Here is a 61,444-nt window from a genome sequence, read left to right as displayed (position 1 = left end):
GTATCAACAGAAACAAGAGTAATGTATCAACGGAAACAACAGTAATGTATAAACGGAAACAGTAATGTATCAAAGGAAAGCATTAATGTATCAACAGAAACAACAGAAGTGTATTAACGGGGGAGTAACAGAAATTTATCGCCGGCGGACAACAAAAATTTATCGCCGGCGGACAACAGAAATTTATCACCGAAGGACAACAGAACCCTCCTGTTAGCCTATCAGTAAGTAGGTACCTGTTAGTCTTCTAGCACTTGTTGGCCCTGTTGTCTAACAGCTGTCGCTACGTCTAACAAGAATTACTTTTGTGGTTCACCTGCTGCTCGCCTGTGGTTCGCCCGGGGTTCACCCGGGTGGAAATTATACAATCCGGTGGTAAGAAGGCCGACAGTCTTCATTGATAGCCTGGCTTGACTGGGTTGCCCTGGGTTACTAATTCCTCTGCGGTAATAAGCCCCCCAACCAAATCTTCTTCATCAAGTCAGTGGCTTGATAAAGCTCTACACTGGGCGAAACATGACTTGATAAAGCTCTACACTGGGCGAAACGTCACTCGATGAAGGCTTGTTCTGAACCTGTGTCTTTTGTTCATCAGTTCAGAGTCTGAAGTTAATATTACGGTGATGTGATTTCCTGGTGCTTTGATCTGTGTCTTCTCACAGCAACTGAAAGGTTCTACCCAAGAAGGGTTGAGGTCTGTGAGAGAACACTGAAGAAGGGAAGTTAGGGAACCCAAGAAGAGTGGATACTGAAGACAGTAAGTTAGGGCACAGAAGAAGAGTTGAGATCTGTTAAATTATACCGAAGACAGCAAGCTAGGGTACCCAAACAGAGTTGAGTTCTGTGAGAGAACACTGAAGACAGTGAGTCATGATAGTTTTCAATATCGGTCTGGGAGAGTGTAAATATATCCTGTACTTTAGCCAAGTTACTTAAAGATACAGCCTCGGTACAGTGAATTATGTATCAGCGTAATTAGAGAAGATACAAAGGTGTTTGCTGTAATCTCATGCTGGTATAGCCCTAAGAGTAGCCTCGGTGAGCCACCCTGGGGTGTGAGAGCTCTGCTTCCAGAACGCCTCCACCGCTGTATATATATGTGGAAGCCCTCTGTGTGGTGGAAGTGTGGTTGCTAAGTGAGGGTAATGATGGTTAATGGAAGGAGGGAGGTTACCTGGAGCTCACACTCTCACTTACCTGTGTGCTGTTGATGTTTGTCCCTCACACACACGCCCTCCGCGGATCCTCCAGACAAATGGCCGTCCTGCTGTGTTGGCAGGATCCTTGTTGTTGCGGCCACGCTGCACACTCTACACCCTCCTCTGTGATATATATTATAACGTCACGGTATGGAAATGCCACGTTCAGGCTCTCCGCTGTTGCCTTCCGCTGGATAAGGGATAAATTAAGCTATAATTTTTCTGCACAGATTAGTAGGAGACGAGTCCCTCCCAAGCCAGGAGCCCGCCAAGCCGCCAGCCAATCAACATGGAGCTCAAGAAGGGTTGACCAATAAGAGACAAGCGCGCGGGAGGCGCCAGCCAATGAAAGCCAAGGATCGGGGGAGGCTCCGCCCAATCAGAGCGTTCTTTGATTTTCTTGGGGCTTCCATATTAGAGGTTCAGTCAAGAGGAAAGATGTGCCGAGGCCAGAAGTTGTTGTTCACCGGCGGCATCTTGGCTGCCATTATTGTACTTGTTTCTTCTTGACCGCAAGGCTGCTTGTTCCTGTAGTCCATGAAGGATTCTCGACCTTGTTCCCAGCTTCTTCATCTCACACTCTTCCACCTGACGCTCTACCAACAAAAATCTTAAAACTATTTTCTGGCTATCCATCATACAGACGTGTGTGTATGTGTGTTGACACAGACGTGTGTGTATGTGTGTTGACACAGACGTGTGTGTATGTGTGTTGACACAGACGTGTGTGTGTGTGTGTGTGTGTGTGTGTGTGTGTGTGTGTGTGTGTGTGTGCTATGTTGACACAGACGTGTGTGTGTGTGCTGTGTTGACACAGACGTGTGTGCGTGTGTATGTGTGCTGTGTTGACACAGACCTGGGTGTGTGTGTGTGTGTGTGTGTGTGCTGTGTTGACACAGACCTGGGTGTGTGTGTGTGTGTGTGTGTGTGTGTGTGTGTGTGTGTGTGTGTGTGTGTGTGCTGTGTTGACACAGACCTGGGTGTGTGTGTGTGTGTGTGTGTGTGTGTGTGTGCTGTGTTGACACAGACGTGTGTGCGTGTGTATGTGTGCTGTGTTGACACAGACCTGGGTGTGTGTGTGTGTGTGTGTGTGTGCTGTGTTGACACAGACCTGGGTGTGTGTGTGTGTGTGTGTGTGTGCTGTGTTGACACAGACGTGTGTGTATATGTGTGCTGTGTTGTGCTATGTTGATACAGACTTGTGTGTGTGTGTGTGTGTGTGTGTGTGTGTGTGTGTGTGTGTGTGTGTGTGTACTCACCTAGTTGAGGTTGCGGGGGTCGAGTCCGAGCTCCTGGCCCCGCCTCTTCACTGATCGCTACTAGGTCACTCTCCCTGAACCGTGAGCTTTATCATACCTCTGCTTAAAGCTATGTATGGATCCTGCCTCCACTACATCGCTTCCCAAACTATTCCACTTACTGACTACTCTGTGGCTGAAGAAATGCTTCCTAACATCCCTGTGATTCATCTGTGTCTTCAACTTCCAACTGTGTCCCCTTGTTACTGTGTCCAATCTCTGGAACATCCTGTCTTTGTCCACCTTGTCAATTCCTCTCAGTATTTTGTATGTCGTTATCATGTCCCCCCTATCTCTCCTGTCCTCCAGTGTCGTCAGGTTGATTTCCCTTAACCTCTCCTCGTAGGACATACCTCTTAGCTCTGGGACTAGTCTTGTTGCAAACCTTTGCACTTTCTCTAGTTTCTTTACGTGCTTGGCTAGGTGTGGGTTCCAAACTGGTGCCGCATACTCCAATATGGGCCTAACGTACACGGTGTACAGGGTCCTGAACGATTCCTTATTAAGATGTCGGAATGGTGTTCTGAGGTTTGCTAGGCGCCCATATGCTGCAGCAGTTATTTGGTTGATGTGCGCTTCAGGAGATGTGCCTGGTGTTACACTCACCCCAAGATTTTTTTCCATGAGTGAGGTTTGTAGTCTCTGGCCCCCTAGACTGTACTCCGTCTGCGGTCTTCTTTGCCCTTCCCCAATCTTCATGACTTTGCACTTGGTGGGATTGAACTCCAGGAGCCAATTGCTGGACCAGGTCTGCAGCCTATCCAGATCCCTTTGTAGTTCTGCCTGGTCTTCGATCGAGTGAATTCTTCTCATCAACTTCACGTCATCTGCAAACAGGGACACCTCAGAGTCTATTCCTTCCGTCATGTCGTTCACAAATGCCAGAAACAGCACTGGTCCTAGGACTGACCCCTGTGGGACCCCGCTGGTCACAGGTGCCCACTCTGACACCTCGCCACGTACCATGACTCGCTGCTGTCTTCCTGACAAGTATTCCCTGATCCATTGTAGTGCCTTCCCTGTTATCCCTGCTTGGTCCTCCAGTTTTTGCACCAATCTCTTGTGTGGAACTGTGTCATACGCCTTCTTGCAGTCCAAGAATATGCAATCCACCCACCCCTCTCTCTCTTGTCTTACTGCTCTCACCATGTCATAGAACTCCAGTAGGTTTGTGACACAGGATTTCCCGTCCCTGAAACCATGTTGGCTGCTGTTGATGAGATCATTCCTTTCTAGGTGTTCCACCACTCTTCTCCTGATAATCTCCATGATTTTGCATACTATACATGTCAGTGACACTGGTCTGTAGTTTAATGCTTCATGTCTGTCTCCTTTTTTAAAGATTGGGACTACATTTGCTGTCTTCCATGCCTCAGGCAATCTCCCTGTTTCGATAGATGTATTGAATATCGTTGTTAGGGGTACACATAGCGCCTCTGCTCCCTCTCTCAATACCCATGGGGAGATGTTATCTGGCCCCATTGCCTTTGAGGTATCTAGCTCACTCAGAAGCCTCTTCACTTCTTCCTCGGTTGTGTGCACTGTGTCCAGCACTTGGTGGTGTGCCCCACCTCTCCGTCTTTCTGTGTGTGTGTGTGTGTGTGTGTGTGTGTGTGTGTGTGTGTGTGTGTGTGTGTGTGTGTGTGTGTGTGTGTGTGTGTGTGTACTCACCTATTTGTACTCACCTATTTGTGGTTGCAGGGGTCGATTCACAGCTCCTGGCCCCACCTCTTCGCTGATTGCTGCTAGGTCCTCTCTCTCCCTGCCCCATGAGCTCTATCATACCTCGCCTTAAAACTATGTATGGTTCCTGCCTCCACTACATCCCTTTCTAGGCTATTCCATGGCCTGACTACTCTATGACTGAAGAAATACTTCCTAACATCCCTTTGATTCATCTGAGTCTTCAACTTCCAATTGTGACCTCTTGTGTCTGTGTCCCATCTCTGGAACATCCCGTCTTTGTCCACCTTGTCTATTCCGCGCAGTGTGTGTGTGTGTGTGTGTGTGTGTGTGTGTGTGTGTGTGTGTGTGTGTGTGTGTGTGTGTGTGTGTGTGTGTGTGTGTGTGTGTGTGTGTGTGTGTGTGTGAGTCCTACATGGGTAATGTACGGGAGAAGTGAGTGATGTACAACTGTGGAAGAAAGGACTATCAGAAGAGACATGATCATAACATGAAAAATACTCAGAAGACAAAAGAGAGAGTGGACAGGGGTTGTCAGTATGAGGTGCGAGGAGAGGCACAAGATCATCATAGGCGTTAAGTCACGGGAGCATTGTTATACACATCTCTGTCTCAGGGTAGTGAGACCGTGGAATGTTATAGACGAGGAGGTGAAGGCAGATGCCATACACAGGTTCAGTTGTAGGTATGATCGGCACTGAAGACCAGGGATCAGTAAGTCCCCCAGTTGTAGTCATGAGACAGCACCAGGGTGGAGATAAACGGCCAAATACACACAATAAGTCTCTACGTCACTATACTCACGTACTCTCTGCCTAGGTAGATCTGTTTGTGACCTCATAAAAACCACTGTGTGGGCGAAACGTTTTCAATAAAGGATCGCATTATACTGCATTTGTGTCTATTTTTCCAGGGTCAGGAGCTGTGACCCGACACCCCCTTCCTACCAGTCTAATGACACTCCCTTCCCCGGCTCTCTTGTGTCAAGTCTTCCATTCTCAGTTGACTCAACGCTGTCCACCTAGGTCTTGTCTCCACCACTACAAGATCAGTGTAGAGTGGCTCTGTAGTGGAGAACAAGATCAGTGTAGAGTGGCTCTGTAGTGGAGAACAAGACCAGTGTAGAGTGGCTCTGTAGTGGAGAACAAGATCAGTGTAGAGTGACTCTGTAGTGGAGAACAAGATCAGTGTAGAGTGGCTCTGTAGTGGAGAACAAGACCAGTGTAGAGTGACTCTGTAGTGAAGAACAAGATCAGTGTAGAGTGACTCTGTAGTGGAGAACAAGACCAGTGTAGAGTGGCTCTGTAGTGGAGAACAAGATCAGTGTAGAGTGGCTCTGTAGTGGAGAACAAGATCAGTGTAGAGTGGCTCTGTAGTGGAGAACAAGACCAGTGTAGAGTGACTCTGTAGTGGAGAACAAGATCAGTGTAGAGTGGCTCTGTAGTGGAGAACAAGACCAGTGTAGAGTGACTCTGTAGTGGAGAACAAGATCAGTGTAGAGTGGCTCTGTAGTGGAGAACAAGACCAGTGTAGAGTGGCTCTGTAGTGGAGAACAAGATCAGTGTAGAGTGGCTCTGTAGTGGAGAACAAGATCAGTGTAGAGTGGCTCTGTAGTGGAGAACAAGACCAGTGTAGAGTGGCTCTGTAGTGGAGAACAAGACCAGTGTAGAGTGGCTCTGTAGTGAAGAACAAGACCAGTGTAGAGTGGCTCTGTAGTGGAGAACAAGATCAGTGTAGAGTGGCTCTGTAGTGGAGAACAAGATCAGTGTAGAGTGGCTCTGTAGTGGAGAACAAGACCAGTGTAGAGTGGCTCTGTAGTGGAGAACAAGATCAGTGTAGAGTGGCTCTGTAGTGGAGAACAAGACGAGTGTAGAGTGGCTCTGTAGTGGAGAACAAGACCAGTGTAGAGTGACTCTGTAGTGGAGAACAAGATCAGTGTAGAGTGGCTCTGTAGTGGAGAACAAGATCAGTGTAGAGTGGCTCTGTAGTGGAGAACAAGATCAGTGTAGAGTGGCTCTGTAGTGGAGAACAAGACCAGTGTAGAGTGACTCTGTAGTGGAGAACAAGATCAGTGTAGAGTGGCTCTGTAGTGGAGAACAAGATCAGTGTAGAGTGGCTCTGTAGTGGAGTACACGACCAGTGTAGAGTGGCTCTGTAGTGGAGAACAAGACCAGTGTAGAGTGGCTCTGTAGTGGAGAACAAGATCAGTGTAGAGTGGCTCTGTAGTGGAGAACAAGATCAGTGTAGAGTGACTCTGTAGTGGAGAACAAGACCAGTGTAGAGTGGCTCTGTAGTGGAGAACAAGATCAGTGTAGAGTGACTCTGTAGTGGAGAACAAGATCAGTGTAGAGTGGCTCTGTAGTGGAGAACAAGATCAGTGTAGAGTGGCTCTGTAGTGGAGAACAAGATCAGTGTAGAGTGGCTCTGTAGTGGAGAACAAGATCAGTGTAGAGTGGCTCTGTAGTGGAGAACAAGACCAGTGTAGAGTGACTCTGTAGTGGAGAACAAGATCAGTGTAAAGTGACTCTGTAGTGGAGAACAAGATCAGTGTAGAGTGGCTCTGTAGTGGAGAACAAGACCAGTGTAGAGTGGCTCTGTAGTGGAGAACAAGATCAGTGTAGAGTGACTCTGTAGTGGAGAACAAGATCAGTGTAGAGTGGCTCTGTAGTGGAGAACAAGACCAGTGTAGAGTGGCTCTGTAGTGGAGAACAAGATCAGTGTAGAGTGACTCTGTAGTGGAGAACAAGACCAGTGTAGAGTGGCTCTGTAGTGGAGAACAAGATCAGTGTAGAGTGGCTCTGTAGTGGAGAACTCAGTGTAGAGTGACTCTGTAGTGGAGAACAAGATCAGTGTAGAGTGACTCTGTAGTGGAGAACAAGACCAGTGTAGAGTGGCTCTGTAGTGGAGAACAAGATCAGTGTAGAGTGGCTCTGTAGTGGAGAACAAGATCAGTGTAGAGTGGCTCTGTAGTGGAGAACAAGACCAGTGTAGAGTGGCTCTGTAGTGGAGAACAAGATCAGTGTAGAGTGACTCTGTAGTGGAGAACAAGATCAGTGTAGAGTGGCTCTGTAGTGGAGAACAAGACCAGTGTAGAGTGGCTCTGTAGTGGAGAACAAGTGTGGAGGGACTGACTACCTCAAATGTAACTCTCCAGGCTGAGGGACTGACTACCTTAAATGTAACTCTCCAGGCTGAGGGACTGACTACCTCACATGTAACTCTCCAGGCTGAGGGACTGACTACCTCAAATGTAACTCTCCAGGCTGAGGGACTGACTACCTAACATGTAACTCTCCAGGCTGAGGGACTGACTACCTCACATATAACTCTCCAGGCTGAGGGACTGACTACCTAACATGTAACTCTCCAGGCTGAGGGACTGACTACCTCACATATAACTCTCCAGGCTGAGGGACTGACTACCTCACATGTAACTCTCCAGGCTGAGGGACTGACTACCTAACATGCAACTCTCCAGGCTGAGGGACTGACTACCTAACATGTAACTCTCCAGGCTGAGGGACTGACTACCTCAAATGTAACTCTCCAGGCTGAGGGACTGACTACCTAACATGTAACTCTCCAGGCTGAGGGACTGACTACCTAACATGTAACTCTCCAGGCTGAGGGACTGACTACCTCACATATAACTCTCCAGGCTGAGGGACTGACTACCTCACATATAACTCTCCAGGCTGAGGGACTGACTACCTCACACATAATTCTCCAGGCTGAGGGACTGACTACCTAACATGTAACTCTCCAGGCTGAGGGACTGACTACCTAACATGTAACTCTCCAGGCTGAGGGACTGACTACCTAACATGTAACTCTCCAGGCTGAGGGACTGACTACCTAACATGTAACTCTACAGGCTGAGGGACTGACTACCTAACATGTAACTCTCCAGGCTGAGGGACTGACTACCTAACATGTAACTCTCCAGGCTGAGGGACTGACTACCTAACATGTAACTCTCCAGGCTGAGGGACTGACTACCTAACATGTAACTCTCCAGGCTGAGGGACTGACTACCTAACTTGTAACTCTCCAGGCTGGGGGACTGACTACCTAACATGTAACTCTCCAGGCTGAGGGACTGACTACCTCACATATAACTCTCCAGGCTGAGGGACTGACTACCTAACATGTAACTCTCCAGGCTGAGGGATTGACTACCTAACTTGTAACTCTCCAGGCTGAGGGACTGACTACCTAACATGTAACTCTCCAGGCTGAGGGACTGACTACCTAACATGTAACTCTCCAGGCTGAGGGACTGACTACCTCACACATAATTCTCCAGGCTGAGGGACTGACTACCTAACATGTAACTCTCCAGGCTGAGGGACTGACTACCTCACATATGACTCTCCAGGCTGAGGGACTGACTACCTCACATATAACTCTCCAGGCTGAGGGACTGACTACCTCACACATAATTCTCCAGGCTGAGGGACTGAGTACCTAACATGTAACTCTCCAGGCTGAGGGACTGACTACCTCAAATGTAACTCTCCAGGCTGAGGGACTGACTACCTCAAATGTAATTCTCCAGGCTGAGGGACTGACTACCTAACATGTAACTCTCCAGGCTGAGGGACTGACTACCTCACACATAATTCTCCAGGCTGAGGGACTGACTACCTAACATGTAACTCTCCAGGCTGAGGGACTGACTACCTAACATGTAACTCTCCAGGCTGAGGGACTGACTACCTCACACATAATTCTCCAGGCTGAGGGACTGAGTACCTAACATGTAACTCTCCAGGCTGAGGGACTGACTACCTCAAATGTAACTCTCCAGGCTGAGGGACTGACTACCTCACACATAATTCTCCAGGCTGAGGGACTGACTACCTAACATGTAACTCTCCAGGCTGAGGGACTGACTACCTAACATGTAACTCTCCAGGCTGAGGGACTGACTACCTAACATGTAACTCTCCAGGCTGAGGGACTGACTACCTAACATGTAACTCTCCAGGCTGAGGGACTGACTACCTAACATGTAACTCTCCAGGCTGAGGGACTGACTACCTAACATGTAACTCTCCAGGCTGAGGGACTGACTACCTCACACATAATTCTCCAGGCTGAGGGACTGACTACCTAACATGTAACTCTCCAGGCTGAGGGACTGAGTACCTAACATGTAACTCTCCAGGCTGAGGGACTGACTACCTAACATGTAACCCTCCAGGCTGAGGGACTGACTACCTCACATATAACTCTCCAGGCTGAGGGGCTGACTACCTAACATGTAACTCTCCAGGCTGAGGGACTGACTACCTCACATATAACTCTCCAGGCTGAGGGACTGACTACCTAACATGTAACTCTCCAGGCTGAGGGACTGACTACCTAACATTTAACTCTCCAGGCTGCGGGACTGACTACCTCACATATAACTCTCCAGGCTGAGGGACTGACTACCTTACATGTAACTCTCCAGGCTGAGGGACTGACTACCTAACATGTAACTCTCCTGGCTGAGGGACTGACTACCTAACATGTAACTCTCCAGACTGAGGGACTGACTACCTTACATGTAACTCTCCAGGCTGAGGGACTGACTACCTAACATGTAACTCTCCTGGCTGAGGGACTGACTACCTAACATGTAACTCTCCAGGCTGAGGGACTGACTACCTTACATGTAACTCTCCAGGCTGAGGGACTGACTACCTAACATGTAACTCTCCTGGCTGAGGGACTGACTACCTAACATGTAACTCTCCAGACTGAGGGACTGACTACCTAACATGTAACTCTCCAGGCTGAGGGACTGACTACCTAACATGTAACTCTCCAGGCTGAGGGACTGACTACCTAACATGTAACTCTCCAGACTGAGGGACTGACTACCTAACATGTAACTCTCCAGGCTGAGGGACTGACTACCTAACATGTAACTCTCCAGACTGAGGGACTGACTACCTAACATGTAACTCTCCAGGCTGAGGGACTGACTACCTAACATGTAACTCTCCAGACTGAGGGACTGACTACCTAACATGTAACTCTCCAGGCTGAGGGACTGACTACCTAACATGTAACTCTCCAGACTGAGGGACTGACTACCTAACATGTAACTCTCCAGGCTGAGGGACTGACTACCTAACATGTAACTCTCCAGACTGAGGGACTGACTACCTAACATGTAACTCTCCAGGCTGAGGGACTGACTACCTAACATGTAACTCTCCAGGCTGAGGGACTGACTACCTAACATGTAACTCTCCAGGCTGAGGGACTGACTACCTAACATGTAACTCTCCAGGCTGAGGGACTGACTACCTAACATGTAACTCTCCAGGCTGAGGGACTGACTACCTCACATATAACTCTCCAGGCTGAGGGACTGACCACATCCTCACCTCTCCATTCTTTACAACATCTGTCACCTCTACATTGGACTGAAGAAACCTGCAAAGCAGGCGAAGAGTTTTAACAACAAACGTACCCAAGTGCTACACCAGTATCTTAATAATCTACTCGTGGATAAGCTTGAAATTTAAATATAACTACTGACCAGTAGGCCAGAGCAACACTGTTAATTTAAGACCACTGACAATTTAGAAGAGATTAAGGAAATCTGACTCCATTATAAGACGGAAGCCCTAGAAGAGATATGATCATGACGTGAAAAATATTCAGAGGAAGGAACTGGGTAGATGTAAAGTACACTTTTTGAATATGCAGGAAGGAGTCTACCTCTCTACCTGGAGGTTGTTCCGGGGGTCAACGCCCCCGTGGCCCGGTCCCCAACCAGCCCTCTTGGTAGCTCAGAACCTGACAAACCAGGCTGTTACTGCTGGCTACACACAGTCCTCTCATGTATAGCCATTACAGTCTCACGGTTCAGATATGTTAGGGTCACCGACGGTGACCAGTTCACAAGCCCCTGGCTTGTCCATAGCGTCAGGTAAGTTGTAAGCGTCTGACTGAACACTTACACGTAAGATAGGGTGGCAGACGGCAGACTGTATCCTCTGTAACTCCAGACTGTGACCCAACAATTAATATTTGCACCGATAACTCATTACAGTTGTGACCGGGTGTGGCCGTGTGAATTGTTCATTACTTTATAATTTGTTCATGATTGTAGTCATGTATAAAGTAAGTAAGTAAATTTACTTACTTACATGATTCATTACCTTTGTACCTTGTTTAGCTATCAAAACTTTGGGGCCCAGTTCCTGGACCCATTATGTACCTCTGTAATCTGTAAATACATTTGTAACTTGTCATGATTGTGACCAGATCTACCTGGAGTTCATTACCTTTGTAACTTGCTCAGCTATCAAAACTTTGGGGCCCAGTTCCTGGACCCATTATGTACCTCTGTAATCTTTTGACTACCGCCCACAGGATGGGTATGGGGTGCATAATAAACATACTAAACTAACACTCCACCGCACCACTCCATCCCAACCCCAACCCTCACAACACTCAACATACGGGCACATTAATGGAAGCTGAACCAGAGAATATCACAGAAATACTCGTACCTTCAAGGTAGCTCGATCGCTAGCGCACTCAACTCACACACTGAGGTCCAGAGTTCGAATCTCCTTCGGTACGGCTGGAAAACATTAGGGACGTGTTTCCAGAAGACACCTTCTGTCCCTGTCCCTGTTCACCCATCAGTATAAAATGATACTTGGGTGTTAGTCGACTGGTGTGGGTCGCATCCTGGGACAAAAGTGACCTAATTTGCCCGAAATCCTCAGCATAACAAGGGGCTTTCTGTATAGTAGTACGTCATTGATGTCAGCTAGGCCTGTATCCTTGTAGAAATAGATATTATTATTATTTATTATTTAATAAAAAAGGCACAATACCGTGACTGGAACACTACACAAATAACCCACATAGTGGAGAAAGGAACTTACATCGACCACCACCACCACTACTACTACTACTACCAATACCAGCATTACCTCTCCCTCTACTTCCTTCTTCCTCTCCTTGTCCCGTCCCTGTCCCTCTCTCCTATATATACTGGGCTCCCTCATCTTGGTGTGTTAGTGTGACTTGTTAATGGTCTGAGGCGGACCTAAACGTCGTCATAAGCTTCGTCTGTGTGCGAGTTATTTGTATATACATCAGCACCTTATTCTCTGTACTTCAAGATGGTCTCAAGGTGCAGTTGTACCGACCAGGCAGTAGTGGAAGTGGAACCAGTGAACAGCTTCAGATGCAGGTACCAAATAAAGGGATTGGATTCTGTACAACCTGATCGATAGTGACACAGAGGCGGAGTCAGGAGCCAGGACTCGACCCCCCTTCCCCCACTCCCCTCGCCCTCCCTTCCCAGCAATCACAAAATGGTTGATAAAACACACATACGAAGTGTATGTGGTCCAAGCAGCGACCAGTGAGGAGGCGGGGGCCAGGAGCTATGACTCGACCCTTGCAACCACAATTAGATGAGTACACACACACACACCTCAGGTTAGCCAGACAACGCTGACAAACTAACAAACACAACAAATACATACTCAAAACTTCTAGACAACTTCAGTAACAAGGAAAACAAGAAAATATATCTTTATCTGTCGCAGTTGTGAGGAGGACGATCAAGGGAAGGAGCAGGAGGAAGGGAGGGAGGAGGTGAAGGAAGAGGAGGAAGGAAAAGAGAATTTGGAGGAGAATGAGGAGTACGTGGGAGAGGCAAACAGTACAGGAGCTTGTATCACAAACACAGGTGTAGTCTTGTGGCCTGCACACCTGGTTGTAGCACCATAACCAAGGTTGAAAAACAGGTGTAGTCTTGTGGCCTGCACACCTGGTTGTAGCACCATAACCAAGGTTGAAACACAGGTGTAGTCTTGTGGCCTGCACACCTGGTTGTAGCACCATAACCAAGGTTGAAACACAGGTGTAGTCTTGTGGCCTGCACACCTGGTTGTAGCACCATAACCAAGGTTGAAACACAGGTGTAGTCTTGTGGCCTGCACACCTGGTTGTAGCACCATAACCAAGGTTGAAACACAGGTGTAGTCTTGTGGCCTGCACACCTGGTTGTAGCACCATAACCAAGGTTGAAACACAGGTGTAGTCTTGTGGCCTGCACACCTGGTTGTAGCACCATAACCAAGGTTGAAACACAGGTGTAGTCTTGTGGCCTGCACACCTGGTTGTAGCACCATAACAAAGGTTAAAACAGGTGTAGTCTTCTGGCCTGCACACCTGGTTATAGCACCATAACAAAGGTTAAAACAGGTGTAGTCTTGTGGCTTGCACACCTGGTTGTAGCACCATAACCAAGGTTGAAACACAGGTGTAGTCTTGTGGCCTGCACATCTGGTTGTAGCACCATAACAAAGGTTAAAACAGGTGTAGTCTTGTGGCCTGCACACCTGGTTGTAGCACCATAACCAAGGTTGAAACACAGGTGTAGTCTTGTGGGGTGCACACCTGGTTGTAACACCATAACCAAGGTTGAAACACAGGTGTAGTCTTGTGGCCTGCACACCTGGTTGTAACACCATAACCAAGGTTGAAACACAGGTGTAGTCTTGTGGCCTGCACACCTGGTTGTAACACCATAACCAAGGTTGAAACACAGGTGTAGTCTTGTGGCCTGCACACATGGTTGTAGCACCATAACCAAGGTTGAAACACAGGTGTAGTCTTGTGGCCTGCACACCTGGTTGTAACACCATAACCAAGGTTGAAACACAGGTGTAGTCTTGTGGCCTGCACACCTGGTTGTAACACCATAACCAAGGTTGAAACACAGGTGTAGTCTTGTGGCCTGCACACCTGGTTGTAACACCATAACCAAAATTTAAACCAGCAACCAGCTAAAGGCAGCAGTGAGTAAATACTTTATATACATATATATATATATATATATATATATATATATATATATATATATATATATATATATATATATATATATATATATATTTATATATATATATATATATATATATATATATATATATATATATATATATATATATATATATATATATATATATATATATATATATATATATATATATATATATATTATATACTATAAGTACAAAGCAAGTTTTGCAAGCAAGAAATACAGTGAGGACTGTGGGCGACCAGACTTGAGGCAAGTCTGCCATTGTTGGATCAAGAGGTGAACAATATCACTGTTACTGAAGAGTGAATGTCACTATCATCGAAGAGTGAATGTCACTATCACCGAAGAGTAAATGTCACTATCACCGAAGAGTGAATGTCACTATCACCGACGAGTGAATGTCACTATCACCGACGAGTGAATGTCACTATCACCGAAGAGTGAATGTCACTATCACCGACGAGTGAATGTCACTATCACCGAAGAGTGAATGTCACTATCACCGACGAGTGAATGTCACTATCACCGACGAGTGAATGTCACTATCACCGAAGAGTAAATGTCACTATCACCGAAGAGTGAATGTCACTATCACCGACGAGTGAATGTCACTATCACCGAAGAGTGAATGTCACTATCACCGAAGAGTGAATGTCACTATCACCGACGAGTGAATGTCACTATCACCGAAGAGTGAATGTCACTATCACCGACGAGTGAATGTCACTATCACCGACGAGTGAATGTCACTATCACCGAAGAGTAAATGTCACTATCACCGACGAGTGAATGTCACTATCACCGACGAGTGAATGTCACTATCACCGAAGAGTAAATGTCACTATCACCGACGAGTGAATGTCACTATCACCGAAGAGTGAATGTCACTATCACCGACGAGTGAATGTCACTATCACCGACGAGTGAATGTCACTATCACCGAAGAGTGAATGTCACTATCACCGACGAGTGAATGTCACTATCACCGACGAGTGAATGTCACTATCACCGACGAGTGAATGTCACTATCACCGAAGAGTGAATATCACTATCACCGACGAGTGAATGTCACTATCACCGAAGAGTGAATGTCACTATCACCGAAGAGTGAATGTCACTATCACCGAAGAGTGAATATCACTATCACCGACGAGTGAATGTCACTATCACCGAAGAGTGAATGTCACTATCACCGAAGAGTGAATGTCACTATCACCGAAGAGTGAATGTCACTATCACCGACGAGTGAATGTCACTATCACCGACGAGTGAATGTCACTATCACCGACGAGTGAATGTCACTATCACCGACGAGTGAATGTCACTATCACCGACGAGTGAATGTCACTATCACCGACGAGTGAATGTCACTATCACCGACGAGTGAATGTCACTATCACCGACGAGTGAATGTCACTATCACCGAAGAGTGAATGTCACTATCACCGACGAGTGAATGTCACTATCACCGAAGAGTGAATGTCACTATCACCGACGAGTGAATGTCACTATCACCGAAGAGTGAATATCACTATCACCGACGAGTGAATGTCACTATCACCGAAGAGTGAATGTCACTATCACCGAAGAGTGAATGTCACTATCACCGAAGAGTGAATGTCACTATCACCGACGAGTGAATGTCACTATCACCGACGAGTGAATGTCACTATCACCGACGAGTGAATGTCACTATCACCGACGAGTGAATGTCACTATCACCGACGAGTGAATGTCACTATCACTGAAGAGTGAATATCACTATCACTGAAGAGTGAATATCACTATCACTGAAGAGTGAATATCACTATCACTGAAGAGTGAATATCACTATCACTAAAGAGTGAATATCACTATCACTAAAGAGTGAATATCACTATCACTGAAGAGTGAATATCACTATCACTAAAGAGTAGACAACTATCACTATCACTGAGAAGTGAACAACCGTCACTATACCAGGTAGACTGTTTTTGAAGGAAATGCAATATATCATCAGGGGAGAGTGTAACGTAATGCTCCACAACCTGTAACAATAACATTCCCCAACATTTGTCTTAAACTGCTTGCCACTGAGTTTCATACCATGGAGAGAGAGAGAGAGAGAGAGAGAGAGAGAGAGAGAGAGAGAGAGAGAGAGAGAGAGAGAGAGAGAGAGAGAGAGAGAGAGAGAGAGAGAGAGAGAGAGAGAGAGACAGAGAGAGAGAGAGAGAGAGAGAGAGAGAGAGAGAGAGAGAGAGAGAGACAGACAGACAGACAGACAGACAGAAACAGACTGACATTAATTGAATTGTTTGTGATCCAAAGTCTTAGCTGAAAGGGTAACCTACTTGCTGGTGCCATAAGTGTAGCTGGGGTTATCCACTCCTGTCAAATTACGCACAAGTTCTGGTAGAATGTCCTTCACCCTATTGGTTGAGTACGACTCCCTTCCGAAGATAATGTTTTATCTGTGAGTGTGCATCACTCCGGTAACTTTCTCCTAACAGCTCCCATATCTGTGGCTGGTGAATGCACCCTGACTTCATTCACTGTATATAACACATTACCACTTTTGTGTTTACCTGGAGTTTACCTGGAGAGAGTTCCGGGGGTCAACGCCCCCGCGGCCCGGTCTGTGACCAGGCCTCCTGGTGGATCAGAGCCTGATCAACCAGGCTGTTACTGTTGGCTGCACGCAAACCAACGTACGAGCCACAGCCCGGCTGGTCAGGAACCGACTTTAGGTGCTTTTCCAGTGCCAGCTTGAAGACTGCCAGGGGTCTGTTGGTAATCCCCCTTATGTATGCTGGGAGGCAGTTGAACAGTCTCGGGCCCCTGACACTTATTGTATGGTCTCTTAACGTGCTAGTGACACCCTTGCTTTTCATTGGGGGGATGTTGCATCGTCTGCCAAGTCTTATGCTTTTGTAGTGAGTGATTTTCGTGTGCAAGTTCGGTACTAATCCCTCTAGGATTTTCCAGGTGTATATAATCATGTATCTCTCCCGCCTGCATTCCAGGGAATACAGGTTCAGGAACCTCAAGCGCTCCCAGTAATTGAGGTGTTTTATCTCCGTTATGCGTGCCGTGAAGGTTCTCTGTACATTTTCTAGGTCAGCAATTTCACCTGCCTTGAAAGGTGCTGTTAGTGTGCAGCAATATTCCAGCCTAGATAGAACAAGTGACCTGAAGAGTGTCATCATGGGCTTGGCCTCCCTAGTTTTGAAGGTTCTCATTATCTATCCTGTCATTTTTCTAGCAGGTGCGATTGATACAATGTTATGGTCCTTGAAGGTGAGATCCTCCGACATGATCACTCCCAGGTCTTTGACGTTGGTGTTTCGCTCTATTTTGTGGCCAGAATTTGTTTTGTACTCTGATGAAGATTTAAAATCCTCGTGTTTGCCATATCTGAGTAATTGAAATTTCTCATCGTTAAACTTCATATTGTTTTCTGCAGCCCACTGAAAGATTTGGTTGATGTCCGCCTGGAGCCTTGCAGTGTCTGCAATGGAAGACAGTGTCATGCAGATTCGGGTGTCATCTGCAAAGGAAAACACGGTGCTGTGGCTGACATCCTTGTCTATGTCATATATGAGGATGAGGAACAAGATGGGAGAAAGTACTGTGCCTTGTGGAACAGAGCTTTTCACCGTAGCTGCCTCGGACTTTACTCTGTTGACGACTACTCTCTGTGTTCTGTTAGTGAGGAAATTATAGATCCATCGACCGACTTTTCCCGTTATTCCTTTAGCACGCATTTTGTGCGCTATTACGCCATGGTCACACTTATCGAAGGCTTTTGCAAAGTCTGTATATATTACATCTGCATTCTTTTTGTCTTCTAGTGCATCTAGGACCTTGTCGTAGTGATCCAATAGTTGAGACAGACAGGAGCGACCTGTTCTAAACCCATGTTGCCCTGGGTTGTGTAACTGATGGATTTCTAGATGGGTGGTGATCTTGCTTCTTAGAACCCTTTCAAAGATTTTTATGATATGGGATGTTAGTGCTATCGGTCTGTAGTTCTTTGCTGTTGCTTTACTGCCCCCTTTGTGGAGTGGGGCTATGTCTGTTGTTTTTAGTAACTGTGGGACGACCCCCGTGTCCATGCTCCCTCTCCATAGGATGGTAATAGCTCGTGATAGGGGCTTCTTGCAGTTCTTGATGAACACGGAGTTCCATGAGTCTGGCCCTGGGGCAGAGTGCATGGGCATGTCATTTATCGCCTGTTCGAAGTCATTTGGCGTCAGGATAACATCAGATAGGCTTGTGTTAACCAAATTCTGTGGCTCTCTCATAAAAAATTCATTTTGATCTTCGACTCTCAGTCTGGTTAGCGGCTTGCTAAAAACTGTGTGTGCGTTTGTGACCTAATTCATGTCTGTATAAATACCTCATTATGATTATGGCCAGATATAAACATGTAAATAGTTTATCACCAATGTAACTTGTTATCTAACAAAACTTTGGAGCCAAGTCCCTGGACCCATTATGTACCACTGTAATCTTTTGACTACCGCCCACAGGATGGGTGTGAGGTGCATAATAAGGATATTAGACTAATTGCATGCCTTGATCCACAGCCCCTGCATATTGCAGTGACTTTCTGCCTTGCTGCCCCATTCACAGTGGGTACCAACGTATTTGTTACAAAGTGGTAGTTGACCATAGTAGTTGGTCTGTGTTCATCTTCCAAAGTTTGGCATGTTACATACGGTGAGGTCAGATAAAATAAGAGCTAAGATTTGTTGGGATTTTTCACCACGGAGGGTTATCCACTAAGGATAACCCAAGAAAAGTGGACCGTGGCCTGGTGGCTAAAGCTGTTGCTTCACACGGTGAGGGTCTGCGTTCGATTCTAAGCGAGGGTAGAAACATTGGGCGTTTCATTACACTGGTTGTCTATGTTCACCCATTAGTAAAATGGGTACCTGGGAGTTAGTGGACTGGTGTGGGTCGCATCCTGGGACAAAACTGACCTAATTTGCCCAAAATGCTCTGCATAACAAGTGGCTTTCTATATAGTAGTATGTCATTGATGTCAGCTATGGTCTGTATACCTTGTACATGTACTTGTAGTAAATTAAGATATTATTATTATTATTATTATTATTATTATTATTATTATTATTATTATTATTATTATTATTATTATTATTATTATTATTATTATTATAGGCATTGCATCATCAGGAGACTGTCTCTCTTATTTCTATTGTGGTCCTCAATCTTGTCTCCCAGGATGCCACCCATATCAGTCAACTAACCCAAGTACCTATTTACTTGCTAGGTGAATGAGGCAACAGGTGTAAGGAAACACGCCCAATGTTTCCACCCACTCCGGAGATCGAACCATGGACACTCAGCGTATGAAGCGAGAGCGTTGCCTATCAAGCCACGGGCCACCGTGAGGAACCGTCATCATCAAGAAACACATTGCTATAGTCCTGTGCCTGGCTAAGAAATAGCCTTAATATTTACCACCCAGCACCCGGGATATGTCAACCACCACTCTGATGGGATCACATTATATCCGTGGAAGAACAGTAGACTGTTATTGCAGGACTATGTTTATCAGCATCTGACCAGGCAGACATCTACAACCCACTGAATGTAGGTCAGCAGAGTGGTACTGCTGATCATTGGGAACATTACAAGATTAACAGGTACATGGACTTGCTTAGAGGAACTGTTTTGTGCATATAGGATCAGAAACCCTTGGGTCATGGGTAAGCATGTCATGAGTTTCTTCAAGGAGCAGGGTTTCTATGCTTATCGAAACACCAGATACCCGAGGGTTCCAAACTTTCTCCTCCAGTGCCTCACGGTGGCGATCCAGAGAGGGAACGCCTACCGCATTTTGTGAGTTCCTAACCGGCGTCTGAGCTAAAGATCCTCCACAACTTATTAAATAACTTTATTAATGTACAAGTACACATAAATAGTACTAATTACCTAGTATAACCCAATAATAAATAAATATATAATAATAATAAAAGAATAAAAAGTGAGGTTCGGGTTGCGCAGTGCGAGGTAAACAGACAGACGACGCAACAATGGTGGCTGTCACTGCCAAACCTATATTATTCCTCGAGGAAAACCAGTGTATGGCTCTAGTATTACCATGTATTCTCTGTAATACCTCAGGAAGGTGTAATACTCCATGTGTCTGTGTATTTCAGTGTATGAGTGTATTACTTGTGGTGTATTTTGTGTTCTTGTGTGTCGGATTTTTCATTTTTTTCGTAACATTTTTTTTTAGTTGTATTTTATAGTAAAATGTTTCAGTTTATCTGTTATATGTTCAAAATAATATCTTCGTATATGGTTAATTTATTCATATGTTCATGATAATAGTTCTTATATGATAAATACGGTATTGATTAAGGTAGGAATTGACAACAGTAACTCTTACAGATTAATATAATTTTTTTATGGTTTAATAGGTGTAAAAAATGTAATATCCTTATTAGGTTAGACAGGTAAATGTTAAACATTTTTTTTGTTCGTGGGTCTTTAACAGTGTAAATTGTCTCACAAATTTCTCTCTTACTTTTGTAAATAGTCGTGTTAGTTCCTCCTACATAACTCATTAACTCCTGTGTCTTTCGCGCTGTATAGCCCTTGTGGTTTAGTGCTTCTTTTTGATTATAATAATAATAATAATAATAATCCTGTGTCTTTCAGATTCCAACTTTGAGTGGATCGGCGAGTGTGAAGATGGATCGTTGGTTTGTCGGTGGGAGGAGGAGGTGCTGGTGCAGGGCTCCACGGATGGCTCCGGCGGTGATGCAGGAGTCGAGGGTGCTACCAGCTCCCTTGCATTTGCTACGCAGGTTGCAGTTGCTACCCCAGACCTGCACTCTGCTCAGGTTAGCTCAAACAACTTGTGGTAATATAGTTTCTCTTGATGTTGCTTGCAGTCTTTGATGTCTCATTAATAATAGACTAATTGTCGATTGTATTTAATTAATATTTTAGTTAATTTGATCAAATAATTTAACATATACTATCAATATGTATGCAATTAATATTGTGGTTAAGACAGTATATATTGAGGTGTATGAAAAGGGGCCCATTAACTCGCTCATTTTATTCTTAGTTAACTTTTAAAATAATGTGGTATGATCTATATGTTTGAAACTATAGGGAAAATTATTATATCATTAAGGCTATGGTACTGATATAATTTAGAAATTCAGTATACATAATGTGACAGTGATCATGTGATCTAAAACGTTGCTGACGCTAGTAGGAAAGGCAGCATCAAAAAATTAATGCATTATTATGTCATTTGTGTAATAATCCAGATTTTCAGAGTACCAAGACTCCATAGAACCAAGCAAATATTAGTTGTTCCTTCTTTATGAGAAGCCATGAGTAAGAGCTAGACAAGCTACATCTACTGTGTATTCATGACTCACAAAATCATAATGACACAATTGTAAACAAACCATACCACAGGCAGGGATAGAACCCACGTCAGTCTGGAGTTTTATGACACTTGGACCGCAGGTTCTATCTCTGCCAGTGGTATGTTTTTTTTTCTACTGTGTATTATTAGTAGTATGATTATTAATATCAAGGGAAAGTGCTGAACACACATGATCACACAGCAGCTGACAGCAGAGGGGTGGCTGATGAAATGGCATGTGGAGAGGGAGACATGTGCAAGAAGGAAAGTCATAGTTGGTGTACCAACAACCATGAACAAAGAATACAAATTTACACTTTTGTTTTACCTAGGCAATAAGATTTTTTTATTTCTTTGAGAAAATCTGCTTATGCTGTAGCTATATGTATATATAGTATGTATATTCCTTAGCAAAAAAGGAGGCTTGAACTTATAAGCCATAATACTCAGCTGTTTCTTGTAACAAGAGGAGGGCAGGATGAAGATCATGTAGGCAAGATCTGTACAAGTATTAATACATGAGAAACATGAGATGGGAAAATAAGAATTCAAGTCAATTTTTACTACTGAGAGATCTTCAATTCAGATGAGTTGCAGCATGCTGAGCTTTATTTTGGAGGAGGAGGAAACTGATGGTGATTGCTAAGAAAAGCTGTTTTGGTGCCCCATACAAAAAAGTTACAATGTGTATTTGAAAGAAGAATTTCTTAGTGAGGATGAAAGGATGTCCTGAAGTTAAGGAGGGAAGTATACAGGTGATCAAGTTGCTCAAGTCTTAAAACTATATTTGCCACAAATAAATATTGCAAGACAGCTATTGAATGAACAGTGATAAATGTTACCTTGTCTGAGGTCACACTACCTTAGTTGAAGATGGCTGATATGGTAAAAAGAAACTATTGCATGAGTATATTTATCCAGGGTTGAAATTGCATTCTTCAGAAATTTAGTCAATACTTAATGAAGTACTTAGTACAAGATTACAATAACAAAATTGCATGGTCACAATTATTTTATTTTAAACATTAGAATACAAGTAGCTGGCAAGTGCTTTAACACTAACATATGCAAACATGCTCATCAAATTTTTTAATGTAACTTGTGAGTTTTCCCTTACACTACCACAGAACTGGGAGACAGTAAGTTACCCTCGCATAAACCATTCTACATTAAAAGTGCTGCTGTCTGTAGAATATATATATATATGCTGAATGATAATTTAGCCACTTCAGCAGCAAGATCTAAAACCTGACAGAGAGACAGTTTAATATAATAATACAAATAGATAAAAATCTTATTAACAATGTACAGGAGTTTTAGTACGTCAGTGGGATTCAGGTTAATTCAGAAGACTAACAAGGGCCTCAGTAACCTCTTTGGTACTCTGGTAACACAGCATGCAACTCTTCTCTCCATCACAGGTCTTATATACATTTGATAAGGTTGTGCCTGTGGTCCAAGCCTCTGTCAATGCTTCCAGGACTTTGCTAGGTAAATCTTACTGTTTTGCAGCCAAATAGCAGATGTATGTTTGTGGCTCTGTTTCGTTTTTCCTAGTGCTCTGCTTTTTTATGTAATTTATATATTAAAATCTCACCATTTTGCATCCAAGAAGGATATTTATGTTTGTAACTATCTGTTTTGTTTTTATTTTTATTCTAGTGCTCTGCTTTTAGCATTTGTATATTTGTTAATAATGTTGACAACTCCAGTAATGTTTTACCTGAATGCATCATCATTATCATTATCATATAATGTATACAGTCAGAATTGTCTGTATGTGCCTTAAAAGTTTGAATTACTTTATTTATTCTGCCTAGTTGTAGTGTGGCAGCCACACCATTGTTGCTGCAGCTCTGTGTTCTGTTGATAGGTTCATTTTGCATTGTATATTCTTGCACAAATGATGCACCTGAATGTTTTATTCTATCTTTGATGTAGCATGTAGATTTTTTTTCTTATTATTGTTCGTTTTGTATGTAACATAGTCTGTCATACAGACCTGAAGATGTTTTACAGGATGGTATCTAAGCCTACAGAAGACGGTGTCTTATACGTCAGTAGTGAGGAAGAGAGCAACAGCAATAACAAAATTCTCCTCTCCATTCTCCTTGATTTTGTTTAAACACCTTAAATAGGCTATTCTGATTATGTTGCAGTACTTACTAAACTGGGCTAGATACTGCCTCTAATCGTGTAATTTTGCTATTTCTTTTTGTTTGCCTCGGAGGTTGCAAGGATAAAACATGTAAGTCATTGGTGGCATAACAAGAAATTGCAAAGATCGTGTCTTCCGTTTGCAGTAAATTTGTCATTTGCCTTCACAAATGTACTGTATATCTGGTTCCTTGTCTTTGATCAAATTCCTCTTAATTATGATTTAATTTTACATAATTTCTCATGTACTGAAAACAAGAGCTGTGATGTTGATTTCTCAGCTGGCTGTGAGAATCAAGGCTAGGACCATTGGAGCCTGTGAAAAATGCATCTTCCAGCGCTGCCCACATATAAAATGGGGCATTACTATATATTCAATACATGCTTTCCTCTTATTAAATGTTGTGTTGTACTTTTATACATTTATTCATGTTTTAATCAAGTTCTGTAAGTAGTATTGTTTCATTCTTGATACTGTCTACCATCACAGGTAATCTATATTTATTAACATGCTGTCTTCTGTAATACAGTATATACATAAAATATTGTTAATGTGAGCTGATAAATGTGTATATTGTAATGCAACAAACTTCAATAAATTTTATTTTAAAATCCTGTTTATCACTTCATACTTGACTGTCAGGATAGTGAAATTCTAATCACTAAACTAAAGGGACTTTATTTTTGTAAAGAGATGGCAGAGTACATAACTCAGATATCTATGTGTGTTTTTTCCTATAAATGTACAGGCAATATTATGAAGCTAATATTTAACCTTTGTTGTGTGATTGGCTGTACATAAGCAGATACATATATGCACACATAAAATATGTATTAAAAATTTATATTGCCTTCATAATATTGCTGTGCTTATTGCAGACATTAATATTTTCATTTCTCTCATGGAAGAGTATGATTCAAACCCATGGCAAGCCAGTTCTTCAACCAGTATGCCGGTTTAGGACTGGCTTGTAATGGGTTTAAATCTCACCTGTTATGTGAGCAACTTACATTCATATTGTTCATTTTAATGAGTCAGTACAGTACAGAATTTCCTTTTGTTTTTAAACTAAATTTGTACATATATTAATTTTAAGTGTTTTGTAGTTTTAATTAGAAAATGAGAAATTAATATTGAAATACAGTATTGCTCAACTGTTTAAGTGTAATTATGACACAGTGTAACACATTACAGGTTTTGTGACCCGTCGCAACGCTGGGGAAGGAAACAAATACTCTGCCTATGTGGCAGAAATTTTACCTCAAGGGGGCGTATTTTCCCTCAACATTGACTGCTCTCGACAGATTCTTGTAAGTGAATAAGATGTGGTAGCTGAAATTTTAAATGTTACCTATCTTTCTTAAATTTTTCGTTGACCTTTTTTCCTTAGTCTCTCTCTACTTCCCACATTCTGTCCTGTTGGGTGTTAGATACTCTTGTTATTATTTTAATCGAATTAGTAATTTGTGTTGTACTTTGATTCCAGTCTTATTAAAGGAAGTAATTTATGGACCATTTTCTTTTAAAATGGATAATAACAGCAAAAATAAAAAATTGCATATACAGTGGTATTGGATCTTGAGTGAAAATTAACATTCTTCATGTCATCAAGATAAAAAAAAAGTAATCTCTTGCGCTGAGGTGTTAATTTGAAACTTCACTTGAAAGGTTAGGAACTAAGCTCAGTGTAAGGGATAGCGAAAGCTTTGTATGGCAAATGTTAGGTGAAATATTTCTCATTTCTTATTTTATTCTAAGAGGCTAACAACACTGAAAGCCATTACTCCATATTGGAAACAGTTGGAAGGTATCCTCGTTATTATTTAAGAATTTTAGCTTCAAGTATTTATTAAAGAATAAAAGTCAAAATATTATGGCTAGAACAATTCACAACTAACACACACACTCTAGAGAGGAAACTTTGACCATTATCAGGTAACAAATGTTTTAACTTGATAATGGGTCATGAACAGAAATATCATCTGAAGTTTTCTCTCTAAAGTGCAGATTAATTTTGAAGCATATACAGAGGGTGAATTTTGTTAATTACATGTTTATGGAATATGCTTGTTCTTCAAACTGGTAATAAGAAAAAAACCAAACCATACCATGGACGCAGGTTCTATCTCCGTCCATGGTATGGTTTGTTTGCAGTTGTATCATTACGATTTCGTGAGTCTTGGTAATAAGATAAGTTTTTGTTCAGGTTCAATACACAAGTGTAAATTTTTACAGTTGTCTCACTGTATATATAATATAGTAACTTGCATAGAAACTAGCCTAGCTAGTATACTCCAATACTGTATACAGTATTTTTGCAAATTTACATAAATGCTTCTACTTAAGACACTGCTCTCATTCAGTTGTTACCCCATTCTACTCTAGCATCTTTACCATCTCTTATTTGTGCATTTAGCAAATATATTTTTGCAAATTAATAGTTCCTGAAACGTTTTTTGAAGTATATAATGTACATTTAAACTGTGCCTCTATATAAGTCACCTTTGTTTTCTCTTTTTTGGTGTTGTAGTCGAGTGCAGATTAGTAGTGTCTGTCTCTTGATTACTGGGTGGAGGATCAAGCCTCAACCATTTTGTGCTGAATGAACCTCGTGGGTGTAGCGCTTCACATAATTTTTTTTTATTATTAACACATCGGCTGTTTCCCACCGAGGCAGGGGGGCCTGAAAAAGAAGAAACACTTTCATCATCACTCACTCCATCATTGTCTTGTTAGAGGCATGCCAACACTATGTTTCAAAAACTGCCCCTCCTTCATAGTGTTGGCACTGTACTTCCCACCTCCAGGACTCAAGTCTGGCTAACCAGTTTCCCTGAATCCCTTCATAAATGTTACTTTGCTTACACTCCAACAGCATGCTAAGTCATAAAAATCCTTTGCTTCTACTAGCTCTTTTTTTTTTTTTTTTTTTTTTTTTTCAACAAGTCGGTCGTCTCCCACCGAGGCAGGGTGACCCAAAAAAAGAAAGAAAATCCCCAAAAAGAAAATACTTTCATCATCATTCAACACTTTCACCACACTCACACATCATCACTGCTTTTGCAGAGGTGCTCAGAATATAACAGTTCAGAAGCATATACGTATAGAGATACACAACACATCCCTCCAAACTGCCAATATCCCAAACCCCTCCTTTAAAGTGCAGGCATTGTACTTCCCATTTCCAGGACTCAAGTCCGACTATATGAAAATAACCCTGAATCCCTTCACTAAATATTACCCTGCTCACACTCCAACAGATTGTCAGGTCCCAAGTACCATTCGTCTCCATTCACTCCTATCTAACACGCTCACGCACGCTTGCTGGAAGTCCAAGCCCCTTGCCCACAAAACCTCCTTTACCCCCTCTCTCCAACCCTTTCGAGGACGACCCCTACCCCGCCTTCCTTCCCCTATAGATTTATATGCTTTCCATATAAAATATGCTTAAATGTATATATCAACTCATGCTAAGGTAAAGGATAAGGTAACTAATTTTTTCTGTATTATTTCAGCTTGAATTTCTTCATACAGAAGAAGGTGGGAAGCCCTTAGAGGACAGCTGGATTGCTAAGCTTCTTGTATTTGTTCACAGGGAGTGTAAGTAGCACTGAAAGACACACAGATGATAAATTAGACAGAAATTTCATGCTTAGGACAGGAGAAATGAGATTTATTAAGGGTTGGTTCAATATCCAGAGTCAATATAAATGACTAAGCGAGATAGTAAGTATTGGATTAGTTGCACTTAAGATTGAAATGCTTAAAGCAGCTTAGAATAGCATCAGAATAGTCAGTGAATTTGTTCAGTAGTAGTGTGTGTGTTATTTTAGAGCTTTAATTGGATATCCTGTAAGACTTGTTTGAAAACTGTAGGCATGTACATATGCAGTATATGATTGATAGGAAAGTGAATTTCTTAGCATCTCTAGGGTTTACTCATTGATATTTCAAATCTTTCTGTTTTAGCCATTGCCATCTACTCCTTTCCTCTGAGTCTGAAGGATGGAACGTCGTGGATTGTTGACGACCAGCCACTCACAGAGTCAGTGGTTCGATCATTTGTGTGGGCTCAGTGGGAACCTCATCACAACCATTTATATTACCTACATTACCGTCCTCCCCCTGAAGCTGGCTTAACTCTAGGCTCAGGTGAATATAGCATGTCCTTTTACAAGTGAAATTTTAAACATTTACTATTTATACAGAAAATATCTTCCTGTCACTTCTCAGGTAATCAGAGGTCTGTCTTTTTTCAGGACCGTAATTGCATTAAATGTAAAGATTTTCAGTGTAAGATAAACTCTGCAGCTAGAGTAATAATTTTAAATTTAGCATAATTTTTGGAAATCTATATTTCAGTTGGTAAAAATTCCATATCTTTTCAATGGACTGATAGGATTCGAATCCTCGATTTGGCTGCCCTAGAACTATCAACCTGTCACACTTACCACTATACGATACAATACAATGCAATACAATACAATTTTTATTTCTTTGCAAGTTTGCATTGAGATTCTATAGTTACAATAATGAGTTACAATGCAAAGAGAGCCACTATCATGCCATGGCATTATGGGTCTAGTGTGACAGATTTGCAATCCTAGGTTGCTTGGACCATGAGATTGAATCTTGAGCACTCCATTGGTTGGTTTTCATTTACTCATTGCAATATTCTCATCACATTTTGATTTTTCTGTGATCTGCTTAGTGTTCATATGACTGAACACCATTACTTATGAACCAGGTGAAGCAGAGGACGATGCCCTCCGGCCACGACCTATGCTCACAGCCCTGCAGTTCCATCCTCACAAACCTCATGAAACAGTGGTAGGTAGTTCTTTATATAGCTGTCACATTTGAATTGTGCTTATGCTGCAGGGTCCTTGTTGTGTATGCAATAAAACATAGGAGTGACAAGACAGAATTTTGTATTTCTTATTATTATATTACAGGTCCTTCTTTATGTTAATTTCAACTTAACCTTTTGCATTATGATAACTGTTGAAGCGTGAATAAGGTAATGGTCATGAAGGGATTCAGAGAAGCTGGGTTTTAGAGGTGGAGAAGTACGGTGTTTACACTTTGAAAATCTGGTGGAGATGCGGAAGTTAGGTGGATTATTAATGAAATACGTACAGTGGTTGTGCTTATCTGGATATTAGCTAATAAATGAATGGTGGTGAATGCGATTTCTTTTTTTTTTTGGTCCCTCCCCTTCCATGGTAATTAACAAGAAACAGTGAAGTTCTCTTTATAATGCATACTGATTTCTCTATGATTTTATTTAATTCGTGAAAAAAAGTAATTGGAAAGTGATTTGAACTGGGCGTTCACTAAGTAAAGTTCTTAATATTGTGCCTGTACCATATGTGGACATTGCATTGTTTGCATATTTTTGTGTATTAATAAGTTTCTTGTTCTTTATGTTGACAGTGATCTAAGCTTTTCCTCTGTTGCCTAGTTAAATGTTCCTCTGGAGCTGTCTGGTCTTGAGCACTCTCCCCTCGACTTGAGCGGTGATTATCGAGATCAAGGGTTACTACACACTGTTGGAGATGCCTGGCTTGACCTGCGAGTTGTGACCTCCCCCACAGGTGCAGTCTGCATATGTCATCACTATATTTATAAGGTCAGTTATATTATCTAGCTCAAGGGTTTTTTCATTTAACACACCAGCAGTCTCCTACCGAGACAGGGTGACCCGAAAAAGAAGAGACATAAAGATTTTTCTTCTTTTTATATTTAAGTTTATACAGGAGAAGGGTTACTAGCCTCTTTCTTCGTTCTCAATATTTATAATTGAATAAAATTTCTGTTTTTCTTATCAGGTCACCCTGCCTCGGTGGGATATGGCTGGTGTGTTAAAAAAATATTGGGAAGTGACGTTATAAATACAGTGGCTGTGAAGTATATGCAAATAATGTAATATTTAGGAATTTTGCATTTGAAAATTTTTAAAAAATTTGTATACACTGTATCTTTAAATTAAAAAAGTAATCAATTATGACATGAGTTGCTTGAGTTAAATGGACCCATATCAGCAGTATTAATGGTTATTTACAGTCACGGTTAGCAGAGACCCCTGCTGACCCTGAGAGCTGTGCAGTGTATTTAGCATACTCTGTGACACTGCTCCACCATGGATGCGTTCTTCATGCCGTTGTCCCCGGTGTTCCCTGGGGACATGCACACTCGGCTCTCCCCACATACTCTCTCTTTGGTGGTAAGCAGTTTTCCTGCTTTCTGTTTGGTATTTTATGTAAACATATAAATTGTTGAATATAAAATGTTGAAAATAATTTTTTTAATAATGGGGATTTTTATTTATCAGTAAGTTTCATATCAACATTTGCAGGGATCTGATTTTTACTTAATATGTAATTAGAAACCTCTAATTTTTAAACCAAATATCAAGTAACTAAAGTTTTAGACAACTTTGTTTAATTTACCTAATACAACATATGTAAAAAAAATATACTTATTGTTTATTTTTCAGTGCTTTACTTAGTGTGTCTTAGTCTCACATTCAGCTCAGTCCTTAAAATATTTGTTTTGTTACTCTTTTGTATTTTTACCATTCTGTTGTTATTCCTGTTTTACTACACTGTAGAAAGTGATATCTTTTTCACATGAGTAAAAGTTCAGCAGACTTTAAATTCTTCAGCAAATGTCCAGAGCAGTTATTTAATGACTTAGCCCTTAAAACAGATCTTGGCTCTAGGATATGTGACCATGCTCTCAATACGTGAAATTTTCTACATCTTGTAGAGAAAAAATTATGAATTCAGCATGAAATTGGCAGAGTTGTAAATAGGTACAAATACAAGTTATATACAAAAAAGAGTTGCAATTCTTTAATTCCATTCTTGTTTTTTTGTACTAGGACTGATGAACTATGAAGGTATGACACAACAGTATTTTTCCTTGGTTATTGTTAAACATTTATTTTAAAGAGGGAAATGCTGGAAATTATCATAACAAATATTGAACTGTACATTTTAAGTGTGTTTAATAGCAAGAGTACAAGATACGCTTTTTCTCATCACTGACTTAATGCCGTTCATGAAATCTCAAAGCACACACATGCCAGTGGGAATTATTGGGCACATCAGCTAGAGTGAAGGTTCGATTATTTCTTGAGTATAAACTCTTGCCTTGCAGAACACTACCTTCTGGTGATTGTGCCAGGAGTGTGCATGCATATGTTGGATATTGGGCTGGATCATATGCCCAATAATCACATTGTCACTACACCTCCACCACAGCTCCTGCCCAATGCTCAGCTCTTTCAGGTTTGATTTGTAAATTTTTGTGTATTTAGCTCTTCAAGGAGAAAAGGGGGGGGTTGAATGCCTTGATAATGACGAAGACTTCTTCAGCCATATAATTGAAACTACTTTTCTCCTTTTCCTTGGATCAAGCCTGATTACCATCCATTTCCCAGGTGTTGTTTGACTTAGTTTTAGTGCTTTCCTGTGATTATAATAATTATATGTATGTTTGCCACACAATCTGAGGATATTTTAAAAACCACCATCAGTTTATTTTGCCAGTTTTTAATATATTTTAGGGAAATTTAAGGGAGAATTGGACTGTTTACTCGCAGTTGTGTTATTACTGTATGTTCTCGAATCATCATAATTTTACCTACATTCTTCAAGGTTAAATCTTGCTTTTCTTCTCCATTTCCTTGCCCACAAACTTTTTTTGTAATTAGTTTTATTACAGTGGCCATCTCCCATCTAGATAGGCTGACCCAAAAAGGTGGTAACACATTTGCCATCATACACTCAATCCCTGTTTTGCCAGAAATGTCCTGACATCTTAGTCCAGATGACCTTGTGAACTACAATATCCTCACCCCTCCTTTAGAGTGCAGGTGCTGTACTTCCCACCTCCAGCACTGCTGGAAAGATAGTGATTTACTGACATGTAGTGATCTTAACTATTAAACTCTTTGATTTTTTCTTCCAACATTGTTGCATTTTGTTGTTCCCCTTGAAATATGCAACCATGTTTTGTCAAAAATACTTATCTAATTTTATAGGTGTCTTTATGTATGAGCAAGGTCATAGCCATTAAATTATTAAATGATCTTAACCAAACCTTCATTAGAATTATTTGAATTTATTCTTCACAGAGACTTAACTTGATTTGTATAACAAGTGTTGTCATAAGTAGTGCTTTCTTTAAGAGACTTATACCACAACACAAATATAAATTGGTTGATATTTATAAAACCTGGCATTTAGTTAATAATTTCAGTTAGCCACAACTAGCTCACAGTTAAGAATGGAAACCTTAGATGACCTTATAGTCTGTCCTGGACTGAATCATTCTCATAATGTCTTGATAATGCTCCCAGGTGACCAAAAATGTTGTCTGTAGTTTCTTTTCCTAATTTTGAGATGTGAATTGTTCCAGCTAGTGTTTTCTGAATTTTAAACTTAATTTTCAATTAAATTTTATGTTTCTAAACAGTATGTATTATGTTCCTTAGATATGCGGAGGCAAAGTTATCTCTGGCCGCTGCATAACGTTTGTGGATGGTGTAAATCAGATGACTGTGGAAGTTCGAGTGACTAAGGAGTCTCTGTTTTCACTGTTCAAGAGTTCCTCTACTCTCAGTACACGACTGGCAATACTCCACTTAGCAGCGATCCATGATAAAGATCACGATCTTTCTCGAAAGGTAGACCAAAGTCAAATTTCCTATTGATAACAGTAAAATTTTATTTTATTATTTTTTATTATCACACTGGCCGATTCCCACCAAGGCAGGGTGGCCCGAAAAAGAAAAACTTTCACCATCATTCACTCCATCACTGTCTTGCCAGAAGGGTGCTTTACACTACAGTTTTTAAACTGCAACATTAACACCCCTCCTTCAGAGTACAGGCACTGTACTTCCCATCTCCAGGACTCAAGTCCAGCCTGCCGGTTTCCCTGAACCCCTTCATAAATGTTACTTTGCTCACACTCCAACAGCACGTCAAGTATTAAAAACCATTTGTCTCCATTTACTCCTATCAAACACGCTCACGCATGCCTGCTGGAAGTTCAAGCCCCTCGCACACAAAACCTCCTTTACCCCCTCCCTCCAACCTTTCCTAGGCCAACCCCTACCCCGCCTTCCTTCCACTACAGACTGATACACTCTTGAAGTCATTCTGTTTCGCTCCATTCTCTCTACATGTCCAAACCGCCTCAACAACCCTTCCTCAGCCCTCTGGACAACAGTTTTGGTAATCCCGCACCTCCTCCTAACTTCCAAACATCGAATTCTCTGCATTATATTCACACCACACATTGCTCTCAGATATGACATGTCCACTGCCTCCAGCCTTCTCCTCGCTGCAACATTCATCACCCATGCTTCACACCCATATAAGAGCGTTGGTAAAACTATACTCTCATACATTCCCCTCTTTGCCTCCAAGGACAAAGTTCTTTGTTTCCACAGACTCCTAAGTGCACCACTCACCCTTTTCCCCTCATCAATTCTATGATTCACCTCATCTTTCATAGACCCATCCACTGACACGTCCACTCCCAAATATCTGAATACATTCACCTCCTCCATACTCTCTCCCTCCAATCTGATATCCAATCTTTCATCACCTAATCTTTTTGTTATCCTCATAACCTTACTCTTTCCTGTATTCACTTTTAATTTTCTTCTTTTGCACACCCTACCAAATTCATCCACCAATCTCTGCAACTTCTCTTCAGAATCTCCCAAGAGCACAGTGTCATCAGCAAAGAGCAACTGTGACAACTCCCACTTTATGTGTGATTCTTTATCTTTTAACTCCACGCCTCTTGCCAAGACCCTCGCAATTACTTCTCTTACAACCCCATCTGTAAATATATTAAACAACCACGGTGACATCACACATCCTTGTCTAAGGCCTACTTTTACTGGGAAATAATTTCCCTCTTTCCTACATACTCTAACTTGAGCCTCACTATCCTCGTAAAAACTCTTCACTGCTTTCAGTAACCTACCTCCTACACCATACACCTGCAACATCTGCCACATTGCATCCCTATCCACCCTGTCATATGCCTTTTCCAAATCCATAAATGCCACAAAGACCTCTTTAGCCTTATCTAAATACTGTTCACTTATACGTTTCACTGTAAACACCTGGTCCACACACCCCCTACCTTTCCTAAAGCCTCCTTGTTCATCTGCTATCCTATTCTCCGTCTTACTCTTAATTCTTTCAATAATAACTCTACCATACACTTTACCAGGTATACTCAACAGACTTATCCCCCTATAATTTTTGCACTCTCTTTTGTCCCCTTTGCCTTTATACAAAGGAACTATGCATGCTCTCTGCCAATCCCTAGGTACTTTACCCTCTTCCATACATTTATTAAATAATTGCACCAACCACTCCAAAACTATATCCCCACCTGCTTTTAACATTTCTATCTTTATCCCATCAATCCCGGCTGCCTTACCCCCTTTCATTTTACCTACTGCCTCACGAACTTCCCCCACACTCACAACTGGCTCTTCCTCACTCCTACAAGATGTTATTCCTCCTTGCCCTATACACGAAATCACAGCTTCCCTATCTTCATCAACATTTAACAATTCCTCAAAATATTCCCTCCATCTTCCCAATACCTCTAACTCTCCATTAACTTGTTAATCTCACTCCAAAACTTTTTCTTATTTTCAACAAAATTTGTTGATAACATCTCACCCACTCTCTCATTTGCTCTCTTTTTACATTGCTTCACCACTCTCTTAACCTCTCTCTTTTTCTCCATATACTCTTCCCTCCTCGCATCACTTCTACTTTGTAAAAACTTCTCATATGCTAACTTTTTCTCCCTTACTACTCTCTCAGTAAAAATATTAATTATTTACTCTATTACATTTCTTTCACAATATTTCAGTTGTAAACTATATATTAATATGATATTATCCAGTGCTGTATGAACCTCATGGGTTTAGTGCTTAGTTTTGATTATAATAATAGTAATAATAATAATGATAATATACAGTACAGTATATCTTATATTAATTTATATTTCAGGTGAAAATATTTTGTATATGTAGTCTTTTTTTAACACATCAGCCGTTTGTCACCTGCCTTGGCAGGAAACAGCCGACGTGTTAAAAAAAAAAAGGTCTTTATTTCAGTTGTGTTTGATTATAATGCATGTTACACAATATATAACTTTTTTATGTACCAAAAAGAGCAATATGTAAAATTCTTCATGAGATGCATGTCTAGTCTCAGAAATCTGTCAAAAATTAATAGGAAACTATGCATTTATACCTAAAATATTACCAAGGTTTATGTTTGCTTTCACTGTCCTCTCATAATTTCATATATGAATCAGAAAATTTATCACTAGTTTCCTCTAAACTTATACACTTGCATGTATGTTGGAACCATAACTTGTTTTGAGAATATTTTAATAATTTTAACTTAATGCCATTGAATGTTTACCATATTACTGTGATCGTGCATGAAATATAATGTTAGCTTTGATTTCATTTCTGTCTAGCACTAAAAGGCATCTGACTTCCTTCACAACTTGTAATTAGTTGTATAATCATGTTAATTTTGTGTTTCTGTGCATCATGTGGCAACTATAATTGATGTGGAGTGTTTTATTGAATGTCTTGAAAAACTGGACTGCCCCATTATACTGCAGGAACACCTGGTGGGATATTGTTCTCTGTATTGTTACATGAAGCTTAGATGATACTGTAAAGTAGAATGCTGCAAGTGGCTCCTGATCCAAGGAATTGAAGCTACCCCTCTCTTCCTGATTACCTCCCATTCCTCAGGAGCTGTTTGATGCTAATGAGTGTAGTGCTTCCCTGTGATTATAATAGTATTCCATCAGAAAATAGGTGCATACATGGATGATTAAAAAGTGCTTATGTACAGTGAGTCTAAAATTTGTTGCATGGGTAAGTAATTTAATTGATGGATTAGCAGTTTTAGGTGGAAGTTTTGCCAGTGACTCAGGAAATTGTAATAGCATGAGTGGGGATTGAACGCACAGCAGGTGGGTTCAGTCCCCACTGGCGAATGGCTACAATAAGATTCATCTAACTGGCTGACCAGCTGGCCGAATGGCTTACGCACTGATCAGGTGTTTTGCCAATGTATGTACATGCACTAGACAAGCACCTAAAGTCGGTACCTGACCAGCCGGGCTGTGGCTCGTACATTGGATTGCGTGCAGCCAGCAGTAACAGCCTGGTTGGTCAGGCTCTGATCCACCAGGAGGCCTGGTCACAGACCGGGCCGTGGGGGCGTTGACCCCCGGAACTCTCTCCAGGTAAACTCCAGGTAATATGTGTGCATTATAGCTTGGCATGCATACAGTATGCTTATGTACATGTGCTCTACAACCAGTCCTAAGAAAATGTTGGTAGTCTTCTGTGACTTATGACTCTTAATATGAAAGTACAGTCTCAGATAATAATTTGTAAGCGTGCTCTGACTGGCAGATAGTGCCAACAAGTGTGATAGTCACAATTCATGAATTGATAAAGTACAACATTGAGTGAAACATCATCAAAATAAAGACTTCCTCTGTAAACACTTTTCCTTAGCTGTGAATGTACACTTCCAAGTTTTGTATTTTCTTTATTGCCAGTAGAGCCTTCAGTAATACTTTTGTTTAGTATGGAATTACCAGTTACAAGTTGCATATTTCGCATTTCTTGCAAGAGTACGGTGCTAGTTTATTATTTTAATTATGATTCTCATATTAAGGTTGTGAACTCATCATTTAAAATTTGTTCTCTTATAAACTTAATGATGCATATGGTATATTAGCATTTATATGCATTGATAGATGGATTTATATACATGTAGATACAAACACTTTCACACAAATTTTGACTCAAGAATACATCTGTAGCTGATGTGGAGTGTGTGTGAAAATCCATACAACCTCGACACACCGGCTTTGCTTCAAGAGTACCTGGTAGGGGAGACGTATGCTGCAGTGCACAAGCACATTGATTCTGATGCTGGACACCTCATCTCCCTCCTCCCCATCACTACTTCACCTTTCACCACTGATACTGAATATGTTGTAAGAGTTTCCATCATAAATATTGTTTTTGCTTCTTCTGTGTCTACTTGGTGAAAGTTTGAGTCTTGAAAATATTGTTCACCAAATGAAATATTCATTGCTTAATGGTGGTAGTTTAATGAATACTGATGAATATAATGTAAACCTACATAGGTTTACCCTGTGTTTAATTTTTATCTTCGTGTGGGTTTATGTCTTATATTTCTTAATATACTTTTATGTATGGGATAAATTCTACATGGATAACTTGTTAAGTATTGTACAACTAATACTTTTTTGTATATACTTTATGTATGTAATAATGATAAACTTTTTTTTTTTTTATGTAGGAAACCCCAGCCGAAGAAAATGTTCGGATTTCATATTGCCTGCTGGAAAATGCATGCATAATGCTCTTGTCGCCTCGTGAGCGTGTGGTTCGCACCCTGTCGGACACCTGGACCAAGCTGTGGGAGCACACAAGCAAGAGACACCACCAGCGCTTCAGCCTTACCGGTGTAGTGGAGAAGCTCATGGTCTCTCTGGACACATACAAAGTTTGTAGCTTGGGAATTATCAAAATTATTTTATTTAGTTCATAAAATTCACTCTGTGTTGAGTTTTATTGAGACAATAGTAAAGTGAGGGTTGTTACATACATAAATTGATATGTGTATTACTTAATTAACTGACATATGAGTTGTTTGTGCTTGCTCTTTGGTCAGATGGTGTGATTTTATGTAAAATGATTACTATGTAACTTTGTAGAATCAAATATCAAAGTTTTGCATACAATAATTAGTGCTGTGTTATAAAAAGTATCATTTTTATTATAATTAAAATCAAGAACTCGTGTTAAGTTGTAATTAACAACTGTTAATGAATAAACAGAAGGGTGGGCGAGGGGCTCAAACTGCGGTCTGTAAATTAACAGTCCGACGCTCTACTGTCTGGGGTATCCTAGATAGTAGAGTGTCGGACTGTTAGTTTATGGACTGCAGTTCAAGCCATTCATTCACCCTTCTGTTTATTTATTATAATCAAGTTAAGTGCTAAACATAATAAAACAAAGGAATAAAAGTGAAAGTTCCAAGACTTTAACGATTCACAACTTAATAATCCACAATGGGCAAAAATGTCATTCAGTTTTCATTTACAATTTTAGTGTTATTTATGAAAACTGCATTAACTTTTCTAGTAATAATTGTATTGTACCTTGACTTTTTCATGGCAATAATGTTTTCCTTTTTATTTGTTTTGTTAGCCTGAGGCATTATCCCAAGGTAGCACCCCAGTGTCTCCTGCAAGTCCACTTGTGGGAGGTCTGACCATCACTTCACTAGGCTTGACACTTGCACATCTCATGTTTGACCCACTCCCCTTTAATGAGGCTGAGAACACTACATCATCTAAACTGGAGCACCTCTTGTCTGTTGTAAGTACTCCACCCACTTTATCAGCTAAAGTGGAGCACTTCCTGTCTGTTGTAAGTACAGTACTCTACCCACTGTATCAGCTAAAGTGGAGCACTTCCTGTCTGTTGTAAGTACTCTACCCAATGTATCAGCTAAAGTGGAGCACTTCCTGTCTGTTGTAAGTACTCTACCCACTGTATCAGCTAAAGTGGAGCACTTCCTGTCTGTTGTAAATACTCTACCCACTGTATCAGCTAAAGTGGAGCACTTCCTGTCTGTTGTAAATACTCTACCCACTGTATCAGCTAAAGTGGAGCACTTCCTGTCTTTTGTAAATACTCTACCCACTGTATCAGCTAAAGTGGAGCACTTCCTGTCTGTTGTAAGTATAGTACTCTACCCACTGTATCAGCTAAAGTGGAGCACTTCCTGTCTGTTGTAAGTACTCTACCCACTGTATCAGCTAAAGTGGAGCACTTCCTGTCTGTTGTAAATACTCTACCCACTGTATCAGCTAAAGTGGAGCACTTCCTGTCTGTTGTAAATACTCTACCCACTGTATCAGCTAAAGTGGAGCACTTCCTGTCTGTTGTAAATACTCTACCCACTGTATCAGCTAAAGTGGAGCACTTCCTGTCTGTTGTAAGTGCAGTACTCTACCCACTGTATCAGCTAAAGTGGAGCACTTCCTGTCTGTTGTAAATACTCTACCCACTGTATCAGCTAAAGTGGAGTACTTCCTGTCTGTTGTAAATACTCTACCCACTGTATCAGCTAAAGTGGAGCACTTCCTGTCTGTTGTAAATACTCTACCCACTGTATCAGCTAAAGTGGAGTACTTCCTGTCTGTTGTAAATACTCTTCCCACTGTATCAGCTAAAGTGAAGCACTTCCTGTCTGTTGTAAATACTCTACCCACTGTATCAGCTAAAGTGGAGCACTTCCTGTCTTTTGTAAATACTCTACCCACTGTATCAGCTAAAGTGGAGCACTTCCTGTCTGTTGTAAGTACTCTACCTTTCACAAGTTGAGGGCTATAGTCAATATGATTATTACTCTTGAAACTATTGTAAATGAAACTGATTTAATTTTTCCTCATACCGTATATAAATATAACCAGAATGTATATTTTAATGCACTGGATGTCTCTAAGGTAGAATGACCCAACAAAGAGGAAAAACATTTACCATCATTCACTTGATTGCTGTCTTGCCAAAAGTTTGCTGACATTGCCTTTCCAATTACCCTCCAGACTGTAAACTACTTACAGCTTTAGAGTGCAGGCACTCTACTTCCAGCCTCCAGAACTCAAGTTTCTCTGAATCCTTTGTAAATGTTACTATGCTCACACTCCAACAGCACATCAAGTCATAAAAAGCCACTTGTTTCCACTCACTCTTGACCTGTCAATCTCACACAAACCTGTTGGATGTTCAGATTCCTAGCACTCAAATATTCCTTTACTGCCTCCCTCCAGTCCTTTATGGGATGACCCAGGGAAGGTTAGAGATGTGTCTGTACATGTCTAGCAAGACAGCTATTAAATAAATGATTGTGAATATGTTTAGATCTTGGTGGAAAAATGGCCAAAGTGGTAAAAAAGAAATATAAATGATCTAGCCAGCAGTACATTCTCATTACTGTACTGTACTTGATATGCAGGTACAGTACAGTAAATCTTTACTTATGTATTGTTACTGTACCAGGAAATTAATCAGACTAAGGGCATGTGTAATATCTGCTTCTAAACATAAATTTTATGTCTGATATAATTAAACCAAAGGTAATATGGTTTCTTTGAAGAAACATGTTTAATAATATATATAATATATATAATATATATACCATCTTTTAGGAGTGAAGAAGAGCAGAATGTAAGTGTGGTGGAGGTACGTGAGGCATTACGTAGAATGAAAGGGGGTAAAGCAGCTGGAACTGATGGGATCATGACAGAAATGTTAAAAGCAGGGGGGGATATAGTGTTGGAGTGGTTGGTACTTTTGTTTAATAAATGTATGAAAGAGGGGAAGGTACCTAGGGATTGGCGGAGAGCATGTATAGTCCCTTTATATAAAGGGAAAGGGGACAAAAGAGATTGTAAAAATTATAGAGGAATAAGTTTACTGAGTATACCAGGAAAAGTATACGGTAGGGTTATAATTGAAAGAATTAGAGGTAAGACAGAATGTAGAATTGCGGACGAGCAAGGAGGCCTCAGAGTGGGTAGGGGATGTGTAGATCAAGTGTTTACATTGAAGCATATATGTGAACAGTATTTAGATAAAGGTAGGGAAGTTTTTATTGCATTTATGGATTTAGAAAAGGCATATGATAGAGTGGATAGAGGAGCAATGTGGCAGATGTTGCAAGTATATGGAATAGGTGGTAAGTTACTAAATGCTGTAAAGAGCTTTTATGAGGATAGTGAGGCTCAGGTTAGGGTGTGTAGAAGAGAGGGAGAATACTTCCCGGTAAAAGTAGGTCTTAGACAGGGATGTGTAATGTCACCATGGTTGTTTAATATATTTATAGATGGGGTTGTAAAAGAAGTAAATGCTAGGGTGTTCGGGAGAGGGGTGGGATTAAATTATGGGGAATCAAATTCAAAATGGGGATTGACACAGTTACTTTTTGCTGATGATACTGTGCTTATGGGAGATTCTAAAGAAAAATTACAAAGGTTAGTGGATGAGTTTGGGAATGTGTGTAAAGGTAGAAAGTTGAAAGTGAACATAGAAAAGAGTAAGGTGATGAGGGTATCAAATGATTTAGATAAAGAAAAATTGGATATCAAATTGGGGAAGAGGAGTATGGAAGAAGTGAATGTTTTCAGATACTTGGGAGTTGACGTGTCGGCGGATGGATTTATGAAGGATGAGGTTAATCATAGAATTGATGAGGGAAAAAAGGTGAGTGGTGCGTTGAGGTATATGTGGAGTCAAAAAACGTTATCAATGGAGGCAAAGAAGGGAATGTATGAAAGTATAGTAGTACCAACACTCTTATATGGATGTGAAGCTTGGGTGGTAAATGCAGCAGCGAGGAGACGGTTGGAGGCAGTGGAGATGTCCTGTCTAAGGGCAATGTGTGGTGTAAATATTATGCAGAAAATTCGGAGTGTGGAAATTAGGAGAAGGTGTGGAGTTAATAAAAGCATTAGTCAGAGGGCAGAAGAGGGGTTGTTGAGGTGGTTTGGTCATTTAGAGAGAATGGATCAAAGTAGAATGACATGGAAAGCATATAAATCTATAGGGGAAGGAAAGAGGGGTAGGGGTCGTCCTCGAAAGGGTTGGAAAGAGGGGGTAAAGGAGGTTTTGTGGGTGAGGGGCTTGGACTTCCAGCAAGCGTGCATGAGCGTGTTAGATAGGAGTGAATGGAGACGAATGATACTTGGGACCTGACGATCTGTTGGAGTGTGAGCAGGGTAATATTTAGTGAAGGGATTCAGGGAAACCGGTTATTTTCATATAGTCGGACTTGAGTCCTGGAAATGGGAAGTACAATGCCTGCACTTTAAAGGAGGGGTTTGGGATATTGGCAGTTTGGAGGGATATGTTGTGTATCTCTATACGTATATGCTTCTAAACTGTTGTATTCTGAGCACCTCTGCAAAAGCAGTGATAATGTGTGAGTGTGGTGAAAGTGTTGAATGATGATGAAAGTATTTTCTTTTTGGGGATTTTCTTTCTTTTTTTTTTTTTTTGGGTCACCCTGCCTCGGTGGGAGACGGCCGACTTGTTGAAAAAAAAAAAAAAAAAAAATATATAATATATATATATATAATATATATATATATAATATATATATAATACAGGAAGGCCCCACTTATACGGCGGGTTAGGTTCCAGGCTACCGCCGTAAAGCGGAAACCGCCGTAAAGTGGAACACCCTTTTTTTCCACTTACAAATGCATACAAACACTAGATAACAAGTTTACACTAACATATATTAAGTTAGCAATAGAACCAGGCATCAAAAAACAATAAAAAAGTACAATACACACATAGTGCACTCATTACTTACCTTAAAATATTTATAGTCTTAATCTAGGGTGAGACAAGTAGTATTTATTGTAAGAAATCAAGTGTGGTATGTATTGTAATAAGCCAGGCTACCTTACCAGGCCACCCCACCCACACATACTATTCTATGATATTTAAGCATCCCAGAGCGATAAAATGTATATACAGTTCACTCATTACTTACCTTAAAATATTTGTAGTCTTAATGTAGGGTCAGGAGTAAGTAAGTAATTATCAGAGTATATATAAAATATGAAATAACTTTTAAAAACATTTGAAATTTTGGAGTTTCCAGACAAAATGGAGAGACTTAGTGCTTACTGAGCTCATGGAGAATGTAAACAAACAGGGTGGGGCAGGGTGACCGTATTAGAAAGTCAGGTGGGGGGAGCCGTATAGTGAGTTTTGGTCATAATTTGAAATGTCCGTATTAGCGGAACGCCGTAAAGTGAAACGCCGTAAAGCGGGGCCTTCCTGTATATATATATATATAATATATATATAATATATATATATATAATATATATAATAATATTTATTTTCATATAGTCGGACTTGAGTCCTGGAAATGGGAAGTACAATGCCTGCACTTTAAAGGAGGGGTTTGGGATATTGGCAGTTTGGAGGGATATGTTGTGTATCTTTATATGTGTATGCTTCTAGACTGTTGTATTCTGAGCACCTCTGCAAAAACAGTGATAATGTGCGAGTGTGGTGAAAGTGTTGAATGATGATGAAAGTATTTTCTTTTTGGGGATTTTCTTTCTTTTTTGGGTCACCCTGCCTCGGTGGGAGACGGCCGACTTGTTGAAAAAAAAAAATTTCTTACTGTAGAATTTGAGGGAGCTGAGTATGAATTTTGAACTCTTGAAAGATGTTCATTAATTATATATACATTTCTGATGACAGAACCTGAGGGAGTTGAGTATGTACTGCCTGAAGCACTTTCCACATGAGTCTCCTATGAGAGTGCACGCAGTTGCCAGCAAATATGTTTGTACACAGTTACAGGTAAATTAAACAAATATTTTTTACAAGCATTTGATGTTTTGGCTTTCTTGACTTCACTTTATCTGCAGTAGTCCTCATATGTAACACTATGGAATAATGAAAGACCCATACAGTTACACTGCATTGTTTAATATAATGGTAATACAGGCCTTAAAAATAATTCTTAGCTTACATCTGTAAGTAAAAATAAGAGTTTATGATAAAACAGGTATAAAGTAAATAGCAAAAAAGTTTGTATGTTTGTACTATCAAACATTAGCCAACAGAATGGCATGTGTAGCCTTTTCTTGTCACTCTTAAAACTTTGTGTAATTTGGGAATTGTATTTCTTTACAGAAACTGACTGTATGAGACATTTTGATGATGCATCCTACATACAGCTACTGAGCTGGAGTTCACTATTGTTATATGCTGTAATCTTTATGCCTTTGTTCAACAGCTTAAAAAAAATGTGTGGTCAATGGCTAAAGTTAAAAATGTAACCAGTCAGTATAGCAGTCACAATGACATTCACAAACTGACATTCAAACTTGCTTAATAGAATTCTGTAACATCTTTGGATTTTGTTAAATTCAGAGTTAAATACTAGTATGGGAATTCATGTTAGATAGTGAGGTAGCCAAGTCCTGATTTCTTCAGAGTAGAACTTTATGTTATCTATATGTGGTTGAAGAATATTTAGCATACTTAATGTAGTAGTTTTCTCACTATGCTTCAGGTGTCCCGTCGTTTGTGCTCCATCTTGTGCTCTTCTCAGACTCTTGTTCCTGCAGAAAAGAGTGAAAAAGGATTCACATTCATGTGAGTTTTCTGCTATTGAATATGACTTATTTTAACATAGATCAACTGTTTTATAGAGTAAAATATGATTTTTGAAAAGGAGACATGCACTTTTTCATTTTTTTTTTTCAACAAACCGCCCGTATCCCACCAAGGCAGGGTGGCATAGAAAGAAAAATGAAAGTTTCTCTTTTTAAATTTAGTAATTTATACAGGAGAAGGGGTTACTAGCCCCTTGCTCCCGTCATTTTAGTCGCCTCTTACAACACGCATAGCTTACGGAGGAAGATTTCTGTTCCACTTCCCCATGGAGATAAGAGGAAATGAATAAGAACTAGTAAGAAAATAGAAGAAAACCCAGAGGGGTGTGTGTGTATATATATATGCTTGTACATGTATGTGTAGTGTGACCTAAGTGTAAGTAGAAGTGGCAAGACGTACCTGAAACCTTGCATGTTTCTTCTTTCAACAAACCGCCCGTATCCCACCAAGGCAGGGTGGCATAAAAAGAAAAATGAAAGTTTCTCTTTTTAAATTTAGTAATTTATACAGGAGAAGGGGTTACTAGCACCTTGCTCCCGGCATTTTAGTCGCCTCTTACAGCACACATGGCTTACGGAGGAAGAATTCAGTTCCACTTCCCCATGGAGATAGGAAATAAACAAGTACAAGAACTAGAAAGAAAATAGCAGAAAACCCAGAGGGGTGTGTATATATATGCTTGTACATGTATGTGTTCCTAGGTAGTAGGTTGGTAGACAGCAACCGCCCAGGGAGGTACTACCGTCCTGCCAAGTGAGTGTAAAACGAAAGCCTGTAATTGTTTTACATGATGGTAGGATTGCTGGTGTCCTTTTTTCTGTCTCATGAACATGCAAGTTTTCAGGTACGTCTTGCTACTTCTACTTACACTTAGGTCCCACTACACATACATGTACAAGCACATATATACACACCCCTCTGGGTTTTCTTCTATTTTCTTTCTAGTTCTTATTCTTGTTTATTTCCTCTTATCTCCATGGGGAAGTGGAACAGAATTCTTCCTCCGTAAGCCATGCGTGTTGTAAGAGGCGACTAAAATGCCGGGAGCAAGGGGCTAGTAACCTCTTCTCCTGTATATATTACTAAATGTAAAAGGAGAAACTTTCGTTTTTCCTTTTGGGCCACCCCGCCTCGGTGGGATACGGCCGGTGTGTTGAAAGAAAGAAGACATGTATGTGTTGTGTGACCTAAGTGTAAGTAGAAGTGGCAAGACGTACCTGAAACCTTGCATGTTTATAAGACAAAAAATGGACACCAGCAATCCTACCATCATGTAAAACAATTACAGGCTTTCATTTTACACTCACTTACTACCGTCCTGCCAAGTGAGTGTAAAACGAAAGCCTGTAATTGTTTTACATGATGGTAGGATTGCTGGTGTCCATTTTTCTGTCTCATATACATGCAAGGTTTCAGGTATGTCTTGCTACTTCTACTTACACTTAGGTCACACTACACATACATGTTTTTTTTTTTTTTTTTTTTTTTCCAACAAGTCGGCCGTCTCCCACCGAGGCAGGGTGACCCAAAAAAGAAAGAAAATCCCCAAAAAGAAAATGCTTTCATCATCATTCAACACTTTCACCACACTCACACATTATCACTGCTTTTGCAGAGGTGCTCAGAATACAACAGCTTAGAAGCATATACGTATAAAGATACACAACATATCCCTCCAAACTGCCAATATCCCAAACCCCTCCTTTAAAGTGCAGGCATTGTACTTCCCATTTCCAGGACTCGAGTCCGACTATATGAACATGTACAAGCATATATATACACACTTCTCTGGGTTTTCTTCTATTTTCTTACTAGTTCTTGTTCTTGTTTATTTCCTCTTACCTCCATGGGGAAGTGGAACAGAATTCTTCCTCCGTAAACCACGCGTGTTGTAAGAGGCGACTAAAATGCCAGGAGCAAGGGTCTAGTAGCCCCTTCTCCTGTATATATTACTAAATGTAAAAGGAGGTTTTGTTTTCCCTTTTGGGCCACCCCGCCTCAGTGGGATACGGCCGGTGTGTTGAAAGAAAGAAGCTTTACACTCACTTGGCAGGACGGTAGTACCTCCCTGGGTGGTTGCTGTCTACCAACCTACTACCTGTAGCGCCTTTTCATGTTTATTTAATAAGATGAGTACCTATTTTTTATATTATTGTACAGTACACACTGTGCCTTTGAGTAAACTTTATTGTAGACTACAAGATGAATCATAATCCAGGATCTTCCCTTATTATATTGAAAGTTTTATGTGTAAACTGTCATTTAACTGATGTTTATGTCATTTTTTCCTTATTTTAAAGTCACATGCTTTCCGCATTCTCTTTTTTGCAGAAACTTAACATGCATATTGCTAAGAATAATTTTCACACATTGTATTTTCGGTGCAAGGTTATAGTACACTATTATATTGCCATAAATATCTATAGTAACTGTGTGTAAACCTACTAGCACATTAATCCAGAATTCAGTCAAGAATCTGCAACAGTCATTATTCTACAGCTCACAGGATAGCAGTAAATAACACAAATTTTGCTAGCAGTCCTCAGTGTCAGTAAGACTTTGTGATGTTCAGTTCATCAAATGCAACAGGAACTATCAGTGCCTTCCTGGATGTTCTAAACACAGTCTTGTCATTTGTAATCGTCACAAAACTTGGCTACAACATGACATGCTGGAATAATGACTTTAAGCTGACAAATAGTTTTAGAAAAACACACTGAGGGCTTTATTAAGTACAGTACCTGGTATGTGATGAAGTCTTCAGTAGGTGAAATGTTAAGTGGCTTTCTACTTCTGTACATAACAAATGTATTTGACATATGTGGGTACACAGCCATTCTCAATTCAGTCTGTCTTCCAAACAGCTTGGATGTTTTTGCTTGTATAACACTTAATTGATTTCTGTCCAATCTAAATATTAACAAAAATTTAATATCTGCTACTCTAGGTTAGTTTTTCACTGAGCTATAAAATAATAACTTCTATGTTTTCTGAATAATGTAGTTCTGTTTATAGGATCATGAATGAATGACTATCTGAAGCATCATCATAAACAGTTTGTATGTTATTATTACAGAGAGCAGTTGGATGATGCTGTTGCTACTCGACTCTTCACATTACTTGAGCGATACCACTCAGCAACGGAAGCTGTAGCATACCCTCTTCCTCAAGGTTACAACTCTTTTTTGGCTTACTTAGCACACCGTTGCCTGCCCCACTTTGTGTTTATGCAGTATGTTCGTCGTGGAGTTCTGCAGCTCAATGTGGATGTCTTGAGGGAAATTATTTATGGTGAGAATTATTTTTTATTTGTACCAGTACCTAAAATTAATTAAGAGAGTAATAGTCATTGTTTTTTTTTTTTTTTAGCTAGCATTATGTATTTTTCATTTTTTCTTCACTTTTTCATGCATTGCTGTGAAATTCTGCAATACAACTGTCACTATATTTTTCATTACAATATATATATCTCCAGGTAAACTCCAGGTAATATGCATTATTAGAACTAATTAAAACAGCAGGTAATCACATGAATTTGATTACTGCCACATTCTGTACAGATTTGGATGACACCCCTCAGAATGTGGAGAGAAAGCTAGAAATCATATCATCTGTACCGCTTGTTAGGAGCCTCCGAGCCCTTCAGTTCTGGCAACACCCAATGTCCTTGATTCTAAGGTCAAGGCTTCATGCTGGCTCCATTCTTGCTGGTGAGGGACCAGGGCAACCAAGGACACCAACACAGTCTGCCAGGATCAATGCTCAACATCTTCAGAACAAAGGTAATGACACTAGATGGTAATAAGTTGCCTCCTGATATGATAATAATATGATGTGTCTCTTTTCATTCCCATGTGTTTATAAAACTATCTTTGCCATATATCATTTCCTAGGATCTTTTATACTGCTTCACTGTTGTTACATATTTAGTTTCACATCAGTTGGCTGTTTCCCTGAGGCATATTCACTCCTCACTCACTTGTTAATTGCCTTGCTAGGTGGTAGGCACTGTGTTATAGATTGTGTGCATGAAGGAATATCTTAATGACTTAACATGAAGACAAAGACACTAGTCCCAGAACAGTCTTTTAGTGGGACAATGTTTTGTAACTTTATACAGCATGTACTACTACTAGATAAAGGCCAACATAATGTGAAATGTTCCAACAAAAGCTTACTGAACTGCTTGAGTCTTGTCAACAATATGCCAGTCCAACCATTTTGTTTGAATGATTTATAAAATAATAAAATATAACACTATATTAGCATCAACATTTTATAATTTTGTAACATTATATTAGCATAATTATTTTATATTAATAGCAACATATTAGCAGTTAAAATATTTTTGACCATGATAATCTAATGAGAGGCAGTGACTTACAAAGTTCTGAAGAACCATGTTTCATTATATTGGTTTATGATTTTTATCTTAAGTATTCAAGGAAAAGTTTACAACATGTAAATTATTTAGCTTCATTTTACAAAGTTTTCAAGTTAAATTGTTTGTGTATCAATTTTTTATTGTAGAGTAAAAGAAATTGGCTTGAAGACATTCTTTCAACATTTCACTCTGAGTATTATAAACTTTTCCTCGGTAAGACCATTATCATAGAGCATATAGAGGTACTGCTTGAAGCTTGACTAAGCAAAACTTCTTCTTTCTTTCAACAAACCGGCCGTATCCCACTGAGGCAGGGTGGCCCAAAAGGAAAAATGAAAGTTTCTCCTTTTACATTTAGTAATATATACAGGAGAAGGGGTTACTAGCCCCTTGCTCCCGGCATTTTAGGTGCCTCTTACAACACGCATAGCTTACGGAGGAAGAATTCTGTTCCACTTCCCCATGGAGATAAGAGGAAACAAACAAGAACAAGAACCAGAAAGAAAATAGAAGAAAACCCAGAGGGGTGTGTATATATATGCTTGTACATGTATTAGGTATTATTAGGTATTAGGTAGATGGCGAGAATATTTTGAGGAACTTTTAAATGTTGAGGAAGAAAGGGAGGCGGTAATTTCGTGCACTGGCCAGGGAGGTATACCATCTTTTAGGAGTGAAGAAGAGCAGAACGTAAGTGTGGTGGAGGTACGTGAGGCATTACGTAGAATGAAAGGGGGTAAAGCAGCTGGAACTGATGGGATCATGACAGAAATGTTAAAAGCAGGGGGGGATATAGTGTTGGAGTGGTTGGTACTTTTGTTTAATAAATGTATGAAAGAGGGGAAGGTACCTAGGGATTGGCAGAGAGCATGTATAGTCCCTTTATATAAAGGGAAAGGGGACAAAAGAGATTGTAAAAATTATAGAGGAACAAGTTTACTGAGTATACCAGGAAAAGTATACGGTAGGGTTATAATTGAAAGAATTAGAGGTAAGACAGAATGTAGAATTGCGGATGAGCAAGGAGGCTTCAGAGTGGGTAGGGGATGTGTAGATCAAGTGTTTACATTGAAGCATATATGTGAACAGTATTTAGATAAAGGTAGGGAAGTTTTTATTGCATTTATGGATTTAGAAAAGGCATATGATAGAGTGGATAGAGGAGCAATGTGGCAGATGTTGCAAGTATATGGAATTGGTGGTAAGTTACTAAATGCTGTAAAGAGCTTTTATGAGGATAGTGAGGCTCAGGTTAGGGTATGTAGAAGAGAGGGAGAATACTTCCCGGTAAAAGTAGGTCTTAGACAGGGATGTGTAATGTCACCATGGTTGTTTAATATATTTATAGATGGGGTTGTAAAAGAAGTAAATGCTAGGGTGTTCGGGAGAGGGGTGGGATTAAATTATGGGGAACCAAATTCAAAATGGGAATTGACACAGTTACTTTTTACTGATGATACTGTGCTTATGGGAGATTCTAAAGAAAAATTGCAAAGGTTAGTGGATGAGTTTGAGAATGTGTGTAAAGGTAGAAAGTTGAAAGTGAACATAGAAAAGAGTAAGGTGATGAGGGTATCAAATGATTTAGATAAAGAAAAATTGGATATCAAATTGGGGAGGAGGAGTATGGAAGAAGTGAATGTTTTCAGATACTTGGGAGCTGAAGTGTCGGCGGATGGATTTATGAAGGATGAGGTTAATCATAGAATTGATGAGGGAAAAAACGTGAGTGGTGCGTTGAGGTATATGTGGAGTCAAAAAACGTTATCTATGGAGGCAAAGAAGGGAATGTGTGAAAGTATAGTAGTACCAACACTCTTATATGGATGTGAAGCTTGGGTGGTAAATGCAGCAGCGAGGAGACGGTTGGAGGCAGTGGAGATGTCCTGTCTAAGGGCAATGTGTGGTGTAAATATTATGCAGAAAATTCGGAGTGTGGAAATTAGGAGAAGGTGTGGAGTTAATAAAAGCATTAGTCAGAGGGCAGAAGAGGGGTTGTTGAGGTGGTTTGGTCATTTAGAGAGAATGGATCAAAGTAGAATGACATGGAAAGCATATAAATCTATAGGGGAAGGAAAGAGGGGTAGGGGTCGTCCTCGAAAGGGTTGGAAAGAGGGGGTAAAGGAGGTTTTGTGGGCGAGGGGCTTGGACTTCCAGCAAGCGTGCATGAGCGTGTTAGATAGGAGTGAATGGAGACGAATGATACTTGGGACCTGACGATCTGCTGGAGTGTGAGCAGGGTAATATTTAGTGAAGGGATTCAGGGAAACCGGTTATTTTCATATAGTCGGACTTGAGTCCTGGAAATGGGAAGTACAATGCCTGCACTTTAAAGGAGGGGTTTGGGATATTGGCAGTTTGGAGGGATATGTTGTGTATCTTTATACGTATATGCTTCTAAGCTGTTGTATTCTGAGCACCTCTGCAAAAGCAGTGATAATGTGTGAGCGTGGTGAAAGTGTTGAATGATGATGAAAGTATTTTCTTTTTGGGGATTTTCTTTCTTTTTTTGGGTCACCCTGCCTCGGTGGGAGACGACCGACTTGTTGAAAAAAAAAAAAATGTATGTGTAGTGTGACCTAAGTGTAAGTAGAAGCAGCAAGACATACCTGAAATCTTGCATGTTTATGAGACAGACAAAAGACACCAGCAATCCTACCATCATGTAAAACAATTACAGGCTCTCATTTTCCACTCACTTGGCAGGACGGTAGTACCTCCCTGGGCGGTTGCTGTCTACCAACCTACTACCTAGGACTAAGCAAAACATTATCTAAATAACTGCTTGTCTCTGAATGATGCTTTTCTTCACATAATTGGCATCATTGTTATTTTTTGTCATTTTTTAAATCAGGTTACCAGTAGCATAGCATGACTTATTTTGACACTATATGATGGGATGAAGCTTGATACACTGACGTTGTTTCACTTTTTACAGGTTTGACTGCATTCCCAACAATTGACCGGCTCTCTCCATTTGATACATTTTTGGACTTGTTAACAGCAAAAGGTGAATAGACTAATTACTTAATATAGATCATAAAGTTTCATGTAAAAGTTTCACATTAATATTAAAATCTTTATAGTAAATTTCAAATTTATTTTACAGTGATAAGACTTCCAAGTCCATGGGGAAGTGGAAAAGGATTATTCCTGCCAGGAGCAAGGGGCTAGTAACCCCTTCTCCTGTATAAATTACTAAATTTAAAAAGAGAAACTTTTGTTTTTCTTTTTGGGCCACTCTGCCTTGGTGGGAAATGGCCGATTTGTTGAAAAAAAAAAAGTCATGCGTCGTAAGAGGCGACTAAAATGCCAGGAGCACGGGGCTAGTAACCCCTTCTCCTGTATATATTACTAAATGTATAAGGAGAACCTTTCGTTTTTCCTTTTGGGCCACCCTGCCTCGGTGGGATACGGCCGGTGTGTTGAAAGAATGGAAAGAAGTTATGCGTGTTGTAAGAGGCTACTAAAATGCCAGGAGCAAGGGACTAGTAACTGCTTCTCTTGTATACATTACTAAATTTATAAAGAGAAACTTTTGTTTTTCTTTTTGGGCCACCCTGCTTCAGCGGGATACGGCCGGTGCATTGAAATAGAAGAAAGAATACAAAAAAAGAAGCATGTTCGTGTGGCCAAAGAAAAGTGGGCAGGAGTGTTATGTATTGCTGTGGCTCTATGAATGTTCATGTACTGTCAGATAATGTTGACAATAATTTTATTATTGCAATCTTCAATTCTTTGCTTTCAGCTAATTTAACAGACCTGGACCTCGGTCTACTGTATGAAGGAACGGTAGCATCGTGTGAATACATCAAGCCAGACATGGAGACTGACATTACTGGAGCAAGGATCTAAGGTGTTCATCACTGTCTTCTTCAGATACATAAAAAACTTTGCTTTGACAAAGTTTTTTATGTATCTAAGTAACTTTTATATTTAGGGAACAGTATATAATTTATAAGTATCTTGCAGTACTTGTAAATATTAAATGTAGGGCTGTTCTGTCACTCGCATTAGTTTCTTTATTAATTTAATTTATGAAGAGTTATTTTATATTTATTTTGTTAATGATTAAGCTTGAGAAATTCAAGTTTCCATTATATTACAACAAATTTTTTTAGTGCCAATTTTATTAGTAGACTTATCTTTATTGATAATTGTTAATGATAGTACCATATGAAGGTCCCCTTTTCAGTAAGTTTAAATACTCAGAGTTGCTGAATGTACTAAGAATATTGTGTAAGTAAGAGATAAACAAGAAATTTGGAAACCTTAATAGCTGGTGATGTTTGGCTTGGATACGAAGCTTTATCAAATTTTGTGTGTTAGTGCATATCTGCAAGATGAGTTATTACTTGAGTATGCAGAAGATGAGCTACAACTCCTGGTCTGCCTCTTAGCTTTCAACTGACCGAAGTGATCAAGTCCTGTCAGATCAGGTTACCATCTTTTGAATTTAATCCTCTGGAAAGATCCCTACTCTTGATCATTGTCTGTACTAACTTGCATGAAATATAATTTTAGTTTCATTTATATAAATATACAAGATTTGTTTGGCTTTATAAGTAAATTTTGAATCTTGCCAAGCCTTAAATGACTGAGCTGTCTGCAGGCTTTTAATGATAATTAAATTACTGTATTTATGCTTTTATGGCTTTCTTGAAGCTGAGAAAAGCATTTCACATGTTATTATATGCAAAACAACCACTGTGAAAATAGTGAAATTTCGAGCACTTTTGTAACTTCTCACATTATCAAGGACCTGTGAAAATAATAGAACATCAGGACTTATAAGGCTGAGATATCACCTCAAATAAGACATTACATTCAGTTGTTTTGCATAGAGTGGTATCACCTGTTTAATGTGATCTTATTACATGTTATTATATTTATATACATACATTGGTACCAACATTCTTTCATGGGTGTGAAGCACAGGTTGTGAATGTTGCAGTGACAAGGAGGCTGGAGGTAGAGGAGATGTCATGTCTAAGGTCAATGTGTAGCATAAATATTATGCAGAGAATTCAGTGTGGAAATTAGGAGGAAATTTGAGATTACTAAAAGTATTATTCAGAGAACTGAAGAGGGGTTATTGAGGTGGTTTGGTCATTTAGAGAGGTTGGATCAGAGTAGGAAAAATCTGAGGGTTTATAAACCTGTAGTATTGAGAAGGTGGGTTAGGGGTCATCCAAGTAAAGGATGGAAGAAGGGAGATAAATGAGGTTTTTTGTGCAAGGAGCTTGGATATGCAACAGTGTGAGTGTTATAGATAGGAGTGAATGGAGACGAATGGTTTTTGAAACTTGACTGTTGGAGTGTGAGCAGGGTTAATATTTTGTGAAGAGGTTCAGGGAAACTGGTTAGCTGACTTTGTCCTGGAGGTGCAAAGTATGGTGAAAGAGTTTCTTTTTCAGGTCACCCTGCCTTGGTGGGAGGTGGCCAGTGTGTTAAAAAAATCATACATTCACTTGTTTATGTATAAGTAATGAATTCATTGCAAAAGTTTTACGACCAAAGATAGATTATTACAATTAAACAATTCCTTTATGAATTTTAATTTTACATAGTTGATTGATGTCAATTATTGCTGTTTTATTATGTAGTCTTTACATAGTGTATAGTGCCACATTCAGTTGTAATAAACATGAGGATATTTAGATAATATGTTCCAATGCTTAATTTACCCACACTTCAGGGTAGTTGTAAATTTTCTCAGACTCATAAAACGGTGCTTTTTACTGAATGGTAAAAATTTTAGATTTCACTTAATTTTCTATAAGTCTACTGCCTGTGAGCACAAATTGGTTAGAATAAGAGAAAAATCATTGTACAGTGCATCACCAGCAATTTGAAAGTAATAAAACATAAAACATCTTTATTTTATCTATACTCAGGGTGCTGTGTAAGGGGTGTGGTTATACACTAACACTGGATTATACCCATACGTTGAGCTGGTTCAAGATCACAGTGTCACAGGAGAGGGCTATTTTCTTTTACATTGTAAGAGAAAAGATTGGAAGATTTAGAGCCGTGCACTTTGCTTGTGCTGTCGTCTGTCATGTAATATTTATCCTGAAGGTGGGAAGGGCAGTGCGTGGACTGAAGGAGGAGTGGGGATGTTGTAGTTGGAAGGTAATTTGAAGTGTCGTGTCAGCACACTCCTAGCAAGACATCGATTGAATGAATGATGATGAATGTGTTTTCTTTGAATCACCCTGCCCTGGTGGGAGATGGTCATTGAGGTTAAGAAAACAAAGTATTATCTTTAGATAAAATAATTGGAGGTGGTGCATATGTATCAGAGGTTCAGTGTACTGTATATGAAACTGGGTTAGTTGTTTTCTGTTTGCATAGTATGAGTTAGTTAAGAATTTATGCAAGTGCCTACCACCAGTTGGCACTAAATGCACAAAACATTATTCTAGAAAGTCATGACATGTATCATTCTGACCAATATTTGGGGAGTAAGAGTACCGAGTATTTCATGAGTGTTTTTTGGGGCCAATGCTAGTACAAAGACTGGTGACTATTTTTCTCAACTTTCAAACTGATTCAAGATTTAAATTAAATATTGCTCTATAGTCCCTTTCAAAATATGGTGATTCCATTTTGATATTTTTTCACTTTTATGGTGATGCACTATATTATTGTCATCTCTTACAACCATCTTTTATTACTTCATAAGCAACTGTATTAGTTCTTATCTTTATTATTATATATGTTTTTGTTATTTGTTCATGTTTCTTGTTATTATATGTTTATATAATAACATAGCAGGAAGCACAAATTTTCTTCCATTTAAGCTTATTTCTACCTTTTTTTTTTTCCAAATTAAGTGTTTTTCATCTTCACACTTTATGTAAAATGAATATGCTTCACTGTGTTGGAATATTCTAAATAAAACTTCTGTTGCCTAGGAAATGTCTGTATACTCAGTATTATAGTAATATATAAAGTGCCAAATATGAAGGTTATACAGTAGGAACGAGTGCCCATGTAAGGTCATAGAAGCATAGGTGATCTGAGAGTGACTTACATCACTGTTGTCACTATGCCAGCTTATCCTCATAAGCAAATGCTGTTTTTTTAATTTGGTTCGAGATCATTGGCAAAGCAACTGTGACACTAGAGACTGTGAACTAGTGGACTTTATGTTTGTGTTGGAAAACATAGTCTTGCTTTTTATAAATTGCATTTATTGGTTTTATTGTATGTTGCAGTTGGTGAAATTTGGTGAATTGACTTTAACCTATTTTAACCTAAATAACATATGTAGAGAAACTGCATTATATATATGCAGCAATGTGAAAAATCAGGGTTTGTGTTAGGAGGACAGGTTGCAATGAGCACCAGTGACTAGCAGTGTCCTGTATGTTACTACAAGTTGATATTTTCTGTTAGGTCATCATTGTACTGTGAAAAAACTTCATTATTATTTACAGTTTTTTTGAGGGCTGTAAATATTCAGATACAATATTTAACTTTCACTGATTTACATTATTTGCTACTTATGTATATTGTATTTTTAGAATAAAATGTTGAGGAAAACTTCAGAATGTGCCAAAGGTTTAAATGTATTTACCAAGTTTTCCTTTCAGTTAATACTGTAGTGTTAAGTACATATATTCATAAATTGTCTATTGTGTAGAAGATACGTGAATAAAATTTTATGTTTCCAGTTAAAAGAATCATAGTTTTTTTTAAATCTTGTTTACCAAAGCTTGCCATTTCCTCTTTTTTTTGGGGGGGGATCACCCAACCTCAGTGAGAAATGACCAATATGTTGAAAAATATTCTTTAACATATTAAATTTCTCTTCAATTTCAGCCAGACATTTTAGCTGTAATACTTGACTGTCTCACCAGTGGCCTTTCTCAGGCCACTAACAACAAGGCATTGCTTGACCCTTACATTTAAGCCCTTTCCATGTGAATATAATAGTAGTACTATAATAATAATTATAATACTAGTAATAATAATAATTAAAGAGGTACCCAATCATCCAGGGCCTCTTGTTAAACTTAAATATTGTTATCACAAGGAAGTCCTTAAGTGATATAGATCACTGACAAAGTTTGAAGGGTGAGCTCATGTGCTGTATATAGAAGTCAACATCTGTGCAATAAGTCAGTTCAGTTAATAAGTCCTGTCCCATCAATGGTGGTTCCTTAATGCTGATGAGAGGCTCTGATCCAAGTGAATGGATTAGCCCTTCTTTCCTTGGATCAATCTTGAATATGCCCTAATCCCCCAAGTGCTGAATAACCCGTGAGTTTAGTGCTCCCCCATGAATGTAATAAGTCATGGCTCGTGGCCTGGTAGGCAATGCTCTTGCTTCATAGAGGGTCTGTGGTTCAATTCCTGTTCACCTAGCTAGCGAGTAGGTACCTGGGTGTTAGTCGACGGGTGTGGGTCACATCCTGGGGAAATAAGATTACCAACAGACCCCTGGCAGTCTTCAAGCTGGCACTGGACAAGCACCTAAAGTCGGTTCCTGACCAGCCGGGCTGTGGCTCGTACGTTGGTTTGCGTGCAGCCAGCAGCAACAGCCTGGTTGATCAGGCTCTGATCCACCAGGAGGCCTGGTCACAGACCGGGCCGTGGGGGCGTTGACCCCCGGAACTCTCTCCAGGTAAACTCCAGGTTCCTTGGTGATGCACTGCCTTTCTTGGGTTATCCTGGGTGGCTAACCCTCCAGGGTTAAAAATCCGGATACAATCTTATCTTAGTCAATTCTGAAGGTGAAACTTTCTGAGAGGATGGTAATTAAGAGGTGAGAGTATCAGGCATTGAGGGAAAGGTTGGAAATAAAGTCCAGATGTTCTTTAATCCATTAGATAAACAAATTTAATTTGAGAAAGTACATATTGAGGTACCAGTTTGGCAATAGAGTTGCAGATTAGTGAAACAAACTCCCAGGTAATGTCATTGGTATGATAATTCTGGAAAACTTTAGATACTGGTTGGATGAATATATGAGTGGGTGTGAGTTAGACCTGCCTAGTTTAGGCCAATAGTGTTCATTCTTTTGTTCCTGACGCTGTATAGCCCTTGTGGTTTAGCGCTTCTTTTTGATTATAATAATAATTTTGTTCCTGAAAAGAGGACATTTCTGGCAGAGGCACTGAATCTTGCCATGAGGTGACCATATGTGTGTCTCCTGGCTGATACACACCTGACACTGACATTTTTATTTATTTATTTATTTATTATCAATTTGAGCACACATACAGAGGTACAAAAAAATACAGATAAGAGCAGCATGCCAAAGCCACTTATACTATGTATAGCATTACGGGCTGGCTTAAAATTAACTTAAGATTAACTAAGCAATGATGAAATCAGTGATAAAACATTAATGTAAACAGATTACTATAAAGCACAAGTGAGTATTACAAAGACAGGTCATATGGTTGTATGCATTGTTGTACATTCAGTCATATGAAGGATTCTGTTAGGTAGTGTATTTAAAAAATAATAAAGTTAGATTCGGTTTTAGGTTTAACATTTATGTGATATAATTGTGAGAAACATTTAAGATATACAATTTATAAGGTTCAGTTATTCAGTATTTATTTGGTTTTGGGTGAGTAAGTGATCTTTGAGTAGAGACTTGAATTTATAAACAGGTTGTGTTTCTTTTATATTTACAGGTAATGAATTCCAGATTTTAGGGCCTTTTATGTGCATTGAGTTTTCGCATAGTGTGAGATGGACACGAGGAACATCAAAGAGTGATCTGTGCCTTGTGTTATGGTCATGTGTTCTGTTGAGGTTGGCAAGGAGATGTTTGAGGGGAGGGTTAATATCAGAGTTAAGTGTTCTATGTATGTAATAGGTGCAGTAATAAGTATGGATGTTTTGTACATAAAATACATCCTGCAAGATATATTTGCTAGGTAAATATACTCTGTTTTTGTTCTGTAATTACACCTGAGTCATCATAAACACACTCTTTTTTACTAATCATGGGGAGCTCTAAACCCGTAGGGATTATAGTGCCTATGGGGGGATGGAAGGCATTCAGACTCAATCATAAACACACAAAAGTATATTTTTTTTTTTTAAGAAATCTGCTTTTAAGTGTTGTCAGTAATTACATTTCCTGACCAATATAAGAGTTAAAGTTTATTTTGTAATGAATAAAAAGACAATTTTGTAAATCTGCGCTAACTACATGGTACTGCAGCGCTGTATGACCCATGTGGGTTTAGTGCTTTCGTACATATCTGAAAGAGGACATTGAAGTATGAGCTGAAAGCTTGGTTCATTAGTTATTCTCCTGTTTCTTTTTCAGAATATATAAAAACCATGATATACTTAAGTTGTGAATATATTAAATAAAAAGGTTTAACATTATATTATTTTATTAACCGATGACGTAACTCGACTTTTTTTCCCAAGAAGAGTTACATCAAGCATTTATTCTATTATAATACACTTTTTATCTGTCAAAAATCCTAATAAAATTTTAAAAACAATTTCGATTAATCATTGAATAACACATTTGTATTAATATATAGATGACTATGATTGAAATTTTGCATATAATGGGACAAATATGGAGACTTGCAGTGTGTTGTAGGAAAAAAACAGAAGTACAGCTGATGTTTGTTATGGTTGAGAAACCAAGTGTCAGTTGCTGCTGCTGCTGTTGCTGCTGCTGTTGTTCCTGCTGCTGCTGCTGCTGTTATCTGCTGTTTCTGCTGCTAACAATGTCCCAGGTGGGTAGCCAGCTTCATGGTATAGTATATGGGCTACATAACTTTTCATTAAACAACTGGTGTTATATATAGTGAGGTGTGTGCCTGTGGCTGTCCTGTTGAATATTGTTACCAGACAAAGTTTTGTTAATAGCTTAATTTAACATAAAACAAGAAAAAAAGAACAGTGTTTTAGTAATTATCTGGGTGGAAATATTAAACTTCAAGAAATATTCAAAGGTATCGAAGCTATTTTTATTTGTTGGAAAGAAAACATTAAAAATATCTTAGTGACGAATTATTTAAGATCAATTTGCATAAATTTAGTCTGACTTGCGTTAAGAGCATTAACATATTTACGTGATTATTACCACCTGTTTCTGGTCATTTATACACTTGTAACAAAACTTAAGATGCTAACTATAGGCCTACTCTAGTAATCTCATATCATTCATTCTTTCTCACTAGTGTGAGCTCAAATACTTTTATTTCTTTAGGTCAACATCGTGCAAGAATATTACAATATACCTGAATAAACTTACAGTACATGTAATTTGTATTCGCATTTACATCCTATATTTAATTATTATAAATTGGGAGTTTCGATTTTTCCGGCAACCAGGTAATGAGTTTTTTTTAAGCCTATTTACATAATTAGCAACCAGTTGTAAGTTTGGTTTTGTTCCATAAACTTATAAAAACGTAAATATAAACAGATAAGCAATTTGAGAATAAACTAGTGTGGCACACTAGGTTTAAATAAGATATTACTAGGACCCCAATGGATATAAGTCACTTTGAGTGTTTTGGGTTATCCTGGGTAACTTACACATATGCTGTTATATATGACAATTTATGTAACTATATGTGTACCTGTATCTGAATAAACTTGCACCTGGTAACCCAGTTCAATATCTGTTTGATTGGGCTCCTGGATGCCAGACAAATATCCTTGGATTTATTAATGTACAAAAAGATTAATTTTCTCTTTTTTTTATGGTGTGTATCTCATTTAGACATCATTCATAATACAGTGGACCCCCGCCTTACGATCAGCTTCCAATGCGACCAATTATGTAAGTGTATTTATATAAGTGCTTTTGTACGTGTATTTTTGGGGGTCTGAAACGGACTAATCTAATTCACTGTATTCCTTATGGGAACAAATTCGTTCGGTAACGGCACCTGAACATACTTCTGGAATGAAATTATATTGTATGGCGGGGGTCCACTGTATATAGCGCATATAAATACAGTATCATAATTAATAGTTTTCTCTGATAATTCATGTTGCGTGCAGTTAGATATACAGAAGTGACATGTTATGAAGACTGAACCTAGTATATTCCCATAAAAAATAGCTAATATATCATATGTCTGCCCTTGTATATGGTATCAAATTTACAGTCTAGTGATGTTCATTACATTAATCTTAATTATATATAATACTAGCAAATTCATGAATAAGGTTTTGTGCATGTCTTACTCGTCTACTTGTAGCTATTTAGGTAATTCAGGTTGGACCCAAATGGCATACTTCAGACAGTACTGAAGAAATGATTTGGGTTTCAAAACACGCTGTTATTGGTGTAATGGTTTGTTCTATGAAGAGCTTTATTAAGTCGTGACTTAATGAAATTCTATACTTGGCAAAACATTGTCTCAATTCAAGTTTGTTCTGCAACATCTTTATCTTTTCTTCACGGGTAATTCAGGTTGAAAGAATGTTTCAATACTGAAAGACAGTCTCTTGTGCAACTTGCAAGCACATTCCATGTAGAGGAGGAGGCATAGCTATTGTAATAAAAATCTTGGACACAGATTGCTATTCTTCTTCTTTCAACAAACTGGCTGTATCCCACCGAGGCAGGGTGCCCCAAAAAGAAAAAGAAAAGTTTCTCTTTTTTAACTTTAGTAATGTATACAGGAGACGGGGTTACTAGCCCCTTGCTCCCGGCATTTTAGTTGCCTCTGACAACACACATGGCTTATGGAGGAAAAATTCTGTTCCACTTCCTCATAGAGATAAGAGGAAATGAACAAGAACTAGTAAGAGGGGTGTGTATATATATGCTTGTACATGCAAGTGTAGTGTGACCTAAGTGTAAGGAGAAATAGCAAGACTTACCTGAAATCTTGCATGTTTATGAGACAGAAAAAAGACACCAGCAATCCTACCATCGTGTAAAACAATTACAGGCCTTCGTTTCACACTCGGCAGGATGGTAGCACTTCCCTGGGTGGTTGCTGTTTACCAGCCTACTACCTAGGGGATTGCTATTATCAGTTTAAATTAATTTATTTCTTATAAAATATGAGTTGCAAGTTTTATGTGTACAGTACAGCATCAAGTTCCCTTTATAATTATCTAAAATTTTAAATCTTATTTTAAGCAATAAAAATATATTTGATATTGTAACTCT

General features: G+C 39.7%; 2 protein-coding genes across 8 annotated transcripts in view; both read left to right on the top strand.

Annotated features, from left to right (window-relative positions):
* Positions 1 to 20,059: 20,059 nt before the first annotated feature.
* On the top strand, positions 20,060 to 52,321 carry pigeon (protein). Of its 2 annotated transcripts, XM_053794242.2 has the most exons (21): positions 20,060 to 20,126; positions 20,709 to 20,893; positions 22,857 to 22,926; positions 24,788 to 24,903; positions 27,109 to 27,193; positions 27,563 to 27,745; positions 28,341 to 28,423; positions 29,058 to 29,225; positions 29,660 to 29,819; positions 30,480 to 30,497; positions 30,758 to 30,888; positions 32,097 to 32,288; positions 36,506 to 36,682; positions 37,012 to 37,218; positions 37,926 to 38,096; positions 43,008 to 43,109; positions 43,828 to 43,910; positions 47,008 to 47,222; positions 47,492 to 47,713; positions 51,254 to 51,325; positions 52,064 to 52,321. In XM_053794242.2, the coding sequence occupies exons 1-21, from the start codon at positions 20,078 to 20,080 to the stop codon at positions 52,168 to 52,170; spliced, it is 2,796 nt and encodes a 931-aa protein (XP_053650217.1). In that variant the 5' UTR covers positions 20,060 to 20,077; the 3' UTR covers positions 52,171 to 52,321. The 2 variants fall into 2 exon arrangements, with proteins under 2 accessions (XP_053650217.1, XP_053650218.1); XM_053794243.2 differs by lacking the exon at positions 30,480 to 30,497.
* Positions 52,322 to 58,888: 6,567 nt separating this feature from the next.
* LOC128700786 (polyamine-transporting ATPase 13A3) overlaps positions 58,889 to 61,444 on the top strand; it is a 79,764-nt gene continuing 77,208 nt past the window's right edge. For all 6 annotated transcript variants that reach the window (XM_053794237.2, XM_053794239.2, XM_053794238.2 and 3 more), the window contains exon 1: positions 58,889 to 59,042. The gene's annotated coding sequence lies outside the window, so the exon portion shown is untranslated. The remainder of the gene's footprint in view (positions 59,043 to 61,444) is intronic.

Source organism: Cherax quadricarinatus, chromosome 56 (assembly GCF_038502225.1).
Source record: "Cherax quadricarinatus isolate ZL_2023a chromosome 56, ASM3850222v1, whole genome shotgun sequence".
NCBI lineage: Eukaryota > Metazoa > Arthropoda > Malacostraca > Decapoda > Parastacidae > Cherax > Cherax quadricarinatus.
The sequence above is the reverse complement of the archived record's forward strand: the minus strand, read 5'-3'. Positions and strand labels throughout refer to the sequence as shown.

Coding starts and splice junctions, on each gene's coding strand:
- pigeon (XM_053794242.2), top strand. CDS start 20,078: ATGGTGGCTGTCACTGCCAAACCTATATTATTCCTCGAGGAAAACCAG. Junction 22,927..24,787: donor TGCTTCCAGGACTTTGCTAG/GTAAATCTTACT, acceptor AACACATTACAG/GTTTTGTGACCCGTCGCAAC. Junction 51,326..52,063: donor GGACTTGTTAACAGCAAAAG/GTGAATAGACTA, acceptor CTTTGCTTTCAG/CTAATTTAACAGACCTGGAC.